The sequence below is a fragment of the Aythya marila genome (assembly GCF_965140915.1).
Source record: "Aythya marila genome assembly, chromosome: 4".
Lineage (NCBI taxonomy): Eukaryota > Metazoa > Chordata > Aves > Anseriformes > Anatidae > Aythya > Aythya marila.
Genome location: NC_139045.1, coordinates 66,388,675 through 66,460,763, shown reverse-complemented (window position 1 = coordinate 66,460,763; position 72,089 = coordinate 66,388,675). Strand labels below are relative to the sequence as shown.

General features: G+C 38.7%; 1 protein-coding gene across 1 annotated transcript; it reads right to left on the bottom strand.

The window, feature by feature from the left end:
• Window positions 1-31,512: 31,512 nt before the first annotated feature.
• Window positions 31,513-63,881, bottom strand: CPZ (carboxypeptidase Z; the record flags this gene model as incomplete). The annotated part of the gene is made up of 11 exons (XM_082759074.1): window positions 63,756-63,881; window positions 52,535-52,558; window positions 50,905-51,279; window positions 49,915-50,127; window positions 47,608-47,804; window positions 46,420-46,581; window positions 41,215-41,373; window positions 38,012-38,147; window positions 36,807-36,946; window positions 33,699-33,798; window positions 31,513-31,859 (listed from the first exon to the last, which is right to left on the bottom strand). The coding sequence occupies exons 1-11, from the start codon at window positions 63,856-63,858 to the stop codon at window positions 31,513-31,515; spliced, it is 1,956 nt and encodes a 651-aa protein (XP_082615200.1). The 5' UTR covers window positions 63,859-63,881.
• Window positions 63,882-72,089: the final 8,208 nt, after the last annotated feature.

Sequence of the window (72,089 nt, the reverse complement as noted above, 5' to 3'; positions counted from 1 at the left end):
TCCAAAAAGAGAAGGTGCTCTTTTTCCCCCTCTTTTTTTCTTCTATGGTTCCATTTCATGCCCCTGACTACATTGCTTCTTTGGGTAAGAGCATTACAACATACTATCCTCAGCCTTCCATTCCACATTTGTTCCCAGCTGAGGCAGGTTGCTGTAGGAGTTCCCTACAGACCTCTGCCTTTTCCCACACAGTAGAATTACAAGTGAATGAGTTCCCCACACTGAGGAGAGGGTCAATGACCATGCCTCACCAGTCTGGTGAAGTAAGGGAAAGGTGAAGAGGATGGCTGAGGACCTCAGGAAAAGCACTGTAAAGGGTATCAGAAACCACCAGAACACTGTAGCACAGGATAACACCAAGGAAATGAGAGGGTGAAATGCAGCTCATGAGTGGGAAATAGCAGATGTTCTCCCTCACAGGCATAAGCAGAACTATAAGTACGGATAACAACGACATCCTATCAAGCAGAAGGACATTAGCTATGCAGCTGAAAATGCCACAAATAAATTGACAAGTATTATTATTTGCCTATGCTGAAAATAAGTAAAGAATAAAGACATGGGGACATCCCCAGGCACAAAGAAATGGTCATAGGGCAGACAGAAAGAGCTAAGAATACAGGAGATAACATATTCACTTTCAAGGATACAAAATGTTCAAAAGCATATTATTAGAAAAACTGTACATGGAGTACTGTAGATGGAAGAAAACATCATAAATACCTCACCAGACCACAGAGAATTAGTCATTCTACCCAAATCATGTTTTATGTAAAAATAATGTTCCAGAACTAACCATCAGGTCACAGATGTGTCAGTGTAGTTGCACTGTGTTCGATGGGAATGAGCCTGCATGAAAGGCTACTTGGATGTATTTTTAAAGGATTAATCCCCAAGACTGCAATGTTAATATATTTAAGCACCTACCCCTTTTCTCATCTAACCAAGCAAAAAAGCCCTCATGATAAATTAACCTGACATGAAACTACATAGTTTCTTTTTCATCATTCCTTGAATAGGATTTTGTTTTCCCAAACAAACACATTCAACAGGCACAGTTCCACTGCTATTTGCTATATTTATAAACATTTGGAAGTTATTATTATTATTATTATTATTATTATTATTATTATTATTATTATTATTATTATTATTATTATCAGAGTTCCATTTTGTTATCAAAATATTGATATGAGACTGAAGTGGTACAATTCAGAGTAAAGCTGTCCTCAGCTACTTAGCTCGACATCACATTTCATGTAGATAAGTCAGAGGTGAGCTTGAGCCAGAGGATGCAGAAGGTAATCTCTGTTAGATCTATAGTCAGGAAGATGTACAGACACCCTTTTCTACTCCACAGCTTATACGGAGGAACAAACTGAAATCTGTCTTTTAGGAATTATCATCTTTGTAAATGTTTAGTAAGTACCAGTCAGTAACAACTGTGATATCCTACCAAATTCAACAGACATCTGTGATACAGAAGGTATCTGAAATTAGTAGAGTTCATAGCTAGCATTGTTTGGCCCATAGAGTCCCCTTGCCTGGTGTTAATATTGGAGAGAAAATAATAATAATAATAATAATAATAATAATAATAATAATAATAATAATAATAATAATAATAATGTATCTGAACATTCAGAGCTGTCTCTGTTTTCAAGGTGAGCATTATATTTTACTTTTAAACCAAGGAAATTTGACATGATGTCATTGAAATCAGAGCAAAATGTTGTCTGAAAATAGGATTCAAGATGGAAAACTGACACAATTTTTACAAAAGGCACCAACTAACACAACAGATCTGCCTCTTCAGTGCATTTGGAGTCATATTTGCTTGTTTCCATAGGAAAAAAAAATGTTTTAACTACTTTTTGGTCTTTGTTACATTGCAGGCTCAACACATCTGTGGGAGAGGGAGCTTGGCAGAAGTCAGTTCTGAGCTAAAAGTATGGCCAGGTGACAAATGGGGAGAAGGACCTTGAGCGTGACAGGTACTGCTGGTCCAAGAAGGCAGTATTGGTGGTGGGGGAATAGGAAATAGGAATGTGGTGGCTGGGGCTGGAGGAGCCTAAGAACAGTGAACTAGGACTGAGTACTGTGTCCCATCCACTGAGTACCTGTTGCAATTGATAGCGCCATGCCAGGCCATATTCTGCTGTGTTTGTGTGTGCACGTGAATTACCAGTCACCACAGCATGATCACGATGTTCACTGTTCAGAGGCAATATCTCCAGTGGAAGGGACAACTGTATGTGCTCACAAAAATTTTGCCAGTAAATGGAATAGACAAGGACCAAATAGACTATCACACCTTGTGGCAAAATGAGAGACACACTGATAGAAAAAGTTATACATATCTAAGCAAATGTATGGTTTTAAATACCTTAAACAGGTAAGCCAATTGTGCTGCCTTACAGTCACACTGCAGAATACACTTTTTTAATCATAAGATTAAAAAGAAGGCACTAAACACTGAGGTCAGCTGAATTGTATGGGAACATTGGCTAAATGTCCTTAAGAACTGATGAAGGCTACTACTGTGCTTTGTTAACCTTCATGTGCAAAACATCCCCAAACAGCCCAAGGAAAAAAACAAACCTGGAGCTGTTTACATTTCACTTCCTTGTCTATCCACCCTATTTTGATGTGGGATTGACAAGTGCAACCCCCACCCCCGAAAAAAATAAAAATAAAAATAATAATAAAAAAATCTTTACAGACAAAAGAAAAATCCTTCATTCCATAAAGTATTAAATCGGCAAAGATTATCAAAACAATATCCTAAGGGGAGAGAAATTTTCACTGGCATTCTGTCAGCTGTCAATCATACACTTTTACTATCCTTGTCTGGCTTCTATAATTTGCCCTCTATGTGGGTTAGGAGAGAAACTTTAGTCCTTTTACTTCCCTTTTTGGTTTGTTTGTGAAACAGAAATTTTGCTGTCAGTATCCATACGCTGATCTGTATGCGCCTAAAATGCAGGACAGCACACAATACAGTAAGATGGAAGAACAATAAAAAGCATCCACAAAACAAAATTGTTCTCAAATGCAAGCACAATCAAAAGGATCACAAATATCCTGTCACTAATTGATTAGTTAACGGGCATCCTTGGAGTTCAGCATGCTTGATGTACCCTGTGGTTATTCATCATTCTTCTGTCTTCAGAAGTCTCTACTCACTGATTCTAAAATCACATGAAATATCTGCATTTCCCAGATCAAGAATTCAGAGGCAAACAGTCAAAGAGTCAAACAAAGCAGACCTTGTAGTCTGCTTTGCAGTAAGAAAAAAGTTTTTAAGAAGTACCCACCTTTGCTTGAAAAGAGTTGTTCAAATGGTCTTTGGAAACAAAGTAATTTTAAAATATTTTAGAATTATGAGGGAGTATATGAAATTAAATTTGTTATGCTTGTTTGTTTGCTTGTTTATTTGTTTTTGTGTGTGAATATTAGTGTTGGGCAATGCTAACTTTATATTAGCAAGAAATAAATGTTTTTTTTCAGTTGGAACTATTATCCTGAACTACATTGGAAATTTATTTCTTCTCTGACTTTAATGAAACCCTAACATTTCTGATTATTTTCCATTCATGAAGAGAAAACTTATAGGAAACATTCTGCATAGGTCTAGAGTGAATAGCAAATATAGCATGGAAACATACTGTAAAAATCTGTCCATAATTTGCTATGTTTTAGCTAAAAGCCTCTGCCAAGGTTTAATACTTCATTAAAAACAAACAAACAGAAAAAAATATATAAAAACAAACAAACAAACAAACAAAAACAACCACCACCACCACCAACAAAAACTTGTGTTTTAAAAGAAAATAGATATGTAAATTGTGGATTACTTCTTGGCAAATTATGCTTTTAAGAGCAGAGCTGGCAAGCTAGGCTGCCTCTAGAGGCTTTGAAACCTATGTTTGGTTATTATTAAAAAGAATTTAGTAGTTTAATCCTGCTGTCCAGTTGTCAACAACATAAAGTCACCACACAATCCTAAACTACTGCAATCTGTGGTAAAAAGGAGCACACAAGTGAAAGTTCAGAGGTGTTATTTTTACAGGTCACAACTGACATGGCAGGTACCAGGGCAGAATTACACACGAGAGATTCCATAACATCTGCTCACATTTTGTGTTGCTCAAGTCTGTGTTACTGGGTTTGCTCTTTAATGAGCCTTGAATTCACCCATTAAAAGGGCAAAATATAGCTCAGAGAAGCTAAAAAACAAGACAGCTTTGTATTATTCCACAATGAATAGAAGTGCCCTGATTTCCTACTTTATGAGAACCCACCACAAGCTTTGATGACCATCTCTATCCTTCTGAGGTCTCTGACTATCAGTGTCCATAGCTCTTCTGCTGTTCTTAGGCCTTCGCATCCTCACCTTGTCCACTGTGCCAGCTGGGGGAAGAGCTCTTCCTTCCGTGTTCCCGTCTGTTTTTCCTGTCTCTCTTCAAATTTCCTTCTGCAAATTCCACCCCATTTACCTGCTTCACCTGGCTATTTCAGTGTCGTCCTTCCCTAGGGATCAATGCCTCGGAAGAAAATGCACAGCTTTCCTCCATTTTACATGTATGCATTTCTAATCCTATGCTTCCATATTCCTTACAAATGCAATCATATCCACAGAGTATTAATTCCCACTTGTTATTTTCTGTGGATTTCTTTGGTATTCAGCAATCCTGATCAATAGACATGCCCAGAACCACTCAAAACTGACAATAAAAGTTATTAATAAATTTGATTGAACTACTGATATAATGTTCATTGGGCAACTGTAAAATACATTTTTTTGAACAGTATTTAAAAGCTTTCATTATGGTGTATCTCAAAAATCAAGAGGAGTCATGTCTCTGGTGATTAACACCTTGTAGAGGTTGTTTATCATAATACATAATTTCAGTCAGGAGTCAGTAGCAGACTGCTTTCTGTATAGTTTTTGTTGCAGGAAGCACGGCCGAAAGCACGACAGACACCAGTAGAGTCAGATCATGCTCCCTTTTATTGCCCAAATAGCCTAACTTTTATAGTGAACTTAATAGGGGCAGATAGTGTCTCACACAAGATTATTGGTCAAAAGCACTCAGACAAACAACTAAAAGAAAACAACCCCACCTGCAAGAAAACAACCCCCTCGTGATTAGCGGTCACATAGACCTTGTCCTTGAAGCCAGCTACTGGTAATAATATTTTTCTAAATTCCTCAATTGGCGATGTGGGAACACTGTCATGGGAACTTCTCATAGTTGCCCTGGTAGCTTGGTTTGCTCAGATACAGCAAGCCATGGGATTTTTCCCTCAACAAGTTTTCAACTACATATTAACTTGAGCTATATGATCTGAAAAATAGAGTTTACTCTGACATTTGCAAAATACCTTATCAGGCACAAACAAATACATTGTTTTTCAAAGAGTAAAGATCTGCCAGAATTATTTTCAATTATCTAGTTTGCCAAATACATTGCAGTTATTTCCAAAAGAGTGAGGAAAGTTTATAGTCTAGAAGTTCAGAACCATCTTCCAAACCAAAGTCCAATAATCTGAGGAAGAAGAACTGAGAAGAGGAAAGATGCATAAACTCTCTGAAAAACCTCGGGCAAAGAGGAACATATAAAAGTTTGTACATAACCAAAATGGAGAGTCTCTCCTGTAAATGCCCTCTGAAGTGTTTGTAATAACCAAAGTCCTTGGTGCTGTGGGTTACAAGCGCATCTACTTCTATGCGTCTAGGTTTGGAGAGGTAAATCTCCTGGATTTGATCTGGTTGTTTGAATAAACATGACTTTATTTTCTGTCATCTGTATCCACATAAAACTTTGTAGCTCTGTTTTGCATTTCACAAATAAATACTGTAGGCTCTAAGGGCAGTAGGTTAACATTAGGGCATCCCATTAAGAACATGGTGTCCTTAAAAACAGTATCCCAAAATGTTTTCCCAAGGTACCCAAAAGGTAGGAAAAATCATCTCCATGAAATGGCAGAACTAGCTTAGAAGTTGGTAACACTGAGATCAGCATGGAATAAATGTCATCTAGACACTGAAGCCAGCAATGAAACCCCCTGGCATGCATCTCAAAGGCCTGAAGGGAATTTATAACAGCCTCACACACCTTCTTTTTAAATAAATGTCAGTTTTGGAAATTGGAAATGGGCTAAAATAAACACAGCCTCACTGCATCTCTTCATAACACAAGGTGCTGAGAATCCTTATTAAAGTTGCAAGAGGTTGAGGCATGCTGGGATATCCTCTGCCACATATATATGTGTCCCTTACCTCATCTAGCTTTTTTTTTTTTCTTTCTTTCTTTTTTGTTTTGGTTTGTTTTGTTTGCTTACAAGCCATCCATATGGCAGAACCATTAAACATGTCATAAAAAGACTACTCAAGCAGTTGTCTTGTTACTCTAATGAAATTACATGTTTTTTAAAGCGTTGCCATTCCAACTGCCTTATGTTATGAAAACTCAAGCCTGTTGGGATGCCATTTCATGTAAAGTTTAAGTGCCTCACCGGTGAATATAATTAACCATAATAGCATTTTATTAGCTTTAGTTATGACTGCAACTAAAATAACACTTTGTAAGTCATGCCAGTACACATAAAAGAGAAAGCAAGCTCAATGCATCAGCTAGGAAGGAGACAGCTATTCTTAGCAATTGCCCTTTTGTCTGGCCTAGCCAGCAGGAGTAGAGGATAATCCTCAAAAATCGCTGCTATAGGGCAGAAGCACTGCCATCAGGAGGAGAGCAAGGCGGGGGGGGTGACTGTTGAGGAGTGCTACAGGAAGCCAAAAGCCAGACTGAACTGCAGGAGGAATGTGCTGGAGAACCACACAGGGCAGAGAAAGCGATGGCTGCTACATGCTAAAAAGAAGAAAGGGTTTAATGGCCAATTTTGAAGACCAGGCTTCTTTACACCAAAAGAAGAAGCAGTGCTAACACAAGGAGCTCAGCTGGCACTGGGAGTAGGGTGATGTTTCAGAGGATGGCCACAACATCCTCTGAATGTGCGGGGAGGCACAAGAAGCAGATGGTAGCCTCTCCAAGTGGTATAGTTGGAATGATTGTTGCTATTAAAATTCCACAAGGTTAGATTTTCCACTATACAGCTTCACATTTGCCTTTGCAAAGTAATCCAAACATCCTGATTTCCTTGTGTCCGACCCAGATCACAGCTGGGAGAAGATAAGCAGGAAAAAGATGATAATACTCACAGAAGGGAAGAGAGCAGGAAAAAGTATATGAAGTAGAACAAATGGAGGGAAAGTGAAATACTGGCACAAAGGTAAGCAGTTACACTGAAGAAAGCACCAGAACGAGAAAATTTCTTAAACCCTGTATACTGCTGATGATGTCCACAGGTCCTTGCTGAGGCTGCTGAAGACAGTTATGTCTTTTGTGTATGTAGGAGACATAAGACTATATGTGACTGGTTTCTTCCTGACTAGCAAAGAGCTAAAATACTGTGGGATGGATCTCATTACACTGTTCTGAACCTGGGAATACTCCAGAAAAGAGCAGTTTGGCTATATCTGCCCACTTCCCACTTCCCTGTGACCCTTTCCTGCCTTCTGTAGTACCCACTGTAACATATTACTGTCATCATAGGTCTGTTTCTACTTAACCAGTTACTACTAGTGAAAAAAAAACAACAAAAATGACAATAAAACTGCTTGAAACACTGGAAATAGATTGCACATGGCAAAAGGAAGCAAGATTTCAGCTGAAATCAACCCCTACCTCTTTCAAAACATACATTTTACAAAATAAATTTGCTAGTGAATAATACAATGAAATATAAGGCTAGTCAAGAAAAAAATGTACCTCTATAGGTATTTTAAAAAATACCAGGTTACAATTTATATCATAAGCAGGGGTCCTATTCACTTGAGTCTTAACATTTTTTCATGTGGTGAAACATGTAGTGGACAAACAGTGTTACCTTTGATCATGTCAGGTTAGGTTTTTATCTTTATATATGTTCAAAGCACAGAAAAAAAAATATATATATATTGATCTTTTCAAACTCAGTTTATGTACTAAGGTCATGCAATTACATAAAACCCTGCTGTGTATTCCTTAAGGGTCTGACAGTTGACAAAAATATCTTAGTTAAAGGACAATTGAGAAAAAAAAAGCAACAGGTGAGGTACTGCTAGCCACTTGGGTAGATGAGTGTCTGAGACATTTGCTTTGTTGTAATTCATTCACTATTGCAATAGAGTTGGAAACTGAACCCAGATATCCTGACTTCCAATTTCATAGCAGAAAAGTTGGGTATATTTTGCATCTGTTTATCCCCTCTAAAAGGTTTTCTGTCATCATAATGTTCCTGGGGAATAACAGAAATCAGATCTATGTGATGGTGCCCAACAGATGGAAGTTTCTGTGAAACTGTTGCTGTGTCAGCCTTTGGAATCAAAGGATTTTAGTGGCTGTCGCATTTTCTTTGTGTGTGACTGAAAAGCCCAATGTGTGCGTGGCACCATTTCTCACCACATGTACACATGCTATAAAGGGAAATCAGAGCTTCAGTCTTTTCAACCTTCCTTTACTTTTTCTGCTGCCTCTCTTCCCGTGGCTCAGCGTGGTATTTTAAAAGAAGTCACTCCGTACTGAAATACCATCTCATGTTGCCTCACTGCTACCAGTACTTCTCAGTGGTGTGCAACAAATGTAGTAGAACTATCATTTCAAAGACTTCATTTGATCTAAATTTTGACACCATCCAACTTCCTCACTTTGATAAGTAAACTAAAAGCTTTCCTGGCTCTCCCAACACCATCCAGAGGTTACTCATCCAAGATCACGCATCATTTAGGAGTCTGACACTACAGTAACAGTGATTATTTCTTCTTTGCATTAGCTTAACAAAGATCAGCAGACATGATGGTGATGTTAATGATTTTATCTTCAAAGGACAGGGACAGTGTAAAAAACACCCTGTAAACTGTACCTTCTTACCATGTTCATTTAAATTCCTATGCAAATTTTCATGAAGAGAAGACTAACAAATTTTACCAAATGAGATAAAACAATACTTTGAGACTCTTAGGAACAATTAATACCATTTGAGAGGTCCAAGAAAAGACTTTTCACTATTGTTTTGAAGTAGCATCATGCTCTTTAAATCCAGAATTTGGGAGGTTTGATGTTCTATGCCAAATTCACTTGCATCCCCTTGAAGCATACCCATAAAGCATCAGAAAGCTTATCCTGAGAGCTTGAGGGACATCACACTTGCTTTCTACTCCCCTTTTTCTCCCCAACCATTTAACAGGCTTTTGGAACCTTCAAGGTCCGTTTTATTCCTCCACATTTTCCCTCTGGTCCACTGAGATGTCAATCTCTCTGTGTCAGAGCCTGATTGATATATCTTAGGCATTGGTATCGTCTGGACTGCAGACAGACATCATGACAGATCAAAGCTGACTCATTGGTCATAGACCTGTCACAAGTGGAGCCCTTGCTATCTATTGATGGGCTTATTCTTCTGAAGTGGTCACTAACTAACCAGGGAAATGTTTTTCAGTGAGAGGTTTTAACAAACACGTTTTTTTCAACTGTTTCACCTTTTTTATTACAGTATTATTGACATCTTTTTTTTGGATCAAGTGACAGCAACACAATGTCCTACCTGGATAAGAGATTTATTTATTTATCTTTTTATTTATTTATTTAAGAAGAAAATAAGAAATAAAGAGTTTACTGTGTAATTTATACATAATTTCTCTACTATATTTTGATCAAACACTTCCATGTTTCCAAGGTCTATCTCCTGTCTGCTTCACTTAGCACCTGCTGGCACACTGAAATAACTGCCTTTTCAAGCAGTTGAAAACAGTGTATGTCCTGAAAAAATAGGGAAGAATATTACTGACATGCAGTGCCATGTATCATATGTATGCAGCGGACATTTAAATTTTATATTTTATATTTGAAATATAAAATATAAAAATTTTATATTTGCTTAATATTTTTATTTTGACTTTGCTTAATCATGAAATTTGCACTGTTAAAAAGAAAAGAAAACTTGGAGATAAGCAGACAGATAGTAAAAAACTAGTCTTCAGTTCTTCCTGTGCTCTACAGCAGCTTTTCTTCAGTCATCCATGGCATTATCACAGAAACTCTGAGACCTCCAAACTGGCTCCAATATTTGCAATTATATCTGGTAATACATTAAAGAAATCCTTCTACTTTTTTTTTTTCTTCTTCTTCCTTTCATAAGTAGCTAAATTAATGAAGCCCTGTCAACCATATCACACAAAATCATAGAATCACACTAAATTTCCAATCTTCCCTTAATTATTACTAGACCCTTCTGCTAGAAACATTTCTCTGTGAAACACTGCACTGAAATGCATCTTTTGACAGAGATTTCTTTAAAGCATACTCTTATAAAGCATACTATTATGTTCTTACACTGACTTTCACACAGCATAAGAAGGTCATATTAAGTTAATAATGTTAGCATTAAGCACCTCCCTCCCCACTCTGAATACAAAATACAACTCACAAAGAAGCCCAGATCACAGTTTTTCCATTATATAAAGTAACTATAAATAAAGGAGCAAAAGAATGTTTTAACATTAAATACAGAATAATATTTTACAATAGTATTACTTTCAATATTGTGCTTATGCATAATAGGGCATGTAATCTAATAAATGTTCTGTTTAACAGAGGATAATATAAAACAGATAAAAACAACATCTTCCATCTATTGCAAAGCATCTAAATTGGATCTCTACTTGTTATATCTTGTTGTTTATGCTTCTAATACTCATCCAAAACATATCTCAAGTTTCATGTACTTTCTCTTTTCTTTCCGTAATCTTCCTTCTCCTCCATCCAATCATTCAGTTTTTATCCTCATCTTCAGCTAAATACCACTCATTCTCCTTCCTTGCAGCAATCTGTCTTGTCTAGACTCAATCCAAGCAAGCAATGAGCTGAAAAATCTCTTCTGCAGGCCCTGTTTTCCAGGAATATTTTCCTGGCTATTCACTTCTCCAGCATTCTCCACATTCTACCTGAAATTAATGTGATGCCTTGAGTTGCATTTGATAGTGAGGACTGAAATTGGAAAACACTTCTGCAGAAGGACAAACATGCTTAATATGTCGCCTTGAACTCGGTGGGAATTTTTCATGAGAAGGTTTATTCATATATGTGCTTTGGCAGGATCATGATGATCAACTTCAAATTTCCAAAGATTTTGAAGCATGGGTTGAGGCTTCCATGGTGGTGACAGGTCTGCAAGGAAAGGACCAGGATTGGGCATGCCTTCCCATCTGGGTTAGGTTTCTGGCCAACTTCTGGGATGTCATCCAACTGCCCACCAGGAGCTTCCCAGCATTGGTGCACTGAGCAGCAGTTTATCATAGGATCTAGACCACTTGAAAAAAAAACCACAAAAACAAAAACAACAACAAAAAAACTTTTCTTGCGCTTCCTTTCTTTTTCATTTGTAAACCCTATTGAAAACATGTATTACATTATACTGTATAATAGCTACAGACATTACAATTTAGACCATCATAAGCCTACAGACCCTATAAATACAGTGAACATCATATCCTGGCCTTTTTGAGAATTGTTCAAGCTTTTTTTTTTTTTTTTTTCCCTATGAAAATTGAATTATTCTAGCCACAGACAAGTTAAGTGGCTCCAATAAGTGGCTCCAATTCCATTTATATCAATGTATAATCTCACTTCTCTTATTAAACCCACACTGGCAGGACTAAATGCTCACAAAGATTGGCCAGTTAAGGTTTTCTTAATAGTGAAAATACCAATGGAATTTTTCAGGAAGAAAAATAATATTTATTTAAAAGTAAAGGTGGAAAATAATTACCACCCCATTAAAAATCATTTGGTGCACTGAAAAATAAAAATAAAAAACCTCATGTCAAACAAACTGGAAGATTTGCAATTTATCTATTTAAATAAGAACTTATACAGTGCTATGAGACAGAGTCAAGATTTAAATTCGTATGTAGTATTTTTAAAGAAAATCAATGTCCATTGTTAATTTAATGGTGAAACATATCTTTGCAAGTTTCACGTTTTTTATTTGCATAACAACAGTTACTGCAAATCTCTGATCTGGTCTGATAATATTAATGCCTGTGGGAAAACTCCAGCTACATTTAGTGGCAACAGGTTCAAAACTCTAAGATTTTCTTTAGACTTGTCTACATGCATCTGGAGAAATAATGTTTTCTGACTCTCAGCTGTCACTAGTACTTTTCACATAAGTCTTAGTAACTGTCCTGTAATTCTCAGGATGAGACTATATTGTAAATATTAGCTCTCTTATACCACATATATGCACTAGTATATCAATAATACCAAACATATTAAATTGTGCATGTGTAATTTTTGCAGCAAAGTAAATATTATGTTCTGGCAAATGAGGAATAACTGAACTTCCAGACATGGTGGCAGAAAAAAAGGCAATGTAGATGGATGACAAAATACAAATTCTGGGAAGAAAAAAGCCTACTCAAAGGGAAAGCTGTTTAGTTGGGGAAAAGATGTCAATCTCAAAGAAAGGGAAAAGACTATCTTTTGAAAAAATAATGAGTATATTGCAAATATTTCCCCAAATATGTCAAAATCTCTGCCATGCAACATGACATGCTGTCTGACCAAGATATTCCAACTCTATAATTCATATATTGAAAGCACTAGTGCTTATACTTGCCTGTTTGCTGTATGGAGAATATGACTTACAGTAAGCTTGTAGCATCAAATGACACTTGAGAAGTTGTGTGAATCATATATTTATTTTGTGAAAAACTGTTTAACAGTTACCACCTTTTACCCTAGAGGAAACTGTTAAGAGGAAGAGAAGAACAAAATGAGGTGTAAATCAAGGATAAAATAATCCCAGTTGCATTCCAGTTCCCTCTGCAAAACACACTGGGAGCTTTTTAAATAAATAAATAAATAAATAAATGACTATATATATGTGAGGGCAGGGTATGTGAAATAGTATATTCAAAATCTAATGCCAGGCTTTTGCCTTTCACTGTAAACTCAGATTGGTTCATTTCATTTCCTAGAAAATTTCTTCACTTATGTGAATATTTCCAAACAGAAATGTACTTATTTTCCAGGGAAAGTAAAAGGATATGTAATCAAAACCAGGCTTATTTTTGAAAGGAAACTGGCTCATTTTTAGAATGAAAATATGTCTTGTGTTAGGGAAGTGTGATCGTTCTTGATTTTGTGACTTTCACAAAGCAAAAACTCCAAACCCCCAAATCCTATTTGTGAAACAGAAAGAATAGGAATTTCCATACTGCATCAAACCAGAGGCCTGGGTAGTTCAATATCCTGTTTGTCACTACCAGAAAGCAACTTCAGAGGAAAGCACAAGAGCTCCCTTAGGGAGCTCATTTGACACAATCTATCCCCCATAGATAAATTCTAAGAGTAGCTCTGGCTTCAAAAATTGGAAAATTTAATAAGCTCTTCAATTAAAAGCTTTAGATTAAGTTTCAGATATTTAATGTGACTTTCAAGATGTTTATGGAAGGCATTTTTGTATACTTCTATCATCATAAGGTTCTAAGTCATCCTTGCTTAATTTGTTAGTGTTAGTTAATTGTGTGTGCAGGCACATATATTATTTTAACATTTGTAAGACAGAATTACCAGAAACAGCTCAAATCATCTCAATATCTGCAATTCATTAAAGCATTTCTTTCATTTCTATTGATGACCCTGACACATTCAGTGAGGAAAAAAAAAAAGAGAGAGACAGAGAGACAGAGAGAAAAAATGATGAGAAAGAAAAATGCTACCCTGCTACCCATCCAACAGCTAAGCAATTAAAGTAACACTCACATAGCAGGGGTGCAGCTATGCAATCTGTGGATGTGTGGGGATGCTGAGCAGCTCTGGGCAGGCAGATGCTATGCTGCTGCTGCAGAAATTGCAAGCTGAGGACCATCACTGACCATAAGTGCAGCATTAGCCACAACGGTCTACCTGCAACTGGCCTGATACTAATGTGAAATGGCAGCTGAGAGCAGCTCCATACGACTTTCTCAGCCTCCCTAAGTAATTGGTAACCTCTGAACCCCGCTCACATGAGTAGCAGGGGAGGGCTGCTCCCAGTTAAGCAAAGAGGTCAAGCCAAAGACTGATTGTCTGGACCTTCAAACATGTGACCTTCTTCCTCAAAATTTTATTTCTCACACCTAAAGATCATGCCACTGGCCCCCTGAACTGCACTTTGATCGGTGCACAGAGTGCTTTGTTTACCTTGCATATTAAGACCAGTCAAATGTGCTTGAACCATACAGTATCATTTTTTCCGCAGTCCTTTATTTTTGGGCAAAGAGAAACTAGCCTGTCTTAGCAAACTTCTCCCTTACTTAGTGCTGATCTTGGACTTTTGCAAAACTGACAGTATTGCTAATCTAATCCTGATGTCTGCAATGAGATTTAACACTTGGAACATCCAAGTGGAGTTTAACTGGAGCAATTTACTGAACTTTTAGGTCCGACATCTTCTGGGTCATATTCTGCTTATAGATTGAATATGACAGCATGTCTTGATTAGCCTAGTGTTGTGAAATAGGGAACCAAAGCCTCATTTCAAGCTGGGAATCACAAAGTAGGTGCTTACCAGGTACTACAGCATTCATAACCATACTGAGAGTTTGACCACAAATGCACTAAAGATTTGCTAGGGCTTTTGAGGAACCATTTTTTTTTTTTTTAATTTTATTTTATTTTTTATTTTAACGGAAAACTAAAAAATGGATGCCAATCTCTGCTTAGTATTATCAGGCTTTTTTTTTTTTTTTTTCCGACAAACTAAGTGCAAAATGGTTATTTCTTCTCTACTTCCTCTACCCACATTTTCTGGAAATGCATTTCACTTCAAGATAAAGCTTTTGCTGCATGCTTTTCTCTGGTAGAAATGCTCACGCTGCTCAGCATTCTTGATTCTGGCTTTTAAAATATCTAATTTCCTTCAATAATTAAAAAGACAGTTTAGAAGAAATTATTTCTGTTTCCTTGCTACCTATTCATCTGCTCCCCTATCAATTTATTTTCCAGGATTTTGATCTCTGTTTTGTTGGAAATCACTTTTAAAGCAGACCATTAATAAAGTAGCAATGCTCCTGCTCACAGTGGTATTAAGAATACCAATTCTGGCATTCTGTAACACTGAATCTAACATAGCAATAACTGGCAAGCCCTAAAATTGCTGCAAGTTTTGCCAGTACAGTAGGACACCCTGGTACTCCAAAAACTGGGTACTCACTTAACCTAGTCAAACTCTTTTAAAGTTTAGAAAGCCAGCTGCCTTGCAGTGACCATCAATTTTATTGTACAAATCAATTTGTCTCCACTGACGGAAAATAATTGCAAAGCAAACAAATTATCCATGCTACATTGAACCCTATTCACTCCAGGGACGCTGAGCTTACAGCTTGAGAAGATTTTCCCTTGCCTGTCTAAAAAACAGAATTTATGATTTAAAACAAACAAAAAATCATAATAAAAATGTATTTTTGTTCTTATTCTTACTGCTGCTGGAGAACTTCAGTATATTAATTTTGCATTTCTGTAGGCATTAAGATGCCATTATGTGGAACTTTTCTGAGCGTATTCAAATCCTAGTCCATGATATGGCTTTATATACTAAACTTTTAGTACAAAGAGCACTGTTGTTGAACGTGAGGGTTTTGGAAGCTGCTGAATGCTTACAAAGTTGCTCAGGATCTTATGCAAAAACACAGTCCAGCAACTTTGTTTATAGGCCAATATCCACAGAGGGTTTTAAACTCCTGAATTGAATGTAGGCTTGGAGTGAGTTTACTCAAATTTCACTCCTTGAAACCACCGCCCTCTTGTTGGCTGCCACTGGAAACATTTAAATTCTGTTAACACGCATAATACCCCAGCAGTTCTGCTCCTGAAAACTCCCCAAAGTATGTACAAGTCTGGCTGTCCCAATTGGAAGACGGAGAACTTTAATCTGCACAAATTGTGAGTACCCCAGAAAATTTGTTACTGGTAACTGTGGTTCCCCAGTAAAGGTGGACAGACTTGTGCAATCCCCTGTTTCCTCTTTTTCCCTCTGGCATTGCAACTCCATAAGTACTTTGGTCAAACAGAACACACTGAACTGCCTCCAAGGGAAGACTGGCAGACACAGGCCTGTCCCCTTCTCCATGCCCACATGAAGCCTCCCTGAGGACAGAATAGCCTCCAGTGTGGTGGCTCCAGCTTCTGGGACGATTATGATGATGTCAGCACCAAATTCCAGTAAGATTTTGAATAAAGTGACCTACCTTTAGGGAAGGGTCTGACTGTAATCCCTGAGGAGGGGAAGCCATACAGCTACCAGAAGAAACAACTTGCACCTTCAGCACTCACTAAGGAGTTGGAAAAGTCCATGATTCAAAATTAGGTGTTGGAAGCTGAGGTAATGTATCTACTGGAAGTAGAGAGCATGAAGGTCAGTTCACAGACCTAAATTAAGATGTCTGGTTTTGGATATTTACAGATTCTTGCCCTAAATTTAGTGAGTGGGGAGTTCAGGCCTTGCAGAGGCCTCCAATAGCCAGTGGATATATACAGACATAAACACATATATGCATATATATATGCATACAATTTACTCTCTTCTGTTTAGATTTCAGGTGCTGAAGGTGAATATTTATTTCATTTGAATTACTTTGTCACTTTCTGATTTAATCTACCTGGGCTTATTTATTTATAGAAAGTCTTCAGCAGTATGGCAGAAAGAAACCTTGGTATATTTAAGGGTTTATGACATCTATAAATTTCAAAAGAACAGTAGGATCACTTCACCTATTTTTAAATAAAACTGAGGGCTATATACAGGGCTACTACTGGTATTCCCAGTCTCTCCTGAAGATTGCCTGGGTGGTAATTTCTTGTCCCAGTAAATCAGCTTTTTATGCTGGTTTTCTTTCCAGAATTAGCTATTTCATTTCACTGCTGCATTTCAGAAATGTGCTAAAAGCTGCATTTTTTCTGAGAATGACATTAATGACATGGTGACATACAGTGTTTGATGAAATGTATCCCATGTGGTTTATTTTTTTTAAAGGTTTTCTAAGAGAATGAATGCTGTTGTATCATTCTACATGAATATTAAAGCCTATTGTCCATTTCTTTTTACAAATTAGTGGAGAAAATTAGCAAAATTTACCTAATTGTACTGATGTAAATTTGACAGGAGTACACTGGAAGAGATCTCAAATTTTCTAAAATATGAAAATAGGTATTCATTATTAGGAAAAAAAAAATAATTAAAATTAGCTCTGTTAGGAAAGAGTTACAGCAAAATCCCTACCTCTTGTTTCACACTGTAAATCCTCCCTGAAAGAAAATCCTTAGGAAACATCTAAATGCACAAAATGGGGCATGGACTGGGGTAGAACTTCCTTCTTCTTAGGTATCAAAGCCAACAAACCTTTAGACAAACAGCAAGGAGGAGCCAGACTTCCTAAGTTCCAATGTTTGTGAACTACCTCGTGTTACTCAACAGACATGAAAAAAAAAGAGAGGCCAAGAAGTCAGTGGAGGGAGTTACAAAATACTTGGTGGTGTACAGCCTAAATTCTTTAATGACATTTTTAGTAAATGTTCTTGCTGCCAAATGTGGTTTGCTTCACCATCAGACCTGTCTGCATTAATAACATGTTACTCCACTTCAAAATTATTCCTATAAAGCACTTTCTTAATAGCATACACCAGCTTTTTCATTGCTACAGAAGTCAGTAGGACTTGATTTTTGTGAATGTATGGAGTTCTTTATCTGAACATTCGCAACTTAAAGCATCTCTAAGAACTACAAGAATTCCTGACAGAAATCCATCTCAAGAGAGAGGCTAATGTCAAATCACTGGAGACACATTTCTATGATCCTGACCTGGGAAGAGCATTACCCAATCTAGTCTATGATGGGCAAATATTTGAAACAGGGACAAATTTCTCATTGACCTCTTCTTCCCCCCACTGAGCTCACATTCTTCACCTTCACTTCATAATTTTTCACGAAGCCAGAAGAACATCACGTATTTTCTCCATGTGTTTCTGCTCAACCTCTAGTTGTGTTTGCAGAGAGGTTAGCTTTCCAAATAAGAGGAAAAAGTATATGTCCCTTAGATATTTTTAGGAGTAGAAGGTCTGAAAAATAATTGAAAGATTTTCAAAACAGAACTTTCATGAGATTTCCATGAGAACCTTCAACAGCTTCCTAGATAAAGTGAAATATTTTTGCCTATCTTAATCATGTGCCACTTTATATCTACTTCCTGCTGAAATTATGTGAAGTTTTGAAAATTAATATCTGGGAGGAAAAAAAACTACAAATGCAAAACAACTGTGAGGAAATAGGAAACAAATATACAAAAGAATTACTTTCACTCACTCATTAACATCCCAGGAAAGGTCTGTGAACCATCTTTATTATCATCGTAAGCTAACACTAAATATTATGTGGGTTAAATTATATGTTAATTATCATAGCCCTTAGTTGGCATGTCAAAATAAATTCTATCTGTACATCTGACATTTTTCTTTCTCTTTTTGTATCTCATTCATCTGCTAAACACTAAAAAACATTAATTATGTGGTTATCATAACATCATTATGTAAAAGTGGCTAAGATGAGTACTAAACTCAATCATGTGTAAAGTAAACATACCACAAACATGCATTTGGGACCTGACTTCGCCCTGTGAAGTCATTTACTGTTTTAAAACAGAAACAGCAAATTCGGTATGGTCTTTGTCACTGGTTTAGCAAAACCATTTTAAAACCACCTTTTCACTCCAACTGGTACAACTTTGCTGGAAATGGCCATGCTTCACAGGCTCTGTACATAAATTTATGAAGCATAGCTCTTAGATCTACACTTATTTAACATTCAGGTAACTCTTTTACCTTTAATGTCTTTCCTCCCAATTCCCACCTGCAACTCTGAGGGCTAAAGAAGCCTATTGCACTCATTTAATATTTCATTAATTGCATTTTAAGACCATTGTATAACCACGCACTGCTACTGGGAGGATGAAAGGAAACACTGTATTAAGAGAATATTGATTCATTTAACCAGCATAAAATGAACAAAAGGTCAAACTGGGGCAAAGCTGGTGCAAGCAAATACATCCCTGGTTGTTAACAGTTGTGACTCAGCTACCAACAACTGCAGGAAGGACATGGGAAGAGACTCTCCAATGCTCAGTAAAGTGTGCCATTAGTGTGTTGTTTGGAGTCATCAGACTGCCTTGAGTTGGTTTTTGCCCCCTAGGCAATCATCACAATTAATTGGGCATGCAATTTATCATAGACTAATTAAGTGGCTTCTACTGCATTTATCACTGCTTGTAAACTGAAGGGAGCTCATTCTGGCTTTTTATTTTTGTATCACTGGCAGAGCAATTTAGAGCACATGGATTCATCACTTCTTGATAGATCCTAGATTCCCAGCAATTGAGCACCCTTGCACCTAGGAGGGAATGGCAGCTCGTCCCAGTAGTAAGGAGTAGGTGTAGGAGTAGTAAGGAGTAGGATTTGTAAGAGTATTACACTGGCTTCTGCAGGAAAATACCTTGATATACTCTTGGCGTTTCTGTTTGATTATATCTACAACTCCTGACTTTTGGTCAATTTCAATCAAAATTTGAGAGAGAAATATCTCAAAAGAAAGAAACTCTGCTAAGGCTCCCACTAAGAAGGCAACTTTACAGTGTGTTTAGCCCTTCTTGGGCATGTGGGAATCTTTGTGGGAATTCTCTACTGTGTCACAAATGAAGAGATAACAGGTAGCCTGGGTTCCTGTGGTCATGGAGTAATCGGTACTCACTGCTGCTCTTCTGTGCTGTTATTGCATTCTGATTTTATTGGAATATTTGCTTTGCTCATGCATCTCTGGGAGTCACTCTGCAGTCAAAAAGAAGATAACAATTTCAAAAGAAATCTCCAAATATGACCAAAACCCCAAATCTACAGTTATATCTCTTTTAAAGACAAGCATGTTAGTGGTGCCCACATAGTCATGGTGGAGTACAGTTGCTTCTGAAAGGTGTCATATAATCAGAAAGTTTATGAGCAGAAGTTCTGGTAGCTTATTCCTGCTGGCATTATTAATTAAAAGAAAAGCATTCACATTTGGCTGGTGCAGTATCCTGCATCATCGGCCAGTATAGGCATCCCAGTCTTCACAACATTATCTAAAGAAATAAGACTTGAGCCATTTCCTTGGTCCACCACTCCAAGATCAATGTTGTTTTAGCTAGTCAGACACTTGAAAAATTCCAGGGAAGGGTGTACAATTTTTATTTTTATTTATCATTATTTATTCTAGAGGTTAGCTGACTGGAATCATACACAGAGGAATGAATTACGTAAGGTAACTGAGGATGGAAGAATTTAAATCTAAATGAAAAAAGGGAAAAAAAAAATATTCAGCATTATTTTTGCTATTGGAACAGGAAAGCAAACCTCTTTCCAGCATGATAAGGCATTTTAGCTACTTTAGTCAATTATTAAGGCATCATACCAAATACCAAAAGTAGTCCTCATAAGGACTACTACCACGTGCCCCAAAGGGTTGTGCTTCTTTTCTCAGTCTGTGCACTGCAAGGTTGACTGCTGTTCTTTACAAAAAGAAAGTCAAGATTGCAAAAGCATTTCTCAACATGGAGATATTTCCCATTTGGTCCTCAGCTCCTCATTGTATTTCCTGTCCATTTAACCACAACACTTATTTTTATAAAACAAACTGCCAGGAGCAGGCCGGCACCACCCTTCTGTGTTTTTAACAGGGAAAATAGAAGGAAACTGTCTTGTGTTATGCCAGCTTCAAATCTCTGCAATTACCTCTCAATACAAACAGCTTTCCAGTCATCACTGAGGGCAGAGGATGTATTTAATGGCATGGTTATACTGCATACTACTATGTGAGGTGAGTGATGGTGAGTTCCTAAGTTATTTTTAAGCCAAGTATATGTGGGCACTGAAGTTCTCTAACCAAAGCTGCATTGAGCGCTCTAAAGCTCTCTTTTTCCTTATGTTGCGCCATGCCACAATTTTCTCCCTTTTGCAGCAGAACAGAAGCAGGATGGATATCAGCAGCAGTAGGAGGAAAGCAGAAGAGTCCTTATCCTTTACTCTACCCCAAGGTGTGTCTCTTAAGTCTTTACTTCTTCCTTAGAAAAAAATAAGCAGTAGGATGCATGTTCATTAAAAAGCAGGTACGGTAAGACACAAAGACTGAGGTCTGTTTCTTCTTATATTGATTGAACATAAACTAGACCAAGCTGTGTTCTCTTACCAGTGCATATATGCTTTGTACTTATGGCTGGGTTTTATTAGAGTTTTTTTACGTATAAGCATATCTTTCTACATGATAAAGTGATATAAAAAAGACTTGAAATGGTCCTCAGTACAGTTTGACAATATCCATTGAAGTACAAGATCTTCAAAAGTCACCTAACACCTAGGTATTTGAAGACTACAGATTTCTTAATTTAGTCAGTAAAGTTCTCCAGTAAACTCTATACCTACTTCTGTGTATGCCAAGGATTGTACTGGAAAGAGTCCATGTTGGAAAATGCTTTATTCCCTACTTAGGATCCAGTTAGTGTTGGTACAAAGAGATATATATACATCCTAGTTATTCACCTCATAGCCTATGGAGAGAAATGCATATACTTTTGGGCCAATCCATCCTATTTCAAAGAAGACATGAAGCAGACCTCTAGGTTAGACAGTTAAAAATGTTTAATTCCATGCATTAACTATATACTCAGCCTACAGCTATTATCTTGGTCACACACATTTACATTAAATTCTTGTGAGGTGAATCTCTCTACAAGTACTCCAAGTCCTCACATGTCGTCTGATAAGTGTATTCAACACAATGTACTAAAATTGAGCAACCCCTTGAAAACAGAGAGCCATGATACACGGTTCTTCTGTCTTTTTGTCTTTTTGTTGAAAACATATTCATAGAAAATTATAAGTAAAATCAAGTAGTTTACCCAGCGTGGCTTAGTGATCAGAAAAATGGTCCAGTTAGAGGGAAAAAATGGGACCAAAGCAATTTTCATGGAGAGAATAGCTGAATGTGTAGTAGCTATATTATTAACATTGGGCTATTGAAGACATAGTTCTGCCTTCTCTAGTTGGGATTTAAATGAAAGTTGACACAGATGAGCCACCTGAGCGCTGAATGGACCAAACGTTTCAGGGGAGATAGTAAGAGGAAAATCCAATTTGTGAATCCCAGCAGAGACTGAAATCGGAGTCTTATCCCTGAGCACGCAAAGACTGATGCTTTTGAGCAAGCTGACAAGTAGACATTTAAGTGAGCATTATTAACATTAGAAGAGAAGCAACCTGAAGACTTTTGGTACAGAGATGCAAGTAGCAAAGGTTCCAAGAATTCAACATTTGGGCTTGTCTAATTCCTATGACTGGAATGAAGTGGCATCCTAGTCAGAAATGGCTTTTTACATGCCTTCTACACAAATAGGACAAATGTATTCTTAGTGATTTCAACCAACTGCAGTGACCAGAAAAACTGGTCTGTGTTCAAATTTTTATGTAAGTTTCTCCTTTCTCTCTTCCTTCCCTAACATTAGCAAAAGAATAGAGATTTTGTCAAAGCAATCTTCCAATTTCCTAGTTCCTTACTGGAGGGCAGCAGCATTGCCTAGAGCATTACATTAACCACATAATAGTGTCATTTTAGGTTGCCATGTCTCTGCTTTGTTTGCTCCTATGAGCTCTAACCACTAAGCCTTAACACTGCTTTAAACTACTAAGGTTTCACCTTTGATTTCATTGGCAGTCTGTTTACTGAAGGATTGTACCTTGTGAACTGCCAACATTTGATATTTTACATTAATAGAATCAGCAGAGGTAACTAAATCACTTTTACAGAAGTAATTTTTGGCAGGAAACCCACATATCCATATTTTGGCCACTTCAGGGTTTCATTCAGTTTAAAATAAATAAATTCATGAGGAAAAACACCTTAGGTTTCATGATTCACCTGCTTTTGAAGCCTTGTTTTGGCTTCAAACAAGGCATATTTATCGTGTCTTCAAAAATCACAACCAATGAAACAAAGGCAATATTTTTATTTCAGAGGGTCAAATATATTTTTGATGGCAATAAAAACATGAGTAGTATGTTATGTAGTATTTTACTTGTATATTGAGTAGTATAATAATGTAATTTATGTCAATGTTCATGTATTCATTTTATATAAATATATCTCTATGTCTGTGTGCATGTGTTCATGTGTATGTATGCTGTGTGTGTAAATTAAGAGATGTTCAAAATGAGCATTCTAATTTTTGGAGTTCTGGTTTTTGATATTTGTGTTTAGTAAATATAAAATCCTTTTTCCAGTCCAGCTTTTCATTTAAAGAGCAAAGCCTGTTGTGGGTTAATAGAAGCTCATGAGATTTCTTAAAGCCTAAGAAGGACTCATGTCATGGGCAGAGGGACACAGACGGAGACACACATGAACCTGTCTCAGTGTTGTTCCAGCCCTGGCAGCAAAGCATGATGCCATCCAAAGCTAAGCCTGGCAAGGCTGTTCTATCAGTTCAGTTGAGCACTGCACAGACAAAACCACCTTGCTCTCTTTTGCTCTCCCCAAAGGGCTGGTAAAATCAGTTTAAGCATCTTTTCTTGGGAGAAGCAGTATACAATGAAATTTTAAACCAAATGCAGCCACATTCAGGCCCTGCCTGAAGCCTTTAAAGGATTTTTTTTTTTCCATGGTCATCGCCTTTCCCACCTGGCTGGGGAGAATCAGCTGCCATCCACAGGGAGCACCTCATGGAGATGACCACTTGTATGATTCAGACCAGAGTTTCCTTCATCCCTCTCCACTGACCTGACTGTCTCAGTAGACATTACTATTTTCCAGCTGAGCCAGCAAGAGCTTGCCTGTGGATGCAGCCATATCAACACACAAGTGTATTTTGTCTTCTTTCCCCAGGGAAAGTAGATTTATGGATTATTTTAAAATTACATTTGTGACTGACATTAAAGTTGACTGAAACATCCAAGGTATGACTTAATAATATTCATTTGAATACTGAGTTATATGGTTCAAGTATATATTTAGCTGAAATACTATTACAGACATAAAATGCTAGTTAATGTCGGTGTAAGAGCTATGCTGTCTTGTTTTTTTTTTTTTTTGTTTTTTTTTTGTTTTGTTTTGTTTGTTTGTTTGTTTGTTTTTTTAGTTAGCAGTGCATTGCTTTCTGCAATATACTGCTGCATACTTGTCTGTGATTTTTATCTATGAAATTTTATTTTCTGATGACAAATGTTATCTTTATTCTTGTTAAAGATGAATAAAGCAGTGAATTCTGAAGTCATTTTTTATTAATATGACTTACATACGTTTCACCAGTCTACTCATCATGAATCATGTATTACTGGTAGCATCTGCATTAGCAGTTACACATGTAAGTTTAATAGGAACTATAAGTTTAAAATGGATGGCTACTATTTGACCTAAACAAATATTATTTTGTACCTGAGGACAGCAGGCTACAGCTACCACTGCACGTACCTGAGTGAAGAATAAGCACAGGGCTATTTCAGCTATTTTCCTGGTTAACAAATGAAACAAAAGCTAAGAGAAATACATGCTGGAAGAGCCATCGTTGGTTTCCATTTTACTGACTCTATATGGTAATGTAAACTGGATAGTTAGAGTTTTTTTACAGTAGACCCAGCACAGAAAAGGCCAAAAAGGCATAAGATCCAATCCTTATTCTATCACCTTCATGCATAGCCTTAAACATTCCCTTAGCTTTGTCAGCAGCCAGTTTTCCCAAAGGACTGCCAGCAGGAGACAGTAGGAAACACCTCAGAACTACCTAAGTAGATTCACAAGCAAACTTCATCCTCATCATGGCAACACCTTATTTTCTAAGACCCTGCAGCTTAGGGGAATCCAAATCCCACATTAAATACCTGTTCATAATACACAGGGCACATCACTTGGTGCAAAATTCATTGATCTGTACACTAAACTGATGGAAAACCAAGAGACAGAGTTTCCACTTTAGTGTACAAAGTATGTGCTGGATGTGCTAGAGGTTACAAGATTACAGTCCCTTCAGAGCCTTTGGAAGTATTTTATTGCAAGCAATCATTAAAATTGAAATTAATTAACATTAAAGTTAGGGAAAATGAGAGTCAAAGATGAGGAGCAGGAGCAGAACACTCCTAGAGCTGAAATATCCTCATTCAAAGCACACAGTGGAAAAGAGACCCCTGAGCATGGAACAGCAACTGCCTTGCATGGACAATGCAGTGTGGAGCCTCTGCACCCTGTGGCAAGTGCTTGCACTCAGCAGCAGAGGGAAGCAACAGGCAAAACTAATGTGGGATGTTCACAGGTTGTGTGAAACAGTCATGATTCTTCCCCTGCTGCAGTGCTGGGTAAGCCAAGCAGAAAAGCTAAAATAGCTATGGCATATTGACAGCTATAACTTAGGAAAAATAAAACCTTAGAAGTTTGGATAAAACCTTCGGCAGAGATTCAGAGCTTTTACTTAAAAGCTCTGTGCCAAAAATGACAATTATGTTCTTAAAGTTACTTGTAAATTTATTCCTTCACCTGCTTAAGGTTTAATCATTGTAACACTACTCTCATTTTTTATAAATGTAGCTGTAGGATAAAAGGTAGTACCTAGGCATATATTGCAGAGCATATATTACATTGACAGGTCTGAGGCTCCATGGTGAATTTTTAATGAGAAATGAACAGCTTTTGCAGGAAAAACCTTTCCCCCAAATGGTAAAATGAATCAAATACTGCAAATTAGGACTTTTATCAGATTATGCATAATAATAATTATTAATGAGGTGAAAGAGAAAAACAAACCTATGTTTCACACAATAAATTACAGTTCATAAAAGAGAAAGAGTAGAAATTATGAAAATACTCTTCAGAATGTAACTGGCTACAAGTTGCAAAATGAAGTTGCAATCCTGCAGGAAACCAGTATTTCAGAATTGTGTTTCTGTGTGAATCATGTAAAATGAAATATCCTGACTTCATAAGAATGGAACTTTCCACTCCCTCCTTCTAGCAAATTTCATTAAATTAGTAGTTTTTTTTTTTTTTTTTTTTTTTTTTTTTTAAGCAGAAAACATCCTAAAATGCTTAATCAGATCCAGTGTAGAGCAATGCCAGTACTAATTGTATGAAAATAAACAGTATGTATCTTGTGACAGACAAAGAAAACTGAAAGGCATGAGTGTGCATTACATTACTGAGTGCACCAAAAATACTTAAATTCCATTTTCAAATATGGACAGTAAAAACAATGTCAGCATCCACTACCACTATTATTTTAGGTTAGTGAAATTTGCCTATGTTGTTAGAAGGTGATATAATTCCTTAGAGAAATATTTAACTTTGAAGACTCCTCTCCCATCACTTAAATAATTCCTGATAACAAAATTTAATTATGGATGTAAAAAAAAAAATATATATATAAATATGCTACTTCTCTTTCCATAATTTGGTTCCACAAGACACTGCAGCAACAAACACCTGTCAAAAATTCCTGCATTTCATATATTTATAAAATTATTAATTTTCCTATTCACTGATACAACCACATTTTTTCCAGCTGGCCTTATGAGCTGCTAATGTCTCTGAATGAGATGTGAAAATGATGTTATACTTCCAAGCTCTGCCCATAAAAGCAATCCAAATCATTCCCAGTTGTACGATGTACTTACTGATTGATGGTGTGTGCTCTTCCCTTTTAGTGCCATGGCACCAACACTGGTGCTGCTGTATCTGTGTGACACTGGTAGCTGTGGGAGCTCTGAGTAGCTGCCAAATTGGGGGAAAATCCCCCATTCATCAAACACTCACTCAAACAGACCTACAGGCCACCAAAAATCCCCTACAGAGAAACCATTCTGGTGTTCCCCCCCTCACTCAGGGCTCAATGGGTGGCTGGAGGCAGCCCACCTCCTTGCTGAGGTCCAGCTGCCCCATCAAGAAAGCCAACTTGAAGCCCTCTGGCAGCACTACTGGAGACTGCATGACATCAGAGAAGACAAATGTCAGACAATCTCTCATCCAACATGCTGCAAAGACAGAGCAGGGAAAGGGTATTACAGACTCCCCATCTACTCCTTTTAAACTTTGGTAGCTTCAGAATACAAATATTATGCAGCAAAGGAAGAGAGCATGAGAGTACCACTGTCAGGAGCTTTGTTAGGAGGTGTATCAGCTTTGGCTCACATTTCCATCCAGGCCACGCGAACATCTCCATGCCCTGTTGTTCCTTGGCTCCTGAAAGCAGACTGCAGTGCCTCCCCGCAGGGGGGCAGCCCACCCACTACAGACACCTTCCAGCCTGCCTGCAGCCATCACCACAGACACGTACAGTTTTGTTTCCTCTTCGCTCTTTGATGGCCACTTTCATAACCGTTAAAGATATCTCTGGCTTGTTTTTGAATTGCAGTCTAAGACAAGAATGATAGACACAAAGAAATGGCACTGGCCTGGCAAACCCTGCTTGACAGCTGGTTTGCAGGACTTCCAAACAGACTGCAATATTGCTTTGGAGTGCTTTCATTGAGCTGTTAAGCTGAGGCATGGAGAGGACAAGAACAGTATAAGCACTATAAAAAATGATGGCAGAAAAAGCTTTTTTAGTTAGCGATTTTTACATAACTTGTGTTTTTAGACGGTTAGCTTAAAACACTGTTCTCTTCTGCCTTGTGGAAAATAAAGATGCTCCTTCCTATGTGTGGGTGGCCCAACAGTGGAACATCATTTTGTTACAGGAGATGAAAATGTCGACAGCTGCAAGCTTTCCTCCCTTTGTTTATTGTTATTATATTGATCTAAAAATTTTTTCTGAATGGAACAAAGAGACCCAAAGCTTCTTCGGTGTAATTCATATATGCAACTTGTAATTTATCTCCTGATATTTTCTGTATGTGTTCTTTTATTTTTTCTGCAATAAGAATGAAAGATAAATTGTACATATGATATAAACATACCTTCCTCTTTGTTGCTTATGCTTGTAATGGTATTATTTAGATTTACATACTTTGACTTGTTGGGAAGATTGATTGTTGGCAGACTGACAAGGTCTGGGTAGCTGACAGGTTGGAGCATTTATTAATGCTCTTGCTTTGTGCAGAAATAGTTTGGCTCCATGGTAGAAAGATCCCCTCAAACATGGAGACTGGGAAATTAATTATTAAGAAGGATGTTACGAAAACATATGTCAATACTGTTCAATATGTGGCTGGAAGGTAATTGAAAAAATTATGTAGACTCTGACTTAAAAGGATAGGAAGTCTCATGAATATACACTGTAATTCCTGATAACACAGCTTAACTGCTGAACATGTCTCCCTCTGGAAAAAGGCCAAGCCAAGTCTGTAAGGCATGGTTTAAGCATGGTGGAGACTGTTGGGGTACTTTAATTGTTTTTTACTTCTTTCCTATAATACTTGTACTTCAGCTGTTGGAGCCCATGTTTCACTGAAGCATTTCAGTGAAATGCAATGAAGCATTTCCTAGTCAGAAAGTATTTAACATGCCCCTAACTTTATATTGCATGAACTGCTCCACATAATCATCTTCCTGAGAAGCGCACAAAAAAGCTGATTATTGTGTGCATTTACATGCATTTGTTACAGATCTTCTGCTTATAGCTTCTATGATGCTTGGATTTCATTACTACAGTCTTTTAAAGCATATTTTAGTTTTTATTTTTTTTTCTTTATGTGCCCTATCTGATATTAACCACACATTTCCTTATTGAAATGAGAATTAAAGAAGATTTTTTGTAATCCAGCCCAGGGTAGAAATGCAATCCAGTTCTTTCTCTCCCAGATAGATGTAGAACTGAATCAATATCTGTATCTAATCTCAAATAAAATTTGAAAGGTGATACTAATTTTGGCTGCATTGTTTTCAGCTCGTTTTGACCAATGCTTTCTTTTTTCTTTTTGTAGCCTCAAAACACCAATAAATACATCTTAAATCTAATCTAAACTCAAATGGATTTTTGAGAGCCACCCAGAGAATTCTGGCAGTCTTTCCCACTTCTAAGGAGCTGAAAATGGAAGATTTTATCTTACAGAAAAATTAAGTAGTTCCAGAAGACTGAGGCATACCTTTCCCCAGGAGCCTCATAGTGGTTTCAACACACTTTTATACTTCCCATCTATACGGGTTTCTGTGTACAAACAAGCAGAAGTCTGCTCTTAACCTTCTGTCTGCTGGACACCTCCGTTTATGGATGATGTAGAGAGATGCAGGGAGGTCAAAAGGCACCTCTTTTTCTATTGTGCCAATTTCACATGAGGAATAGTAGTCTAGAATAGCTGCTTCTCACAGTCTCTCAAACTTAACATATCTTTACAATCTTCCCAGGAAATCATCTTTCCACAGTCTTGACTGCCATCTACTATTTCATCATGGGACTCGGGGAAAGGAATGGATTTTCTGCACAGTCATTCTATTTTGTGTTTCAATTGGATTGGTTTTACTCTGGTTACTTGAAAAAATTCCAAATAGCCCTGTGAGAATCTGGGATATACTTATAGAAAGCATCTTTCTAAGTGTGCAAGAGATTATATGCATAAAAAGAACAGCTAATAGCCAGCAATTTAGCATATTGTTCTGATTTTGCTAGCTTTACCACTGTTTTCACAGGATACTGGCTTTGAAAGCATTACCATAATAAACACTAGGAATACCTGTTACAGGAAATACAGTCTGAAGGTATTTCTCCTGCTTGCTTCTCTGTGACAAATGTAGGATTTGGTGTTTATTTAAGTTAGCAAGCCTGGGAAAGGAACACATCAGTGTGCATGCAGTACATTTGGTCTGATATAATTACTTTTTGTTAATGCTATGAATTTGTTTTATTTAATTTTTTATATAGTCTTCAGTCCTGCAAACATTCAAGCACATGAACAACAGACTCCTAACTTCAATCAAGTTACAACAGGGAATAAGGTATTCAGGCATGTGCAACATCTGGTTGCAGAATTAAAGTCATTCATCTCCTGGGTCTTCCTAGGCAATTATAGGTTGGACATGTGCACATGGACTATAGGATTCATGCAATATGTTTATGTGTTTTTTTTTGTTTTGTTTTGTTTTTGTTTTTGTTTTTGTTTTATTTTGTTTTTTTACCTAAGATAAGGAAACAAACTTTTAGAAATCAGAGGGCAATCTAGACAGCTAATGCAGCAGTTCCTGCAGGAAGTTTATCAGCTCCAAACAAGCACCCTGTAGATGAAACTATGCTTCATCAAAATTAAGGGTATCCAAAGGTATTAAGGATTTCTGAGAGACTGCCATCTTTCAAGACCACTATTTACCTAATGAACTATCTTAAAAAGAACATAATGAATTCTTTGATATTTACTAATTCCATTAACAATCATCTGAACTAAAGACACTCCACGTTAACATCTGGATAACAAGATGTTAACATCTTTAGCAAACTGTGTCACATTTGAACCTAAATTCCTCTCATATTATCTCATGTATTTTTCTATGTCATAAGTTGTGCACATTTCCAGCAGTAAATATGTATTTCAGTATTTTGCATTGTTTAAGAACTTTAAAACCTTCAAATTATATTAATATTTATATTTCATAAAGATTGGATATTCACACTGCTTGGAACAGAATCTACTTTCCAAACATTTTTCTTGATTTTGCCTAGTGATGCAAAAGAGTTCAAGGGAGGAATAAAAAGTATTTATCACTTTTGTTACTTATGACTTCAAAGCATAATTTCTAAAAGAGCACTTGGGAAAATATGGTATTATTTAATGATTTTTCATTGTTTCTTACCTGTCTGTGAGTACCCCATGCTACTGAACATGTTACTTATTTGGACAAAGATTTATTTCCATACTCTTAATGATTTCTTTTACTGCTCCCAATCAACATTAATATCACATGGTGGACTTCAGAAATCATTGTGAGCTCTATCAGAAGAGTTAATGAACTGAATTTAATGTGCTAAAATAACATAAAAAGAGAAGAGTTTTCTGAATGCTTCTGAAAGTTGATTTTAGTATACAGTCATTAATGTGTTAAGGCATGTACAAAAATACATTAAAGGATCAGGAATATATTCCTGCAGGTACTTAGAACTTAATAAATAATGAATGCAATGATTAACTACATGGGCAGAAGTACAGCACATTCCTATGAAAAAGGCTATATACAACCCAGCCTTTGGATGAGTGTGCACCATTGTTTTTAATATATAAAAACACTTGAACAGACTCAGTTGTATGTGAAGAGAAAACAAAAGTAAGAGGGCTTGAATTAACATTGTATTTTCACATGAAACATTTAGATATTGCCAAGAGCAATCAGGGTGCCTGGAGCCAGGTGGAAGGACAGCAGAACAAGGTGAGCAGAGCACAATGGCACCATTCAATGCTGTTTAAGCAGCCAGAGAGGTTTGTGCAGGTCTAGAGAGCTGAAATAGGACCACCACCACGGCTTCTCCCTGGGCTGTGGTGACCCTCCCTGAGTCCCAGGCTGGGCATGAGGATCGAACAGTTCCAGTGGGTCGTATTGGTCGTGCATGTCCTCCATGGGCCGGCGGAGAAGCTTGTTAGGCCAAACCTCAACAGGTCGCAAGACAAAGTCAACTCTCCCAGCCCGTTTCATCTTGGTGGGAAGGGTGACCCTCTTCATCACCCTGCTGTATCCCGCAGCTTGGGCACTGATTATGTATGTTCCTGGAGGCAAGAGTCGCCAGTAGTCACCATCGGCAGCTTTGGAAAGGCAAATTCACAAGAAGACAGTTTAGTTGGTCTTTCTTTCTGTATAGATGCATACTCATGTATACATGCATCCAAGGACAACACAAACATTTAGGGGATAGGTTTTTAAAAGAGTCTTAGAATCAGGTCAACTCAAACTTTGAAAAAGACTCAGCCTGTGAAAATCTGACCATAGGAGCTAAAGGAGTAAAACTCGCGTACAAACTTTCTGCAACTGCTCTGCCTGTATAAAAAGGAAGTGAAGCTTTCCTTCTTACTGCTTTCCCAGGGGCACAAGGAATAACTCCAAAGAAATCAAATGAATGAAAAACTACGTGAAACTTAAGAAGGTGAAAGCAGAATCCAAGCTGTAATATATATATATATATATATATATATATATATATAGCATGTCTAAAGAGCTAAGAAATCCCTTTTTTTATTATATTACATTCTATTACTTTGCAGACATTATAGCACATAAGACTGTGGAGTCAAAGCTGCAGCTGGTATAAATTTCCATTAGTGTAAAATGGGTGTAAATTTCCTCCAGCTGAAGGTTAGAGCCTGCAGGCAAAAAGCAAGGAGTTTTAAAACACATATTTATTCTCCATTTTATATTTCCTTTATTTTGAATGTTAATTTTCTTAACTTAGTTAATGTTGTATTAATGGTTTTTTTTTTTGTTGTTTGTTTGTTTTTTCCATCTTGGAACTTCTCAGTCTTTTTTGACACTGAAGTTAAAAGACATTTTAATCATATGACATTCTTAACCCCACCTAACACAAGAACAAATTCTCCTTTTTCCTTCAATGTAAACACATGTTTTATTCAATTCTTAATTCTTTAAATGTCGATTGCCATGGACAATGTCCAATGGAAAGCCATTGTCTCGGAAGAAGTTTGAAAGAGACCCTAATTCATGCCAGAGTCTCCCACCATCCTCAAAAATCTGCATCATCTCCAGTATTGTATCCCCTCTAATGTTAAGTTTAAAAAAAAAAAAAAAAAAAAAGCTGGAAAGCATCCACTACATTATAAGTTATTCTGGCTTTCCAAATTGATTCAACAACTACCATTAGAGTAAAATGTTACCATTCACGTCTTCTGTTTTGTGCTCCTATGGCCTACCATATTCTCACTAAAGTCAGTAATAAAATGGGAGCATTGGTTCTAGTGAGAGCTCAGAACTTGGCAGCTGCACATGGCTCAATACATGTTTTTCAGCTGGTGACAGTGACCATAATTCAACATTCTAGCTGGCCTTTTGGTTGGTTGGTTTTTGGTTTTGATATAAATATTGTTCACAAATTGCATATATTTATAGTTGTTTTTTTTTTTTTTTTTTTTTTTTAATGTTTGTTTGTTTGTTTTCATGAACAAAAGAGGTTGCTTGCCCTTCAATCACTGCAGTCATTCCAGTTGTTAAAATCAGTGTTTTACACCTCAAGTTCACAATATTTCTACTAAGTAATTTTATCTGCTCTGTGAGTACAAGATGGACAGAGTAGACTTTTCCCCCCAGAAGGGCTATTGATCTATTCCCCCAAGCATGAAATATGTATGTCAAGGTGGATTTCGGAATTTTTCTAATACATGTGGTCTTTGATGGCTGGCCAACAGCTTCAGGTGTTTTTTTTTTTAACTGCAAGGACTGAGTCATCCCAGAGACATCACAGGTTTAACAACCAGTTTGATGTCTTCTCTCCTACTTTTCTAGGAATAAACCCACAGATGAGCCCTGAATTCTCCATTAAGGTGAAATTTCCATCAGATATGACAAGACTTTGTGGGTTCACTTCTCAACACTTTCACTCTGCAGCAGGAAAAAGCTGGAACAAAAAATATTACCTGTGGTGACATCATGCTGGATGCCCCTGACTGAAATGCGAGCATTTTTAATTGGATTTCCAAATTTATCAGACACAATTCCTTTTATTCCCCGATGAACCTGGCAAGGCAAAGCAAAGCAAAGTTAGATGGGAGCCATTTGTTATATTACTACCTCCTAATATTCTACAAGAAAACCATGTAGAGAGGAAAAATCTTTCAAGAGATTTGGTGCAAGAGATTTGGAACCTACAGAGGTTCTTGGGTGCTAACATCCCTTCAGATCACATTCTCTGTTTTGGGCACTACATAGTAGCCGTAACATCTCGGAGGTAACTGAGGAAAATAGCTAACTTAATGAGTGCTTTCTTGGGCTAGGTATGTGGTCTTGCATTGCATTGAGGGTCCTTTTGCACAAATCAGTAGTATCTCATTCTTCTGTACCTAATACATCACCTAACTAACAGTAACAGAACAGTAACAATACCTAAAGACTGTTTCTAATTGCCTGCCATAGATCCAGAACCAGAAAGAAATGAAAAGTCTGTAAAAACAATCTGATGCACACAGTGAAAAGGTATCATTGGTGCTATGAGCAGAGTCAAATCAGGATGAAGTAAATGGCCATTTTTGAGTACATGGCCATTTACTCAAAGTGCAGCATTAAAACTTGTGTGAAATAAATCAAAATCATGCATAATTATTAGCTTTCAGACAATACTATACTTACATACAATCCTTAATGCCATATTTTAAATCACTTTCAATAAACATTTATGAATGCAAATCGATATATAACAATATAGTTATGAATCTGTTCATATTCTTATTTAATATCAGTGAATATGAATAGTTCAGAGAAATCTTTAGCTACTCATCAACTCCATGTTGCCTACACATCACTACACGTCAAAATGTCATGATGGCAATATGTACATGTATAATATCCTTTTTCTCTTGTCTACATGCACAAAACTCAGTTGCTTGAGCCAATGAGAAATGTGTCTGGTGACAAACTAAAGAGCAATGTGAATTCTGTCAAACAAAGAGGTGCACAAACAGCTCATTCTATTTGAAGCTCAACAAAACAAAACCAGAAAAACAAATCAAAACAAAACACTAGAATACTTAAAGATTTTTTTTCAGCTTTCCAAAATGAAAATATTTTATATTGGAAGTTTTATATGAACTTTTTAAATGAAAAGTAATTCCATTTCAGTTTTTCCCATGAACTACTAAGGTTTTTTTTCTCTTCCTCTTATTTTGACTTCTCCATTTCCTTTGTCGCAGAAGAATGCAAAAGAAGAACAAAGAATGAAAACAATGGGAAAAAAATGGTGGAAAATACAGATGTTTAAAAGTAATCAGTAAAATATCTAACTTTACAGTAATTCTTAATATAAAGCTTTAAAATTATTCAGTATGGTCCAATAACATCAGGTTTTTATTCAAGGTGAGACTGTGTTGTCATTGCTCTTGTTAAATAGCTATTCTGTATTGAGTGGAGCTATTCATTGGAGGATTTAGGAACAACTCAGTCTAAGGACTTCAAAACTGTCCCTTAAGAACTATTATGATGAAGCACTGCAAATTGCTTTTCAGCATTGCACTTGAGGATTTATCATATGGATAGTGGGTATATCTGGTCAGAAGAGTCATCTCAGAGACAAATTTAATTTACAGTGTAGACATACTCAAAGTAGTATGACCTCATCCAACTTCAATAATAATTTCACAATTAGAACATGAGGGGATAAAAATGACAAAACTGAAATTTCTTTAATGTTGTTGATTTGTTTTGCTTTAAATACACTATTTTAGTTTTTGTCTCAAACCTGCGCCACATAAGTTTGGGAGATTGTTTTGGTACCACTAGCAATAGGGAGAAGAGATCAGCGTTTATGAAAATGAATACTACTTCTGCGTGTTAAGCCAAGTAGATTTGTACACACACCAAGCAGCCTGGTATATATCAGAATAAGAAAAGTTTGAATTGGTTATGGCAGACTTAATCCTTATCGGGAGTAATTCAGTCATCCTTATCTACAAAGTTGTTTTGCTTACTGTCCTGCATTTACTCAAAAAGCTTTTCCAGAACAGACTTCTCCAGTATCTCACACTATAAAAATCTTTACATCTTGAAGACTTCAAGTGCAATATATATGGATTTAACCCAGCTCCATTTGGATTCTCTAAAACTCATTTTCATCAGACAGCTGTAAAATGAAATGAGTTTGGTGGTCTGTACTGTAGACTTTATTGAATGATGATACTTACCACAAGTAGCAAGAGGTTGCTTAGAAAGGCCATAAAAACACTCCTAACAATTTTAAATTACTGCATACTCTATCAAAATAAGGCATGGCAGAAAGCTAATCTACTAATGGCTGAGAGAAAGATGAGCAACTTCTACTTCTGTGTTCACTTACTTATTGTCAGTGAGGTATTTGCTTTTGCTGAGCTCAAACTTATTATTAAAATAATATTACTATAAAATAGGTTGGTTTAATGCTTACAGGCATACAGTTGTTTCTTTAGAAGATAAGACCTCCAATCATTTTAAATATCAAGAAATTGAGGTGGAAAGTGAGTAAACAACATTTCTAGTAAGATAACTATAACCTCCCCATTCCAACCAAATCTTCATCTCCTGCTCTTGTACAGTGGGTTTAAGTCCAGGAACATGGAAAATGAAAATGGAAAAATTCCCAGAGGCTTTCTGGAAAGTATCTCTTGGTTTACTCTCCAAGAGAAAGGATGATTTTTAATTTTCTGAATATATGGTTTTTTTCTTAGCATTCAATTTCAGACAGTTGATTTGTAATATTGCACGAACTATTTACAAACAATTTCCTTTTGAATTGTTTCTAAATCATTTACAAGTTTCTAAGTCCTTTACAAGTCCTAAGCTCAATCATTCCTGCAAGACAACAAAAACATTATCTGTGTGTCCTGTCAGACAAGCAGAGGCCCCAGAGCTGCAGGTGAAATGTGATGACTGATTCAGTGCTATCTCAGTGATAACTAACAGGTGAAACAGCAAAGAAAGGAATATCAACAAAAACAAAAAGATTTTATTCCAAAGAAGAAAATTCATAAGCACTAAGGTCTGCAAAAGCAGAGCCATACCATCTCCATATAGTTCAGAAGGGCGTCTCTGTTTTCATGCCAGATTGTAAACAGTTCTTCTTCCAAAGGAAACTTTTCGCATCCTACCTCCACAGTAACTTCAAAGCAATTTGTATGAAGGTAATTAAAATCTGCCATACCTACAGGTTTAAAAAGAAAGAGATCATGGAAAACCCATTTAAACCCTAAATGGAATTTTGCTGTTGCATTTAGTTCAATGTAATGGCCAATGCATATAAATTATTCTACAAATTCAGAATATTACTTGTTTCAACTGTGAATTAACTAATGACTGTGACACTTCTTTCAGGTGAAAAAGCATCATTTTAAGTTATTATTCACCTGACCAAGAAACAGCAATAGAAAGATAACGATTGGCTAATCACAGTAATTGGATAATCAGCTGTATCAGAGGTGATTGCCAAAGGTCACAAGCAGAGAGATGACCTTTTGCCACTAGTACGTTCAAAACTGTTTCTACACAAAAGACATTGGATATAATTTTCAGAAGAATGTAAGCCTAAGATATTTAAACCTGATTGTCTCTCATGCCCCAAAGCTTCCTAAATGCCCAGTTTCAAGAGAATAATTTGGGGAGCTGCTTGAGTCTAACTGGAAAATATGATTGAAACACTTCTGAAATTTTTATGAACATTAGTAGTTCATCCATGAAATCCTGAATAAAACCAAATACTATTATTAAGGAAATCAAATTAGCAACTTAAGCACAAATTAATGGGATGTTAATCTTTCTTGGTTTTTATACTTAAAAATAAATAAATAAATATATTTGAACAACTTGAAAAAAAAAAAAAAAAACAACAAAAAACACAACTTGCACGAAGCAGAATGCAAGTCTGAAAGACGGAATCAAACTCATGCTGCTAAGGAATGATAGCAATGCATTAAGTATTTAAACTTCTCTGATTTTAAAACTAGAAGAATCTTGTATATGCAATAATGTATTTGACCATTGGATAGCATAACTTCTATAAGATCTTATCAGGGCTGAATAAGTCTCTTGGTGTCTGAATATAACTGCTACCAACATACATTTGCTACTTAAATCCCTAACAGGTTACTTTTTGCAAGTATTTGACCTAAAATAAATTGATATGAATAAAATTATCCTGCCAAACCCTTGTGTCTCAGAAAGGTCATATAGAGGTTTTACCTCACTTGATATGATGGTAAAGTGGTTTTACCTCCAGTGAAGCTGTACCACTCAGCACCATTTATAATACCTCCTCGTTTTACAAAATTTCCACCACAGCGAAATTCTGATCTGTCTGAGATGACTGGATGTGCATCTGCATAGGCTTTTGCCAGCATTTTAAACATCTGTAACAGAAGAGGTTGAAATACATTTGGTTTTGAAACAGTAAATATGTTAGCCTTCAGTCACTGATGTTGCTGCCAGTACGTCTTGCTGTTGTGAGCCCAGACAATGAGCCACCCTGTGTCCCTGAGGCTGATGAAGGGGGAGAACCTCTGTGCAAGGATATTCCACCAGGAAGGTTTCACATGCCTTATTCTCCAAGGTGCTTCTTTGTAATCCAATGTATTTAGCCAGAAATAACACTGAATACTTCTTGATTTTGTGATACTTGGCTGCAGTGTATCTGGAGCAGAAGTAGAGGGCTTGTTTTGTTGTACTTAAAGTCATGGGTTTCAAAGCCAAAATTAGCTCTCCCATTATGTCCTAGCTGTTGGGTTTTCAGAAACACCTACACCAGCCTCAGCCCCACCAGATCTTTGCGTTAGCTGCTGGTGTTTAAAATAGACGGCGTTGATTTGCTTTGCACTTATCTCTATCACAGGACAACCTGCCAGTTTGATCTCAATGACAGTCACTTTTTTGTGAGGCAGAAGCCATCCCCCAAAAAGTGAAGGATAGGATGTGGTGATGGTGGATGTCACCACTGATTTCCTAAGAGTGTTAATAATGATGAAGAGCAGATGAGTCACGACCCAGAAAGGAAAACTGATGGGTACATGAAGTGAAGACAGAAGCAAGAGCAGTGATATGAGGAAACCATATCTTTGGATCTGTTTTGTGCCATTTTATTACAAATGTGTTTGTTACAAATTTGAACAGAAATGATCTCCTTTTTTATTTTATTCAAATCTCAACTACAAAACCTATCACTCCAGATTTCAATATTAAAATGACAGCAATTGTCAGGTGCTACTAGATCAGCTCAGCATCATAGGTTTCATTGCATATTTCTTAAGATAACATGTGCCTTAAGATAACATGTGCAAGCTGTTGGGTGGCTAAAATCCTATTTTTGCAAGTGGCTTAAGATTTTATGCTTGAAAATGTATGGAGACCAAAATGACTATACATATAATTTTGGTGTAATATTGAGGAATGATTCAATAATCACAAAGTTGGACCAATTATGGGATCAGGTAGCTAACTAAGAAAAGGTGGAAACAGTGTTATGTAAGTGTAAAGACAGTTTTCCTTTTTTTTTTTTTTTTTTTTTTTTTCTATTTTCTCTTTCCCCTGATGAACAGACACATTATGACTTCAAAAAACTCAAATGTTTAGGCATTACATAGATGAACGCAAAGGAGAAAACAGAGGAATCCTTGTGACTTTGAAAGTGTGATGTTCATTTGATAAAATGTGTACATATTGTTATGTTGCCTAGCACTCTGACTCCACTGACGCTCACAATTTGTTTTTTGGGGGACAGAGGGAAGGAAGTGTTTCCATTTGCCAAGGGTAGTGAGGTTGAATTTGTGTGTATCTTTCTGCCCCCATGAACAAAACTTCAATGTAATTTTTTGTGTAACACAAAGCAACAAAAGCCTGCTAGAAAATTCCATCTCCACAAATGCCAAAAAAAAATTTGAAAGTTCTGTATTAGGAGGTGAACCAGATGCAGGAATGTGAGAGGAAGGACATGGAACAGTTTTGAGACTCTGTGGTCCCAGCAGTTACCAGACCAGGCTGTGATAAAGCTTAAAGAGGCTTGAAATCTGCTGCTGCTAAGAAGATCCCCATGCTACCACATATTCATCAAGAGAGACCACCACAGTGGAGGTGGCAGCATCCAGGAGCCTTTGCAAGCTGGGCAATCTGGTTTGAATGTACCTTGAAGAATTTGACTTTTGAATTTCTGGCCATTATCTGCATTGCAGCATTTCACCCTGGGCTGCAGCCAAGGGTACAAACTTTCCTTTTTTCCCCTTGCATTGTGAATTTTGCAGATCAGCACACAGAACAAGGATTACAGCTAATATATGGCAGTTAAGACAAACTGCAATATTTCAGGATGCCAATTCCCCAGCAGCAGATGATGATGATAATGTTACTTAAATACAGGTCCTTTCACAGGAAAACATTTTGTAACTTTCTAGACAAATGTTAAAGCAATACTGGTAGTGTTGTTAAGGTTCCTATGCTGACTCCCTTGAAAAGTTGGTTTTAACTGGGGAAACTCCCAGCCCTCCCCTGTATGTTTTAAATTTCAAAATTTGCGCTACTTTCTAGGATTTTCAGCTACTCACTAGTCAGTAGATATTGTGCAGCTCAGAACAAATGAATTGACACAGAAAATGTTTAATAGTGACAAATATTTAAATATTGAATAAATGCTGGTGAGGACTGTTACTTTAGGAGAGCTTCAACCCAGAGACGTGCTCAAAGAAACGGATACTTCAAATCAAAGATCAATTTCTGATGATTTTCAACTGCTTTTCACTATATAAGTAACCACTTTCCCTTAAGAGGTCAGGGACAATTTTAACATACGCTAGAAATCTAAAAAGCTGGCTGTTCTCCTAGTGGACATGTCAGCAATGAATACTAGATTGAGGAAATCAAAGTGAAATAGGAAAGGTGGCAAAAAATTTCACAGAAGATTAACACTAAATCCCAACTGGGGAACCTGAGAGAGGAAAACCGTTGCTGTTCATCTGACCTGGAATAAATATTACAAGGCTGCCACCATATGGCAGCCAGCCTTTTTATTTCTACAGATTTCATCAGAAAATGTGAATTCTGATGAGGTTTGTTTCTTCTCTCCTGGAATCAGTGGTAAAAATAGCTGAACCTTCATACTTTAAATAGTAAAATCCTGACTTTTCCTAAACTCTGCCTTGTGAAATCATGTTTGGCCTCACAAAAAATGGGTAAATCTTTACCAATCAAGCTGGTAACATATATTTTAAAGCTAATGAAGTAACTGTATAAATCATATTATACATATGCATATATACATACATATAAATATATAAACATATGTTTTATTGTATATTTAATACATACATAACTATATACATATGTATAAACTCTAAATAAATCTAAGCTGTTTGTTACTTGTTAGAAGAAAATACTCCTACAGTTCCACATATGAAAACTATATCATATACCTACCCTACAAAACAATCTTACCTTCTCATCAGGTGTAGGGGAGAACTCTTTTTCTTCCAGGGGGTGCCTTGAATAGTCATAAGGATAGGTAACAACCAGCTCACCCCCATGGAGGCTGGCAGAGAGCACAAAGGGGATAGACCTCAACCACTTCATGACTGCCTTAGTCTCAGGTGCTACCTGAAATCCAGGAAAAAAAAAAAAAAAAAAAAAAAAAAAAAAAAAAAAGTGTGACTGAACATTCAGCTCTGAAGGAAGTTGGTCCTGAGCAGGATGAAGCCCAGTGGAGAAGGTAGTATATCAGAAAGGGAAAAGATGTGACTCTTCAGCTCTTCCATCCCAAAAGTTAATGGGGGAAGAGCAGCAGTTTGCTCCAGAGAACAGATGAGACATTCTGTTCCTAACTCCCCAATAACCAGAGGCAATCACTGTGGAAAAGCTGAGAAAAGACATAGAAATTTTGATGGGAAAATAACTTTTTTATTACAGAGACATTTTCAGCAGTTCAAAATGATGACAGACTTATGTTAGACCTGAAAATTCCTGGTGGTGTACCATTATTTGCAAGCCAAACCCCTTTTCTAATTTTGTTTCTGAATCAGCAGGATTGACATTGGATGGATAAAATAGGGTGTGGAGATTTGCAATGCTCAGCACTTTTTGGAAAAACATTTAACATCCTTTGGTCCAGGTTTATCAGCAAATAAATGAAAACTAATGGATATCAAGCACAGCAACAATTGCACTTTACTCGCAGAGAACTGCTGCAAATAGGTCACAAAATTGGTGGGAACGTGACCCCGGGGGCACTGGGGCTCCCACCTGCCCATCCTGCCTGCTTCCTAGGTGGGGTTTCCCGGACCTGCTCCGGAGTCAGATCATTCTTAGGGGTAACAGTGTCATCTGGTGGCCAGCCCCTGCAAGCCCGCAGGCCAGCGCCTTTGGAGGAGGTGAAGCTCTTTTCTTTGCCACTTGGGAAGATAGCAGGGAAAAAGCACGTTGCCAATCCAGACTCTGCTTTGCACAAGTGCTGACAGGCAAGTTTGAATAAGTAAATAAATAAACGAGCAAGGTTTGTTATGGTGGATTTACTCCAGAGTTTCTATAGGGCTGCTAGCAATGCACATCACCCTTTGCTTTTATTCAAGATTTCATTAGGAAATCTGTCAGACAGCATCCTGGCATGGCTAATAACTAGAGTCGGTGAAGCAAGTGCCTCTAAAGTTTGTGCCATATACTCCAAACAACAACAGGCCTGGAAAAGTAAGCAAACAAAACCTAAAGAGCTAAAGATTAGGGCTACAACAGCAGCAATTTCTGTTTTCTTTGTATCAGTCCCTCTTCTGCTCCACAGGCAGATCACAGCTTTGGGAATGCAATGGGTAACACACAAACTTAGGAGAAGAGCAGAAACACCACTGTGAAGCAATGGTTCACTGCAGACATATTACAGCTCCCTGTATGAGTCCAAAAGCAAAGGATCTCAGGGACAAGTCATATCTAAATGCGGTTTTACATATATCAGTATAATTATAGCCACAGTAGGAAATCACACCTTTCTATAGCCTTTTAATTTATTCAGCCACTTGTAACTCCATGCTCATCTGCATGTGATTTCAGTGCATTAGCTGTGCTATTTGACAAGGCTATACCTTGTATTGGAAGTAGGAACTTGTATAGGAACTTGAGGTACACTGCTCAAAGTGAATCATTAAGAAATGAGTAGCTCATGGTCAGCATATGTACACAAGCCAGGTTATACCACTTGTCCTCAGGCAAATCAGACCAGATCCATTTTATCTATCAACCTCATGGAAGCCTCTGAATCTGTGTCACAACCGTTTCAACCTCGGTACTATAAAGACTTGGACTCGATGGTCTTGAGGTCTCTTCCAACCTAGAAATTCTGTGATTCTGTGAAGAGGCAACCTAAACTTGAGATGCGCTGTAACCACTAACTGAGGAACACAGAGAATTGGGTTGGGCTCATAACAACTACATTCTTCATTTCAGAACCCTAAAACTAAGGCATTTTGTATAATTGTGAAGATTAGACAGAGTTTCCATGAAGGGCATAACCTGAAAAAACATTTTGAAAAGTCAGATAAAAGGCACTCCAACAGAAAACGGTAATCCTCTGCACTTTTTGAAGTCCTGCACACCTGCTGGAACAATCAGATGTGGGAGAAGGACACAGCCCACCAGGCTTCATGACAATGAACTTGACAGTGTCTCAAAAATGCTACTTGCTGATCTAAGTATTGCACAGTGCCTTGAGCTAGTCCAATAATGATCTTTGTCATGAGGGAATATAGGACTAAACATGCCACTCCCACCTGAACCCTGAAAGCACTGTGCTCATCCTTTGAGTTCATCTCTTCTGAAGAACAGAAGATCCCAGCTGGCTTGTGAGGGGTTGCAAGCAGCACTCACTGCCTTCCCTGTGGGTTCTGCATGGGGGCTTGTGGGGTGGCTGAGAGCTGTCTCTGTGCCCATGTTCTCCCAGCCCCACAACACCAGGGATCTCCCAGAGGCTGCTGCCCCAAAATCTCAGTGGCTCCCTGTACCACCTGCAGCAGCCTGGCCAGAGAGGGCATGCTTGAAGCCAGAAACAGACCTGCTTTCAGTGCTGTCAGATCTCAGTAAGATTTTTTAAGCTGTTTCTGCAATTCAGTGGGCAAGGGTGAAATAAAAAGTTTGACTCAAAAAGTTCCAACATTCATTGCCTCCCCCTGATTAGCCAACTTGCTTGCTAGGTACCTGCGTAAGCTGCGAGACACTGCTGTGTCACAAAGCAAACGTCTCGTTGAAGCAAATGTTGTGGAAAAACAGTAATCTCAATGCCACTATTTTTATCCTAATAGCATTTCAGTGACTTTGTGTACCATGATTAAAGCTTTGAAATGTGCACATCCTTTTTTGTCTTGGTTCAGATCCATCAGATGATGTCAGATACTATCTGTGTCACTCTGGCCTTTGACAATTCATAAACTTTTATTTTACTGTGGTTTCTGTGTTTGTTTTTCTTTTTCTCTCTCTCTCTCTCTTTTTTTTTTTTTTTTCTTTTTTTTTTTTTCACCAGGGTTCTTGCTTCTCAGTCAGAGGAGATCAGTCTTAAGGTATTCATCTCACAAGAACAATTTGGAACACAATTAGAAAATAGCTAAATTATTTGGGCACGAGTACAGTGAATGGCCACTACCCTTTTTAAACCTGAATCTCACTTATGCCGATTATAGTGCAATTAGTTACTGTCTCCATGACTTTCAAAGATTTCTTTTCTCCCTTTTATAAACAACCAGACTCAGTTTTCTAAACACTATTCCAGCCTCCACTGGCACAAACCTCCAAATCCCAAGTGAAACCAATTTAACTGAACTCATCTCAAATGAAACCTGAAGTCTCTCAGTCCTAACTCTCAGACCACTTATTACAATAATTCATAATAGCAGGGAACAAAGCACTGTACAACAAGGATTATGGGGAGGTCAGACCTCTCCTGACTTTATGGGATTGGCTGGGACCTCACTCTCCATTTTCTGATCTTTATACAATGCCCTGCAATACACAGATAATTACTTTAATAAGGCAGGTAATAAACACTATTAAGTAAATGAAAGCTGAGAGCCTGGTGTTGAAATGCACAATCTAATGCTTTTGTATGCACAAAGCCAACTTGTGTAAGAGACATGGGTTTGTCTGCCTGAAACTGAAGCTGCTTAAGTGAGAGCTTCTTACATTCGTCATCTAACATGGTCCTGAACACCTCCAGAGATGAGGCATCCACATCCTCTCTGGGCAGCCTGTGTCAGTGCCTCACCAACCTCTGAGTGAAAAACTCAGAGTAAAGAAGAGAGAGGTCAGAGCTATAAAATCCAGAGAGTTATGGGGACTCTGGGCTGCACAAAATGTGACAAGCTCACAGCTTGCACTGGGTACAAAGAGAGGTAAAGGAAACCGTTATCTCTTCTTGGTAGTTCTTGGGCCTTCAACCCTGCAACGCTGGTTGCAGTGAGAAAGCCTATGTCTGGAGGGAACTCTCCATCCCTTCCTTCATACCTCAAAGTCTGCTGCCCAGCCACTACATCCAAACGTAAAGGGCAGAAGCAGACTTCTTGGACACCTCTATGGAAAAGCAAATGCATTTTCAATTAATTTTTCAGGTGTGCTAGGCACGTCTGTATCCCGTCTGCACATATCTCAGGGGAGACTACAGCCCATGAAAGAGCTCCCAGGAGACTGGCACTCTCATTACTGAATCTGCAAAGGGCCATTCAAAGAAGGGACTTAGTCTGGTAAGATGTTACAGACACAGTTTAACTCATCATCTATATCTTTATGCATAGGCATAAAGGTAGTACTTGATGGCTGAGCCACACAAATATTGACAAGAACTGAAGTTAGTGGCAGCAAGTTCATAGAACTGTAGAATCACAGAATCCTTAAGGTTGGAAAAGACCTCCAAGATCATCTGGTTCAACCATCCCCCTACCACCAATGTAATATGGGGTTTAGAACAGCCCTTATATGAGATCACCTGCATCACACTAGAAAGTTGCAGTATGGTCTCTCAAATCTGCTAGTACTGAATACAGCTACTGAAATAGTTTTTCCCTATAGGAACCCTGGACATCATGCAACGTAAAGCTTAGTGATGGTAAGAATGAGGTCCTGCAGTGCTGCCTCCATCCTGCTCCCTGAGATTGGAGGTGGCAATGACTCTTCCTTCCAAAAACATTGCGACCCATCTAGATTTTTCCATTGCCCTAGCTGTTTATTGTCATTTGTAGCCACTGTTTTTGTGGAAATCTCATGCCACATGACTTCACATGAAGCCTTTTTATGGTTTCCAAGGCAGAAATCACTATTGCATCAAACCTGTGCAGAATTTAATGGAATGAGGTCCAAGTCCCCAAAAAAGGCCTTTCAACATAGTGCTGAAATCATTAACATTGAATCATTACACACTTCTGACCTCTCCTGTTATTGTTCTTAATTTAAAATAGCAGAATCCAAATTATCAACAAATTTTCCCAGTGATTTGTGACACTTGCCTCTTTGGCCAGATGTATACCTTTTTTTTTCATGTCAATTCCTAGTCTGTTCAGTTTAGTCCTACATATAAAATTTTATTACCAGAGAATAACTTCAGACAGAAAAATCTCAAGATCTTAATTTCTGAACTGTTCTGTAATAAATGTGATTTATAAAATTTGTAATTCATACCTTACCCCACCAATAGGATTGTGGAATGGGGATGTGGTCTAGGCGTGCTCCACGAATTCCAGCTCTTCTGTAAGCCTCTGATGTCAGATCAGGGAAATTTCTGTTCAGGTCCAAGTTCTGAGCTGTCTGTCGGCCAATGACCCATCCATTGTAACCAGCTCCCTAATTTGGAATACAGAAACAAGTTCAGTATAACTTCTCATCTCAAAATGTCACTTTGTGGAAAAAGGAAGTGTTTAAAATGTCATTTTATAATCAGAAAGTATTAAAAGACATAAGAGACAAGTCAGAAATGTCTATACAATTAAAAAATAAACAAACAAACAGCAACAACAACAGAAAAAAATAAATAAATAAATAAATAAATAACACAAAAAAACATACTTATTACTCATTTTTATTTCCATGATTATTCTTACTAGCATACAGGAATCATTTCACTCACCAGTGATTTGACTCATGAGAGGAACACAGCGGTTTCTTACTCAACTCAGAGCAGCATGCAGAGTGGGTTAGAAGAGAAGAAAAATAAAAATAAAAATAATAATAATAAAAAATTACAGCTCTCACTCCAAGAAAAGATCAGGCAGAATGTAAAACCCCAAATATCATTCTAATAGAGCTCACTGCACAAGAAGCTCAGAAAAAGGACCTATTTTCATGTTAATGATGTTAATGATAGAAGTGAGGTGAAAAGAATGGCAGATATATAATAAAAGTGCTTCTTTTGTATGTCTCCTTCAGACACCAGCTGATCTCTGAAAACTGCCATCCTTATGAAAGCTAGATAGTACAGAAAATATTCCCATTTTATTACACCTGCTTTTCTACAAGAGGAATAATATCTATTCCACAGTATTAAATTACATTTCCTTGCAAATTAATTTAAAAGTCATTAAAGTGAGTCAGTGGGCATTATGTTCTAGAGCTGATAACAGAGAGTGCTAAATGTGTGAAAAAGTAGCAGTCATTCCCACGTCAATGCATGCAGGGAGCAGGAATGACAAACATAGCTCTGGTTGATTTCTAGGTTTGTTCACGTTGTCTTCAGAGACCAACCTACTGCCAAAGCAGCTTGGGAGCCTAGCTGCCTCCCATACATGACACTTCACTCCCAGTTTGTCTTTTCCAAAGGGGAATTTTAGAAACAGGAAACACTGAACTTTTTCTTTATAAAAAGTCTTTTACCTCTTCTGCAGCCAGTTCATATCCGTCTGGATTGAGTGAAGGCAGGAGATGAATTCTGGTGTTATTAATCAAGGTCTGAATGCGAGGATTCCCAAGAAGATATTCTGAACATAGATACTGTGCAAGGTATATCAGCAGCTCTTTCCCCACGACTTCATTTCCATGCATATTGCCAATGTACTTAAATTCTGGCTTGACTGTGGAATATAAAGTACTGAGATGCTTTATTTTGATTATGCCTGGATGGCTTCCAAAAGCAGAGTAACACAGACAGATTACTGATGAAAGTTTTATTTACACTAATTTAATGCATACACTGCTGTAAACAGTATACCAATTCCAGATGAATTTCACTCCATTACAAGTCAGTTCAGCAACAATTTGAACAGCTTTCTGGATGTGCGGAAAAAAATAAAAAATAAAAAATAAAAAATATCCATATCTTCAGAATCCCAAACTTTAAGTGGTAATCATTGCTCTAAGCTTTTGCTGGACTCATCGTTAATTGTGAGGAGAAAATGCTGCAAACAGAAATGTCAAGCTGGTTGGGAAGGAACAAAATACACCCCTGGCACTCTCACTTACCTTGGGCAGCTTCAATGCCTTGTATTGTCACACATCCTAGAAATGACCTGCAGATCTGTAATATATTATCCATGTATTTGGAACAGAAATTAGGTCATGCATAAAAAAGTGGCTTTTAGGCTAAATAGACTTGGAATAAGACTATTAGAAACATAGCCTCATGATTCCCTGCAGTTATTCTCTCAGTTTCCATCCTTCCTTAGAGACTAATGGAAAGTGGAAAATAAATGCCCTTTGGAGACACCCTTTCTTGTCTAGCCCTTCATCTTCATCTCTGATTCTGGCCACCCTCCCGCACTAGACCCAGGAGGGGAGCTGGCACAAAGCTATTATGCCAGCTAACTTAGTCTTGCAAAATCTCAGCTGTCCTGAGCAGCATGAAGCAATAGATTTAGAAGGAAATGTTAGGTAATGTGTTAAACTACCATCTTTTATCATGCTATATCACAGTTTTAATTTAAAAGCCTGGTTCACAGGCTTTGTGTTATCCTGGCAAATGGAGTATCAACTAGAAAAGACACCTGAAACTTCTATTCTTTACACAAGAGAGGAAGGACAATGGGCCAGGAGGTAGGAGTTTAGATCTTTGCTCTGTTAAAGACATCTGGGATCTTGGTCAGAATATATCTACACTATGTAAGTCAGCATGGGAGAGAGTAAAGAGAGCTAACACCAGGCTCAGTTGCCCTCTCTGCCTCCCCAGTGGCATAGTGTACAGAGGATACAAAAGCTTTACCTCAGGTAATAAGCCTGAAATATATTAAGTCAGATGTAGTTCCATTCTGCTACACTGCTGAGGCTACTTTGATACTGGAGCTAGTTTGATGAGAAGGAACCAGAGACTATTGCCATATAGCAGTGGCCGCAGTAGTCTACCCAGATTTAATCGGATTCTGTATTTGAGCTGGGATCTGTTAACTGGAAAATAACATCTAATACCCCCTAAGAAAAAGATCTACATTTTTGAAAGATTATATATGTTTTAAAATCTGATCTCTGCTGTCTCAGTGATGAATCTACAAAATCAGAGAATGAGATTATTCCTCTCTATACTGACAGGTATAACACTGACCAGAAGCTCTGTCCAGAGGATTGTTTTCTGTGCTGAATTGCCTTTTCCTTTATGTATGTATGTATGTATGTATGTATGTATGCATGTATGTATTTATTTATTTATTTATTTTTATTTCAACATTCTATTGTACCTGAGGCTTTCTTGCAAGTTCTAAGGTTGTTTTTTTTTTTTTTTTTTTTTTTTTTTTAGGATGTGAAGGGTTACATTTAGACTAGAAACAGGCATGAGTTTCAGGAAGTATGTAGGGTTTGATGGAATGACCAAAAGGTGACTGGGGAAGTGGTAAATGATGGAGAGGGCAGGTCAGCAGCCAAAAGATCTCCAAGCTTCTTCATAAGCTGGGCACAAATAAATAATAGTCACACCACTGCACCCACATATATGATCACATATCTGTGGGTGATCAAGGAATGTCAACCCTGGTCATAAAGTTAGTTTATAAAGTTAGGACATTGCAACTGTGCAGTAATTGCTGCAATGACTCATCAGCCATCACTGTAATTCGGGAACACAATGGATGACAAATATTTTTGAGTCAACCTTTTTTACAGTTTAAGTGATATCCTGTTCAAAGAACCTGTTTTCACTCAGAGTGATAATATCCTGGATTTCCCTCAAGCAATGCAATCAACATTGATATAACTCACGTAGTTCATGATGTCCAGGCTTGGTTGAAAACTCAATCACAAAAAGGTCCTTTCCTTCAAAACTGCGACCTATGCTGTAAGTTGTTGCAATGTGGGAGCATCTAGAAGCAGTCTTCTTCAATGTGCTCACCATTTGGGCATACGAATGGTGTTTAAACTGAATAAATGTTGCTGGCAAGTCTGAAGGCAAATCTTCTTCAATTTCTACTTCTCCTGAAAAGAGAAATTGTAAATCAATGTTTAAAAACAAAGGATTTTATGAATGCCTATACTTTTCCACAAAATGTCTTTTTCAGTAGTAGAATTTTAGAAAATACATCTGCAGTCAAAATCTTAAATCTATGTAGTTCATCCTACACTGTTTATTTTGGCATATTTTGCTTGCTTTCAAAAAAAAAAAAAAAAAAAAAGACAAAAAACATACTAATGCATATGTACACTGACACATATTTTGCACAATCTCTGGTTATAATTTGTTCTTTGGCATGCTTAGCACATTTTAGTGACAAATGTACAGATTTTTTCCTTTGAATCTGGTGGATCAAATTCATTTCTGATGTGATTCAAAATGTCTTGAGTTATTTGGATCTTCTTCATCTAAACAAAAGTCTGTACAATCACCAATGAGATAATTTTAATGAGCTTGTCAAGTAGTCATGAATTTATGAGTGCATTAAAGGTTCAGTTTTTAAACAAAGTATTTCAAATATATAGACAGCTGTCAAAACTGCTGTCACAGAGGGCAGGATTTATCTAAATGCAAAGCAGCAGTCCAGACATCTAGTGCTGATCTGTCAATCTTTGTATATGAGAGAGAAATTGATGGTTCTTGAGCACAATTTATTTAATTGTTTAAAATAAGTGGCACAAAATGAATCACAACTTACAGGTGTTTATAAAGATGACAGTCTCAGAGGTTTTGTGCTGTAGCCATGTCAACCTCAGTGAGATGATGTAAGATGTGTCAGCAGAGCTTCCCTGCTTCCTTACCTCGCAGCTTTGCCAGTGGGTCAAAACATCCTTCCTCTTCCCCAGCAAAAAAGCGATCACAATCTAAGAAGTAGGGCCAAGCCATGTCTATTGCATCAAAAGCTGGGAGGCAATTTTTTTTCAGGTTTTCACAGACATGCCTGCAGGGCTTTATAACTTTGTCCTTTTCGCACTGTGGGGCCAGTACCGAGCACCCCAGGAGCCTCAGATCTGGATTGCATTCTCCCTGCAGCAAGTTGTGCAGAACACTTATGAGAATGTACTCAGAGCTGTACTCAATCACTTCTCGAGACTTCTGATCCAGGAAATTAGGATACATCGTTTGAGTATAGGCAACATCAGTACAAGAACTTAAAGAGATGTCCACGCATTTTGCTATGAAAAGGAGGTAAACATATGAAAAATGACTTGCTTCAACAACACTAAATAGGTAAATGACAAAATAACAACATATTTAATGAGCTTTTAAAGTCATTATTATTCACAGGTAGACTGGAGGCAGTTTGCAATTCACTCAAATGAATTTGACGTTTAACACCACTTGTACAAAAAATGATGGAAAATATGCTTAGTCTGGAGATTGATTGTGAACAATTTGATGCAAGTAGATGTCATTAGGAATTAAAATGGCATCTGATAATTTGCTGGGGCATCAGGGTTGTCTGATCAATAACCACAGCTCTTAAGATAAGATTTATTTGGATAATTCAATACCTAATCACCACTGAAAGGACAAATCCTTGGCCAGAAAACACTGGAGTACCTGGCCCACATGGGATTCAATTTAACAAGTAGATTGGAAAACAGCAAAATTAACAAAGTCTGGTTTCCAAATAAAAGGTTGTCTTATATTCAATCAAATCTTATCATATTTAAATTAAGAGTACATAATGAGTTTATAAAATATTTGAAAATCCATATAAGAAAAAAATCCCTTTTGGTGGTGTTAATTTTCTGGTGTCCAATAAGGTGAAAACTCAGATTTCTGGAAAAAAAAAAAAAAAAGTGTGTTTATGATATCAGTCTCTCCCCTGTTCTTACCTTTGAGTATGGATTCACTAATAACTTGTGAGATCACATAGACTTTTTCTTTAGTGGTGAAGGCATTAGTAAGATATCTCTCTTCTTTGCTTAGCCACATCAAATCTGTGAGTTGAAAATCTCTGAAACTTCAGCCCCTCTGTGAAGTTTGATTGACATTGCCCAAAGCATTCAAAAGTCATTCTGGGTATTGACTCAGACATGCAACCCCATAAATGTGTTTACATTTATATTCTCATAAATCTAATATACTTTAAGAAATCAGGTTAAGGGGTGTTAAGAAGCAAAAATGCTCTTAATATTTACAGCCAACTCAGAGGTAAAAAGGAAGTAATAGATGTCTGATAAAATTACTGGATATTACAGTAGTGGGTCTGTGTTTCAGCTTCCTTCTCTTGCTAATGTCTCTGGCTTGTAACAAATGATACCACTGTCATAACAGCTAAATCCTCCCCAGTGTGAGAGAGATCATCTCTCTTGGAACTAGAACTACTATATTATCAACATCAGAAATCTTGTCAAAAAATAATGAAAAAAATACTTAAGGTTTTGAGATTTTCCAAGGAGAAAAAGAAAAGTCACATCATACCTTTCTGTACAGTTTGGCATTGACCTGCAAATAAAAAAAAAAAAAAAAGCATTATGGGACAGCAGCATCCATGGTACCTTATGTTAGGAGTTGCCCGGTCTCACTGGGGCTGCTGCAACTTCACATACACACAGACATACACACAAACACATATATGATCCCCCAGTAGCTAGGCTCAGTCTACCCAGTAGCAGGCCCCTGGATCCACTGGTGAACTGGTTGGCTCAAGCATTGACACTCACGTTGGTCTCACTGGTAGCTGGCTCAGACCTAGGGCCTCACTGCCAAGACCCAGGCTCCATGGTCTCCTCTCTAGCTAGCTTGGACCTCCAGGTCCCTCAGTTGCCAACTTTGAGACCCTCCAGTGTCCCCAGGATAACAGTTATTCACATACCTCTTGTCCTGTTTTCCTGCTAATCCAGCTTGATGTTTACTAGTAATTATACACACTGACACAAAACTGGTCCACACTCTGGTCCCTCCAATTGCTGCACATCCAGGCACAGGAGGCACTCTGACCTGCGGTCCCAGGCATGCTGCTGGCAAGAGGAGCCCCATTCAACCACAACCATGCAGAAAAGAGGACCCTCATCCAGGCAAAGACTTGGAAATGTAGTTTAATAAGAAGACAGGACATACTGCAGTGATCAGGCACAGAGCACGGTCACACAAGCTCACTGACCAGCTGGTCTTTGGCTCAATTTAAAAAAAGAAAGACTCGATAATATATATATATAAAGTGTAGTTGTATAAGAAATGTGGCCTATGTTTGAAATAAGCATTGTGCTGTGCAACCCTGACATTTCTAGACATATTTAAAAACTATAAGTTATGTGCCTAGCAAATTTCACTCATGGAAATTCAAGAACATGGTTTAGTCCAAAAGACCACATGAGTCCACTTGTACATATCAAGATGCTTCACATATTTTTGCCTAAAAAATCCATTGGTCCCACATAATGCTGTGTGTGTAAATTTCTCGTAAAGAAATAAAACCTCTGTTGGATGTGAGGGGACATATTTCTTCCCCATACTACTTCATTCTCTCTCTAGCAACTGCATTTTATAATCCATTTAATAACATCTTGAAACTAATTATTTGCTTTCCCAACTACTCTCACAGGAAAGCTTTTCCAAAAGCTCACTCATCTAATTGCTAGAAATTGCCTTTTAATTTCCTGCCTAAAAGTATTCATGGCCAGTTCATATCCATGTGTTGTTGTGCCAGCATTGTCCTTCAGCCTAAATAGCTCTCTGCAATCCCTGGTGCATGCTGTCTCCACGTGTTTATGGAGAGCAGTTAGATCCCTTTAGCCTTCTATTTACTAGGTCACATAAACCAAGCTCTTCTGACTTTAAGGAACTTGATTTGATGACCCAGGAGAGTCTTTTTTTGCTCATGTAGCCAACAATTCTATATTACCCTTCTCTGATTCTGGCAACAAAAGAAAATACTGTTACTAAAGTTGTTTTCATCAGTGCCTCATAGGAGCTAAGCCATTATGTTTAAGCTTTTTAAACATTGAAGGGCCTTGTGATGTATTGGGGAATCTGGCTACGTTGCTTTTTCTTCTAACTCTCACTGAGAGTACAGGCATCTAGCTCTTTGCTCAGTGAATTGAACATTTGTCCTCACAAGACATTTTTTATTTTTAAAAAATATTTTCTTTTTTTCCTACTAAAGAAAGTTTAAACTTCTCCTCCCAGCATATTTGTTTAAATGTAATAATCTGCATTATGTGTTGCTAATCAGTTGATCGTTCTTTAGCCAAAATAGAATCATTATAATGAGAATAAAATTAAAACCTGGAATTTTATCTTGGAGGCAGACATTTAATTGGAAATGAGTCTAGTTCTATATTATGAATTGTCATTGATCCACATTATCTCATAAAAGAAATGAAGGATCAGACCTATCAGAAGCAACCTATCTCCAACACCAGCAAGTTCTGATAATCAGCAATCTGGAAAAAAAAAAAGTTATAGCCAAAAAAAGTCATTTCCTGGACTGTTTCATTATGCTAATAGCAATAAACAATACCTGGTTCTTTAACAGTGCCTTCTGTCATAGAATTTGAGTATGTTTCCCTTACTTTGGAATGATCCTTCAGTGAGTTACCTACTAAGGTCAAGGCATTTGTAAAACAGCCTCAGCTCATCCAGATCTTGTATGTAGTGTTACACCTGGGGATAATCAAAGGAGATAATTTTGTGCAGTGTTAGTTGGGAAGGAGAAAGGAGTGATCACTTAGTGTGAGCTCCAGCTATTCTCAATGCTTATAAAATTGAATGTCACTTCCTCCTGGAATCTGGTTAGTTTATATCCTAATGTCATCACACCTAAAGCTACTCACGGGGCCTTGGACACAAGTCTGGAGTCAGCCAAATGTTCCACAAAGGAAAAAATTTGGTGTGGATGGGATCAGCTGGAGTTCAGCCAGGTCCCAGTAAGAAGAGTTATGCTACCTCTGGTTATAGCCAGAGTCATTAGCAATTAACACCCTTCATTACATTGAAGGGTAGCTAAGAAAAAGACTGTATTGTTGCTACCCTTATGTTAGACTGGAAGGTTGTGTGCTGTGAGTGCAGTTCTTCATCCGTTCATTTGGGGAGTATGAATGGTCTTTCTACATGCCCTCATGTTTTCTCACAGATAAGAGCCATTTCCCCTTTGCCATGTCTGTGACCCACTACAAATATCCTTTTTGTTTGTCTCACTGACACACAATGATCAAATAATGAAACTGAGGCATCCACAGTTTTCCATACCACTTGTTGTGCAGGAGTGCTATACTCATCAGTTAGTTTGACACGTTGCACAAACCTATTTTCAATGGTGTCCCAGTATTCTGCTTATTCAGCTGGAGCAGAAAGGTATTCTGGCAACAAGCTGGAACAAGCAGAGTGAACCAAAGGGAAAATGCAGCAGGCAGGGTCTGGGCATGGTGCTGCTGCTTCCCCCTGCTCTGGCTCTCCAGCAGCAGTCTGACTGCTTTTAGCAGATGCTTCTTTCTGCCCAGCTGGCCAGAAGGAAAAGTGCTGGGAAGCAATGGATAGCTGTAGGGAGACGTGAAACTTTGCTAAGTCATATCCTGTAGCTGGGTTCACGAGAGGTCTGGATCACTTTGTGAGCAGGAAAATAAGTTAATACAGGAGAGACAGACAGCTCTTGTTCCAGATTTTCTGCTGCTTAGTTTCTATACTTTGTAGTTTTTATCATATTTATTAGGAGAGGCAATCTATAAAGTAATATGGCTATTACCCATTAGGAAAGACACTGCTTTAAGATGATAGATTTATTTTGCAGGTGAGAAAAACAAATCCACATAAACAGATACTTTTCCTGTGGCAACTGAAGTTGTTCATCTCAGGATGTGATAAGCAGGGGCAACCTTTCAATAAAGGATAAAGCTTTTTAGGATAAACCTATGTTTAGATTCTGTGTTTTCAGCTACTTTTTGGCCTGAGATGTTTCTCACAAACTTGGAGCTACTGAGCCTCACTGACTGACTAGCAGTAAAACTGACACCTTCTTCCTAGGTCCTAAACTTAGATTAAGCCCCACGTATTTTCAGCATACCATGCCATTTTCTCACTGTCTGCCTCTGCCAAAGATGTCTATGCAACTTCTGCCATCTCAGAAGCCAGCTCTGCCCAGCCTTCTCTCTACCACAACCCCACACAGGCTGCCATATAATCTAAACATCAGCCACATCTCTGTCATGTAAACACCCATGAGTGAAACAGCTTGAGCTTCCAGGTTATCAGGAGTTAATATACATACAAGCAAGAAAGAAAAGGTCTGGCACAAAGCAAGCCTTAAATGTGTATGTGTGCTGATGTGGTGTTTGGACATTTCCTATGTTTTCTAATGCCAATGCTTGCATATGTTTGGGAGGGTGTGGCTCTGTGAGGGCCAAAGATAATTCTCCAGTGCCTGTACTTATATAAATAAGTGTGGATGCACGTAGCTGGGCCAGAGCCTCCCCGCGTATTTCTCAGAGGCCAGCCCCAGAGCTGCAGCTGCATACTCTCCTCCTGGAGCCCTGCATCCATGGGCTCTAGGTCCCTGGGCATAGAAATGACAAATCCCCATCCCTACTTGTCACAGCTTGCTTCAGCAAAGACAGCTAGGAGAGTTCAGCCTCCCCCTTTCTCTTTTTCATAAGAAGAACAACAAGCAATGATATACAAAGAATTTCTCAGGCCTCTGGATTAACTTGGCAGGCTTCAGCTGCTGTTTCTTGTGTGCTTGAAAGAGCCTAAAGCTCTTCCATTTTTTGAGCATAGGCTTCTCTGGGCTCAGAGGAAGACAGTGCTACCTCCTCTCATAGTCCCATTTGTGGGCAGGTTGCTACAGAGAGACCTTTTTCTTCCTGACCTAGAACAGTCTGTTCAATTTTTTATGTTTACTTTTCTACTTTAGCTTTTCCACCAGAGGTACAAAAACCCTTTCAGTAGCACAGCTTCTATTTAAGATTATGGACAAAGTCACTTACTGAAGAGGAGAAAAGCCATTTCAAGCTTTCTGAGCCTTCTCTATAATATACGCTTCTGGTTTTAATTTGCAAAAGCAAGCCTGAAAATCTACAATGCAGCACATACGTATTTTACTGCCAAGTTTACATTTTTTCCCCTTGATGATTCAGCACGGAAAGCAGAAAGCTGCTGTGATTAACCCTAACCCAGACAATAGAGCTCAGCTGCTACTTCCAGTGCCATGTCTTGGCTGTTTGCCTTTTCAAGAGCAATGCCAACAGGAGACTCATGTGCTTAAGGATATGGAATAAGCCCAAGGGTCAATCTTAAATTCAAAGTATCTAAATCATTCAGTAAGGCTTACACAATTGCATTGTTATGACTGACAGATTGAACAAGATTAGATGATTTATCTTGTACAGACCAGTAACCCCCTACCACGTTGCTGGTTTTCTAACGTTATTTTAAAGTGGAAGACATATGTATTCATTTTAGCCTGTTTATAGTCAAAGCCCCTGCTTTTCCAAACAAAATGTTTCAATTTCTAATCATGTTAGTATTGCTGTCTCTGTGGTTCTACATGGTTCATGGAGTCCCTCTATGTTGTAACACTAGAGAGGCCAAACTTACTACCAGCTGCAAGGTGTGAACACCGAGGGGCTGCATCATTTTGTAAAAGTTTGCAACAGCACCTGCAAACAGCAAAATACAGATGGCCTCCAGAGCTCACTCCTGGCTAAGGCACATATGCAAGGGCAGAAGTGGACAAGATCCCCAGCCACAAAAAAGGATTTCCAGCAAAATTGGAGGAGATAGAATAATAAAGCAGACCATGTGATTAACTTATTTTTCTGGATACATCAGAGCCTTTGTGAGAAGAGGACTATATTCCTGATATTAATCTTCTACTCTGGTAATTACTGTAACTGCCCCAGGAGAGTGATGCTTCTGCAAATGGACAGTAAGTGGTTTGCAAGATCCCAACATGTGGGTGGTAATACAAGCCTCTTTTCAACCCTGTTCCCTCACACGAAGAGGCCTGAAAGCACCTGAAAGAGATTAATGCCTAATCTGCCTTCACCTTGCAGAGCAAAATCACCGCAGGAAAAGACAAGCCGATGCTCATTATTAATCACCCTTCTTTCTAATCCACCTGCATCTTGGCATTCAGTTAAGCACCTATTTTTATTGAGGTGAAGGTGTTCCCACATTGATGATGCTACAGCCAGTTCTTCCAGGCTTGTCTCTATCACAGGGCTGTGGCTGAAGGTTTCCCACAGGTGATGGGATCTCATGTAATCTGCAGACCTCAACCCCAAATCTGTGAAGCTGCTCAGAGACCTGCCACTTGGCAACAGCTCTAAGCCAGCCTCAACAGCGGCCTGCAATTCTCTGCTGTTTCTGGTTATCCAGATGAAACTCAAATAGAGCTGTAGATATAGGAACCTTAAACAAACTGAGGAAGAGCACTACTGCCTGTCCCAACAGACTGTCTTGGTGCCTTTAGTAATGGGATTTCCAGTGCTAGCTCAGCTGTGTCTGTCTGGTAAGTGCTGCTCCAGGGAATCAAAACCCCCCAGACAAAACCCACTAAATGTGGTGGGTGTTTTTTTTGTTGCTGTTGTTTATTTGTTTTTTCTTCCCCTCAGCTGAGATGCTTTCCCAGTTGTGAGGGAAAACCTACCAGTTGAGAAACAAAAACACAAGAAGAAAAAAACAATACCAAAAACACCCAGAAGCTACCAAATTGGCTGAAGCCTTGCTGGGCTGCACACATGATGGTACTGCTATTGAATATGTATTTACTGTGAACCAAGATGAGCTGGCCATGTATAGGAATCATCTCTTGGTGTCTGGCTAGTAAAAGAAAGAGAAATCAGCTCAGATATGGGGAATGCAAGTGTTAAAACAACTATTACAGTGAGCAGGCCGAAGAACTCAGGAAATATTTACAATAATCTGCCAGAGGATCAGGGTTTTGGCAGGGTGATGGGAGAAAGGTGAAACCACCTATGAGGTTGTTAATGGGGAGCTGTGATACTTTCATAGCTTTACTTTGTGATTGTATATAGCCTAGAGTTCAGTTCCCACTCTCTAAGTGCTTTGACCAAAAGCTTACCTTAGAGGTTACCTTTAAGTAAATTCAACTCTGTTGAATGCCACAGGACAGAGGCTTGCATCCAATAAATTGAAGTTTTTATCTTTGATTCCACAATCTTTCCAAAACATTTGCCAAAATATCATTCCACCTTCTTTAGGCAGTCTCTACAGCAACCTAGCACGGCCCTATCTTTTCATTAGGTTAGGCATGTGAGATTGTAATTGACATCCAGCTTGGTTTTGCTGCAACTAGATGAGTTTTGGTTGAATGTGGTATTTTTAATGTTACAAAAGATTGCTAGTTACTTCAACAGGCAACTAAAATCTTAATAACGCTTGAATTTTAAAGCCATGGCTTAGCTTCGTATTGTCTCCCAAATTGTTGTGTCCTCTGATAACCCTGTAAAACTGAAATAGTGCCAACTAAATCAATGGAGTTACAACAGGATAAACAAAGGGATTGAAATTTCAGGGATTGAAATTGCAATGGACAGACCAACCCTAAATCATTAAACTCCATTGACATGTGACTGCTGTGTCCAAGTGTGATGGTCACTGTCCAAATGAGATTTAGCAGTCATGAGAAGGGGCAGAAGCCTTATAGACAGACAAGTACACGGCCCACCAGCCTCAAACACCATATTCACAGAAAGATAGTTGACTTCCTGGCACATCTGCATGCTTAGCACCTCCTTGCACAGTGATATCCGCAACATTTATCCAATATTAGGCCCTGTTTCGATGAGGGGATGGCTCTCAAATGGCCTGAGCAGCCCAAAAGGGAGCATGGTAGTTGTTAGCCCTGGATAATCCCAAACTAGCTGTGTGACAGGAAAGATGATGTCAAGAAATGCTAAAGAGTATTAATGATTAGTGCTATGGAGTCTTTCTAACAGCCTAGTTGTGTCTCACAGCACTAGATTTTTTTTCCTGAGGTTTTGATTTCTGTGTGTTTACACACCCATACTTTAGAAATATCTAAGAAAGTATTCTGCAGAAAACTTCATCTTCAGATTAAAATCACTCATAAACTATTTCAGCAGTAAAAATGTATGCCCACATATTATTTTTCAATATAAGCTTACTTTCCCCATGTAAGCAGTGGTTTCTGATCCCATTTCCTGTGTTAAATGTAGCCAAAGATCAGTGTTGCTGAAATATTAGTGTAAAAAATACTAGAGCCACTGGTGGGAATCCAAGCAGCTCGCATGACTTGATGATAAAATCTGGGTTTACAAGAGCTGGAATTTCTTGTCTTGTGAGCATGCATGATGTAGTACTGCATTTTTTTGTTTTGACAAGACTTGGACACATCTTTCTCAATATGTCTAAGTAGGCAAGGCTCTCACAGCTTGGGCTTCCCCACACGGGTGTCATGGTCATGGCTACACTTCTGAACCATTTCTGCCCATGCCAGGCATAGTGGGGTAAGGGACCCAGGTGGTACCACTAGCCCCGGGGTCAAGGAGCAGCACATGAGCAGCTGGAGAAGCTCTGCCTGTGTGAGGACACAGGCATGGTTTCAGTAAGGGAGGAAAAAAAAAAAAAAAAAAAAAAAAAGTTAAATAAATAAATAAATGGGGGGGGAGGGGGGGGGGAGGGGCACAGCAGCTGAACTAAAACGCGCAGGTCCCGTGAGGCTGGGGCCAGCCTGAAGCTCGTGAAAGGCAATGGCGTTTCTCTTTGTCACTTTGCAGCGAAGCAGGGTACACTATGAAGATTGGAACACTGAGAGGAGAAAAGCATAGTGCCTGCATGTGAAGCTGCTTTTTCAGTCAGTTTGGCTTTGCAGAAGATCTTACTCGCTGCTGAAGCTTAGGGAGCTTCCTCCCATCCCCGTTGGTTAAACTCAGAGACCTTGGGAGGGGGGCAAGAGCAGAGCAGTGGGAAACACCAGGGGGTGGGAGAGGAGGTGGTACTCTGGTGCCAAGCTGCTCTTCCACCTCAGCAGCGCTGGTGACAGCCTCATAAGTGACTTCCAATGAGCTGTCCCATCTATCCCCCCCCCCCAAAAAAAAAAAAAAAAGAATTACGGAGCAGGGGATGGATTTTACTTCAAGGCAGCTGCTCAGGCATCCTGTTTGCCTCCAGAGCCGCTCTGCCTGCCCAAAGCCCACACGGTGGCACCCCGGGGCCAGCTCGCGGGTGTTCCCACCACTCTGCCGAGATAAGTCAGCTGCCTTTTGGGTTTCGAGGCATGTGACCTCAGCCCGCTTCTGCTTTGTTTTTTTTTTTGTTTTTGTTTTTTTTTTTTTTTTCTCTCCCTGCTGCATTTAACTCATCCCTGCCGGAATATGTCACTGTTCAGAGAGGTGCGTGACGCTCAGATAAAGCGGGAACCTGTGCAGTTAGCTCCCCCTACCAAAGGCTGGCTACCTTTAGGTCAACATGCCAGGCTGTGCTTTTCTTGCCCGAACTACAGGCTAAAAGGCCAGTAAAACTCACTGGAGTCTGGAAGTGCTGCCTCCCCAGGGACACAACGCAGAGCTGAGATGGGATCTCTCCTCTCTCAGTGCCGTGGTCCCCAGCTGTTACTTAAAAGGCTCTCCACACACTCTATGGTGCCTGTGACACACATTAGTGAGTGTCCTGTTGTAGGGCTGGATGACAACAGTCATCTTGTTATTTTACTAAGCAGGAGGGCACAAAGCATCTTGAGTGGATCTTGGTATTGTTAGCCTAGTTTGGGATTGATTTCTTATTTTAAAAAGGAAAAAAAGAAAAAAAAAAAAGTCACAGCACACAGCAGAGCAAATATTGAGAAGCCTGCAAAAGCAGCTTCAGGCTTGCTGTGAGCCAGGCAGTAGCACTGCTTCCCTCTGCCCCCACTCCTGCACAAGCAGCTCAGGGCTTTACTGATGCTGCAGGGCATTGTGACTCTGGCAACTGAGGTCCATCAAGATCCACACCTGACATGAGGGATCCCTAAAGAAGGGAGACACTCACAGCACTGCAGCTGAAGACATAACCTACTGCTGCTGAGTATTGAAAATGGGTTCAGCACTGCAGCCCCATCTGTTTTCATGTGGCCATACATGACATTACCTTCCCTTTGAAAAAGGAAGAGGAAAGCTGGCGGGTCTCTGGGTGTCCAGGTTGCTACTTCATTCCTGGTCCAACAATCCTTATCACGAAGTGTCCCCCTTCCTCACATTGCACACCCTGTAACGATGCTGTCAGCTCACTTTCCCTGCCATTAGCCATCCTCTAGAGTTGTATTCAGCAGTCCAGCCCTTTCACGTGCAAGCTGTGTTTCCATCTCCTGCCTCTCCTAACACCCTCCCCTACAGACAGTACAGTTGCAGACACACAGAAAACAACCTGCCACAGAGTTACCCCTTGATGCTCCCTGCTTTTGCAGTCACCAGGATTAATAATACCCCAGAGCACAACTTTGATCAGCTGGAGCTGGAGCAGAATCGGAGCGCTCTGAGAAAGGGCATGCTGCAAACCACACAGCCTCTTCCTGTAATTGGCTGTAAATAGTCAACAGCGCTTCTCTTTGTGCAGCTTTATCCAGAAATAAAATCCCTTCAGGCTGCGGTAGACCTCACTTTGATGTTCATGGGAACAGCACTCTCAAATTATATGCAATACATGGCACATGGGTTGCATCGCGTAGCAGTTCAGTGTTAGTGGCAGTCTGTGGCTTATATTTAAGAACTGAAGCATAGCTGAACTTCCTTGGGTAACAAAAAGGTCACTTGCACTGACTTTCCTGTATTCCTGTAAACTGAGTCTTTTTCTGAATCATTTTGAATTTGAACCCGCTGAAAACAGTTTTCCTCTCCCTTATAGTTTTCCTGGAACTGACCTTGTCACTACACAGGAATTACTCCTCACTCACCTCCCCACTGTCCCCACATAAAAGAAATCTGAATTAAGCCAACTTGTTAAAAAAGCCACCACATATTTCTAAAAGTTATTCAATTTTTTTTTCTTTATTAGTCAAGTGGTTCCTGAATTGAAAGCTAAAGAGCTTTCAATTCATTTAGCAGCATGTTCCTATCTCACCTCTACTCTAATGGGCAGATCTGTCCTTCCAGCCAATCGATTCATACAAATTCCATGTTGCTTATAGCAAGCTACAACACACCCTCCAGCTGTCACACCCTAATAAATCTTCTCATACTTTGGACTTGAAAAAAAAAAGTGACCTAAATCTGAATATAAGGAAATTTTTTTTAAGCAGAAAAACACACATGAGGTCGAAAGTTCACCTTCCTGTAATCTGACTGCCACATTCCTAGAAGGCAAGGCCAGAGATGGGGAGAACCCACGGCATTCCCCAGACAAAAAGAGGGACCCTACTGACAGGAGACTCTTTAAGTTGACAGAAAGACATATCTGCACATGGCCTTAAGACAATGATGGGAAAACTTTACATTCTCTTATTTTTCAAGCTTGCTTTTCTGTTTCAGAGCCACACTGCTGCTTTCTTTCCCATCCGTGCTTCCAAGGCACAACCCCAATTTCATCACTGGGGAGGGGGGTGCAGATTCCCAAAGAGCTGATCCCCCCATCTCTAGGTGAGGGTGACATCTCCTGCCTCTCTTGTCTTGAAACCTGAGCTTTTTTCTCTGTTCATCAGCAGAAGAAGGAAAGAGAAGGGAAAGGGAGCTTTTGGGGTGGTTATCCTTACCTAGGGTCTCCTGGCCGGTTTCGCAGCGGGGCGCTGGCTCGGTGGCCCTAAGCAGCCCGGTGAGGAAGAGCAGGAGCCTCAGGACCATGCTGGAACCCCTCATGCAGGCAGCACAGTGATGTGGCACTCACTGCCTGATGGAGTGGCTCCTCCACTTGGAGCCTCAGCACGGCTCTGGCTCTCCAAGCCGCGGAGGAAATCAGTGCACCACGAGGGCATGCCCACGTCTCACAGCATATGCAGTCCAGGCGTCAGATTTCAGCTAGCATTTGAGCTTGGAAAGCAAAAGGCTTTGAGGCAGAGAGGGAGGAGGAATGAGCTCTCCCTCCCCTCTGCCTCCCCACAGCCTCCCTGTTGCAGCCTGGTTTGTAATTTCATTAGCGGTGTGAGCAAAGGGGAGTCCTTGCGGGGATGTGCTGCTTTGGCTCAGGGTCCCACACACTGGTCTTTGGGCAGTGGTTCTCCCAAGGGAGAGGGGAGCTGCATTAAAGCCTGTGACACTGCAGCCAAGAGTGACTGCCTGAAGAAAACACAGGGAAGAGGCACAGAGAGAGAGAAAAAGAGACAAACAAAAGCAACTTTCTTCCCAAAGAACAGTGTTTCATAAGCAGCTTAAACTGTGAGTTTAAAATGCAGCATGACAGCATAGGGAATCCAGGCTGCATGTCCTCCGGCACAGCAAGAGTGGGAACCCAGGAAGTGGGATCCTCCTCCACAGGCTCCTCCTGGGCTTGCCAGTTGCTTAAGATAAGATTCAGTTTACATGAGTAAATTTGGAGGGTTATAAATCTTTTCTGTCTATTCCTATTAAAATAAAATGAAAGAAAAAAATCACAAAAATCTGAGGAATGTAAAAACTAAACAATATATACTTTAACTGGATAGTTGTTCTATATTAAATGTATTTTAAATTATTTCTTTTTTTTGTTATTTATTTTTTAAACAGAAGAATGTTTACAGGTATAGTGGCAAAGCTTGCCATAGGTAGGATGTGAATTCCTTCCTTTTTTTTTTTACCTACACATGGAAAAAAACTTCACCCCCCCCCCCCCCCCCCCCCGGATTTCCAAGGATTTTCTCTTCAAAAATGTGGACTAAAATAAACTAAAGTATCCTGTCTTTCCAGGCAGTGAATGTTCCCCTGAGGAAGGATACCTGCTTACACACAAGAGCAGAAATCCTCACCTTGCAGTTAGAGTACACCAACTCCCGGTGATCGCTATCAGAGGGATCGGTAGGGAGTTACAGTGCTGTATGATAATGTAATCAAATGAACCACCCTGCAGGGGAAGACACAAAACAGGCTAACAGGGCAGGAGAATGCTGTATGCCTCTAAAAGTAATTGATGCCTCATCATGTTTCGGGGGTTATGCTGAAAGAAGGATTTGGGAGCTCAGCGGTAAAGGAAGTCCTCTGCTGATGAGTTCTGCAGGGGAGGGTGACTTTTCTTATCTCCAGTATTTCCTACTGCATCTGGAGACTGCAGAGCCTGCCCTGGGAGCAAACAGCACCAAAGCCCATCAGGGCTCAAAGAACCAACTTCTAAGGAGGAGAATAGAATTTGGCTACCCTGACCATACAGCAGTGCACCTGGGCTGTCACAAGCACAGTCCTGAAGGGTCTGAAGGGTCTCCAAGGGCAGGATGTGTTCCACCTCCTGTCCAGCTCCCCAGCACCCTGCAGTCAAGCTGCTCAGAATACCAATCTGCCACGTTCATGCTTGATGTGCTCAGGATGCATGTGAGCCCTTGTTGTGCACCTGGGCTGTCATTAGTATTATGGGATGCCTGAAGGGACTTCAGAGGCCATGTAAAAATTATTATGGCATGCTTAGGTGAAGGGTCAAAAGCAGTGCAGGGGAAGAACCAGAGTGTATCAGTGCAACAAGACAAAGAGGAAGGGAATAAATGGGGCAGCTTCATGAAAGCAGGCTGCCAGCCTGTGCACTTAGGTGACTGAGCCCTGTACGTCATTGCAGTCTTGTCTACTATCATATTAAATCCTGCCTTAGCTACTCTTTTTCTTGTGCAGTCTTCCTTCCTATCCTAGACATGAGTGCTGAAAGGTCAAAGTGCCTGCAAACAGAGAGACCAAGGTATAGTCTGCAAGGTCTGGGCTTCAGCAACTGGAGAGACCTGTATGTGTTTATATTTCCGAAGTGAATATAAACATCTGTCCATGTATGTGTATGAATAGTTTGTTAGCAAATGTCAGTCTGGATTAGCAGGCAAGAAGGAGAAGACCCACATCTGGAAAGACTCAAGATCTGAATCAGTGGCTGGATGAGTGACCTGTGGCATGGACTGAGAGCTTGTGCTGATAAGTGAGGGATATGTGAATGTTGGTGGCAAGCCAGGGGATTCAAGCACCTGTGTTTTCACTAGTGAACCAGAGGGGGAAGAAGACTGGGCTCTCTGCACTTAAATTTCTGAACACTGTTGCTGCAGGGCTTTGTCTGGCAGCATGCATGTATGTATGAAAGCCGCTGTGGGAGATGTGCTCAGCTTTGCTGCTGGCTGAGCCTGCAATTGGGAACAGCGGCAGCAGTCATGAGCCTGGCACAGAAAGACCCGTGGACATCAGAATGTATCTGGGTAACAACAGCCATGTCTCCCAAAAATCTGGACCTGGTACCTGCATCCTGGTGTATCACATCATGAACAAACTCCACTGCACCAACTAAACAAAACCCTCAGCTGCTGACATAAAAAAGTTTTGAATTTCTTTGTTTTGCAGCTTTTATGGACCTTTTATATTAAAACAGTAATTCCGTTTGGTACCAAGATAAAAAAAAAATATATATAGCATTAAGCAGGGTAGATGGGGCCTAAGCATGACATTAACGTAGCTAGCAACACAGGTAAATTTATCAGTTTGTCACCATTATCTTTTTTTTTTTTTTCCATGTTTGAATACAGTAAATAGAGAACAGAAAACCAAAAAATGTTATTTTGTTTACTGTTACAATGTTATCTGTTCTTTTCAAGGGGAAAATGTTATTTTGTTTACTGTTACAATGTTATCTGTTCTTTTCAAGGGGAAAAGAACAGATAACTATTCCTAATCCGTTCCTTTTCAAGGAATTTGATCCCAATCTTTATAATGTCTATCTGTGAAGTTTTGTCCATTCCAGTGGGTACAGTCACATCCTCTGGGTCCTCCTTTAGACTTGCATCTTTCTGAGGTGGATGGTAGTTCAGCTACTGCTCCCCCTATCCATTCAGTATTTCCAGCCAGTCAGCATTTCTACCTTGTTTAGTTATTTTTCAGCCTCATTAATGAAAATACACTAATTAAACCCTATTAATTAGGGCTCTGTATAGAACACTCGTCCTTCTCATATGTTTGTTTTGTGTCAACACTGAGTATATCAAATGGCACTACTAACATGTATAGATTAGGTATACAGTCGAAACCTAAAAATATTAAAAACAGGTAGGGAAAAGATGGTTGAGAATATGTGAATGTACTTACCCATCTCTGTCATATCATTTCTGTGTTTTATCAACCTTGTAGGCTTTCCAGGGAGCTGACATTGGGTTATGGCTTATGATATATTCATCCTGATTCTAAAACAATCTTTAATAATAATAATAATAATAATAATAATAATAATAATAATAATAATAATAATAATAATAATAATAATAATAATAAACAAAGAAATCCCAGAGTTACAGGCAGATGTAACAGCATCATCTGGGTTTAATCATTTTTATTTGAATCATTACAATATCGTTAAGTGTTAATTTAAATATTTTTACCAGATCTTATTGGGGACTACCTGTTTTCTGCTCAGACCTTATTCCCCCATGTCCTGACTGTGCTTAATGCTCTAGCAGAGATCTGAGAAAGGTCCACCAGGACTTCTATTTCAGCTTCTAGAGCTAAGTTAAAAGAAGGAGTAATGTTTGTTCTTTAAACATATTTTACGCAGATGCGAGTTAACTTTTAGCTAAGAGAAGTGACTATTTTACTCTAATGATATATAGGATATTCTGCTCTGCATTTATTAAGCAGAATATATATTTGGGGATTTTCTTTGTGTCTTCTGGGACCATCTACATTGTACTTGGGGAGCTTTTAACTTTCTCACAGAATTTTTTCAGCCATGCCTTTCATCTCAACTTTCAATTTGTTCCCCTTATGACCCACAAGATGAAACCAACTTTAGAAACTACCACACAAACATCCAGAGCCAGAAATTTGTTGGAGAGACTGAAAGTAGAGAGAGGAGAAAAAGACCACACAAGAATTTTCTTCTTTTCCTACATTGCACTCTAAGAGTTTAACCAAGAATGGTTCATGGACTGAAACTTTCTCCATGTCTCAAATATTCCACAAATTCCCTGTAGCCTGCAGCAGTTATTTTTGATCATTATCAACCACAGTTGTACCAGCACACTAGGGAAGGAGTAGAACTCCAGTAGACCACCCCAGAGTGAACCAGCCTAGACATGATCCAAAAGCTAAACTTCCTTTAATGGCTCTAAAATTGAACTTTCCCTTCCCTTCCCTTCCCTTCCCTTCCCTTCCCTTCCCTTCCCTTCCCTTCCCTTCCCTTCCCTTCCCTTCCCTTCCCTTCCCTTCCCTTCCCTTCCCTTCCCTTCCCTTCCCTTCCCTTCCCTTCCCTTCCCTTCCCTTCCCTTCCCTTCCCTTCCCTTCCCTGTTATATTTAGCATATTTTGCCAATTGCTTTCCCCCAGATTTTTTTACATGCTGGAAAAAAGTAAGCATTGACTGGGTGGGTTTTGCCCTATTAATATCAAGCCAACAGATATTTCTTTACTTCCTAGTTAAGTATAATAATTGTAAACGGAAAAATAAAATACCGCTCTTGAGAAAAATGCAACTTGTTTAAATTCAATACAAGTACAGCCAGTGATAACTAAAGCTTGTTTTCATCTTCTGTCTGACTTGTCACAGTTTGACTAAGTCAGTAACCCACAAAATTTGTTCCTTGTACTTCTTCCAGGTGATCCAAAGAACTGACCCTATCTTAAAGCAGAGGAATGTAATTAAAGCAGGAGAAGGCCTTGCCATTTTAGAAAGATTCATCTGGATATGTGCCTGTATTTTAGTACACCATTCATGTGATCTTTGTGCTTGCTTGGGCTAATCAGTAAGAAATGGAACCACTAAGGAAGTTTTTTTTTTTCTTTTTTTTTTGATGACAGGTAAAAATGCTATCTAGTTAAAACTCAGCCATGATCAAAGGTGCAAGTGATACAAAAACTGGAAGGAAACCTGGCGCCAGATGGTAGAACAAGACCACAAAGGAACTAAAGTAATAAACATGATGCTATATGCAGGAAAACGTGTGCGAAATAGCATGCACCAATCACCAAACCCTACCATCAGGGCACAACATTATTTAAACATAGTCATTAAAAAGATAGAACTAACATGAGGATCTTGTTATCCTCTCAAAGGCTCCCTTTTATTACTCCCACATGCAAAGTAGCAAAGAAGGATTACTGTTATAGGGTTGCTTTTTGTGGTCTTAGTTCAAGATGAAGCTCAGAGGTGACTGACTCTCATAAAGCAAGAAAAATAATAAAAATAAGTCAATGAATCACATAACTGAATATGTAATATCTACAAGAAAAAAAGAAGTGTGCTCAAAAAAGATCTGTGCTGAGAGCTAAAGGTCTTTCTTTTCTTCTGATCGCAGATGGAGTATTAAAAATTAATATCAGCTCTACCAGAAAAGAACTTGACAGTCCTATTTTGAGACTCATTTCACTTTGTCTCTCTTCCCTGTCTCACAGAACATTAATGCCAAAACATTCAAAAAAAAAGTCCTCTAGGGTTTGCTTTGCACATTTTCAGAGGTGCTGGGAAGGATTTTGAAAAAGTGACTTTGAATACTTACTTCTCTTTGCAGATACCCAACAGGAGAAAGACTTAACAGACCCTGTTTCCTTGAAGACAGATCCTCAGCACTTTCCAAAGAAATATCATCCTCCAAGGCTGACATTCTCCGGGTAAATGGGTGTTAAACTCAAACAGCAGGGACCAGTAGTCACTTCAGGTCTGGCCTGAAAATGTTGAGGATTTCAACTTCACATTTTGAAATAAGCTCCTGAGTCAAATAAAAAGTAAAAACAAATAAGCAAAAAGCAAACAAACAAAACCAGCCCCCCCACCCCACCCACCCCACCCCCAAGGAAAAAATTCCCCTAACTACAGAGTCTTTTTAACAGATCCAGAACTTTAGTCCAGTTTTGATTTTCCACATTCAAGAAATAACAAATCATTAGTGGAAACTACAGAGAGCCACTGGGCAAAGTTGCTATTGTAAGTTCCACTTTTTGCAGGAGATTGCCTCTAACCTCCACTTGCTATGTTCATATAGTCTTTTGTGGGTGACTTCAGACTAAAGGTGCTGGATAGAAATAGCAAAATAGGTGGAGCAACCAGGTTGGAGGCCATTCCTGGGATCATGCAGCACCTCATGCAGCCAACACATTCAGTATCATGCCACTCAGCCCCACAGATAAATCCCAAATAGACTGCCTGCTCACAGAAAACAAACAGACCTCAAAGCTGTTCTCCCAGCTGTTCATCAACATCTACTGGGCTTAAACCACAAGCTTTTTAGCCAGACCTATATGCAGCAACTTAGTTCCCTAAGGTTTTTGTAAGAAACTCATTGGTTCCTGGAAATGGATATCTATTTCTGATGTAGTCTGTTACTGTATCTCTGGGGTTCACTGGCTCAGGTCTGCCTCATGTGACTCATTCCAGGATTCAACTAGACTCCAGCACATCACTGCTTTCCATCAACCTTATGTCACATTATTGTGCATCCAATGACATTAAAAACATTAACAAATTGGAAGGAATTTGGAGAGGGGTAACAAATAGTCAGTCTTAAGCACTGACTCATCATAAGAAATATGAACATAGGTTTCTCTTGGCCAAAAAAGTGACTAATTGGATATTCAGGAGTCATCTACGAGTATTTCCAGTATGTAAAACACTTCTGAAAAATAAGTTGTCTAGGACAGGCCAAGCCATAGTTATCAAGAGAACAAGAACAGGACAGTGAAGAGTAGAATAAAATCTATAGTGTGGGCAGCACCAGCCAGTGGGATACACTGTGGGAACAATACCAGTCATAGTCTATAGTCTGGGAATGGCACCATCAGTTAGTGAAATCCTCCTTGCAGCCTTTCAAAAAGGCTAATATTTTGGATTAAAACCTCTATCAGTGTAATTTCACCTAGTGATACTGATATCATGATGCTGCTCTGGTTAAAGACCCGATCCACAACTGCTAAGATTTATATAGATATGAGAAATGCTGTGTCATCTACATATAGAATCATAGAATGGTTTGGGTTGGAAGGGACTTTAAAGACCATCCAGTTGCAATCTCCCTGCCATAGGCATGGACACCTCCCACTAGACCAGGTTGCCCAAAGCCCCATCCAACTTGGCCTTGAACACCTCCAGGGATGGGGCATCCACAAGCTCTCAAGTCACTCACAAGTGGGGGTTGGACTCGATGATCTCTCGAGGTCCCTTCCAACCCCTACAATTCTGTGATTCAGTGATTCTGTCTGCGCAGCCTGTGCCAGGGCCTCACCACCCTCAGTGTAAAAAAAACTCTTTATATTTAATCTAAAATGACCCTTTTTTTAGTTTTAAACCATTCCTCCTTATCCTATCTCTACACTCCCTGACAGAGTCCCTCCCCAGCTTTCCTGTAGGCCCCCTTTAGGTACAGGAAGTCCACTATAAAGTCTCCCCAGAGCCTTATCTTCTGCAGGCTGAACACTAAACACCATGGGAGAGGTTCATTGTCTGTTTTTTCAGCCTACAAGGATTCAGAACATGACCAATATCAGCTCAAAAGCCATCATCCGTGGTCCTAGCCATACTATCAGCTCCCTGAATTACTCTGACAGTGAGCTCTCTATGACAGCTGAGAATCTGTATTTTTCTGTTTTTCCTCAATTTGTAATTTCAATAAGTTATCCTGTAGTGTTTTACTGTGATAAGAGAACAAAAGAGAACCACTGATTCATCAAAAAAGTTAATTTTACTCATCAAAACTTTGATTAGTCAGGGCCCTCCTTTAAATCACTAATAAACAGGACACTTTTGGAGTACAGATATCCAGATAAATACCTGAAGGAAGTAAGTTTTTTGATTTTTCTACAAATTACTGTGCTAAGCACAGCTCTCAGTAGCTACTTCTGTCTCCTTGAAAGAAACTACTTTTCACCAGGAGGCAAGTCCAAATTCCAGCTTTTCTCTAAGAGCAAGATGTCAAGATGTCAAGAAACCTTGCTAGCTAAGAGAAAGCCATTTACATACTATAT